Genomic DNA, 72,089 nt, shown 5'->3' with positions numbered 1-72,089 from the left:
AAGTATGCGATTTGCAGGTAAGAATTTTCCGTAGAAACGCTTCCTGTTCCACCATGTTGCTATGCACCGCAAAGGATTATTGGGATATGTAGAACTTTTTCACGCGGGTCCACAAAATTTTCTTTGAACAATGTGCAGATTTCAACTCGAATTTCCTCCGTTCGTACACGTTGTCTATGGAGCTCGCTATGCGAGCGGCGCTACGCGCCGCCTCGCTGCGCTCGCTATTAATTTGCTTATGAAATATACCTTCCTGCAAAACAGATTATTTTGTATCCATATCGAATGCTGACAATGCACGAATGTTTTGATGTTTTAGAAACAAAACATCCTACATCGAGCGATAAGTTTATCTACAACCAAAAGTTATTTTAAACCAACTGGTGAACTACTTTTACTTCGTAAACAACGTGAATGGGTGCTTTCTTTTATCTACCCCCGATCTTTTCGGCCCGTGTCATTTGGACCCATATAAATTTTAAATCAAATTGATATTAAGAGACAGAGTGTTTATCAGCAGTATACGATATTAATATAGAATTAAAAACAATCATAATTTTAATATGTAAACGGTGTGACCGTTGGACCGAGCGCAGATTTTAACAAAGCGCAATTTGATTTTTTGTAGAACAATATAGCATTGAATCATGATTTTTTGAAGCATACAGTCTCATAACTGCAGCGGTGTGTGAATACAAATTGAGTAATGCGCGTTAGGGCGTTATGAAAATTTGTATGCACCTTAAAATTCCTATCTTACCCTAAGAGTAAGTTCATATTTTATTTTCGCTTGTGACGTTGCAGTTTACAGCGTTCAACGTTTGTAACGTCATAATAAAACTCATTTTAACCTTTGTTTACCCTGTGTGCACTACAGTGCTATAACTGCCGTAGCTTTTAACACACTTTACAAGCAAAAAATATGTGCAATGTAAATATAATTTATTTGAAAGCACACAGTAGGATCCGTCTTCAAATCATTCGCCAAAGTTAAACTAAACGTCGCGTGCTCAGTCTACATTAAGACGTCATAATAAGTTTTTATCCTCGGAAATAACGTTATTCCGAACTTTTTTTTATTTCTTTTCTTTTCTCATTGTTCATCAATTTAATTCATATAAATGCTGCGGTAATAAAATTGAATACTTTATTCAGTATCTAAAAGATCAGTTCCTTGATGATAATGTTTTTATTTTCCATCTGATAATTTGATAAGACATACATAGAACTAGTCATGTTTCTTGATTGAAGCACTATTAATGTTGTCTTTTTTATTTCTTATAATTCAAATTACCTTCTATTGAAACACTGGAAAATTTTAATTGAGTTTAGGGGCAATAAACATCGATAAGTACCAGTCAATCAATGATCGAACTAACTTTTAAAAAACAAAATGGCTGCCAATATGGCGGCGCCCAAGGCTGGAAGAAAAGTTTTTTGGCCCTAGTACCCCTGATTCAACTTTCATTTTTCACTGATTTTCTTATATATACGTGTTACCATTAATCCTCGCTTCGCGAGGCGGGCTTTGCCCGCCTCTCGCTGCGCTCAGTAATATACTATTTAATTTTATTTGAATAGAGAAAAAAAAAATATCTCAATTTTTTTTTTTAATTTGAAATTACATAAATATTTGTTTGAGGCGACACCTCAGTAGAGTCCCTCATTATATACCTCACCTGGGGTGCCAGGGGCTCCCTGGATCGGTAATTCTGTAACATTAAATAAAGATACATTATACATCTATATTTTTACAATATAAAGTTAATAAAATGAAGTCATATGATTATAATCATAATAATTAGTTATATATGTGTATTATAAAAAAAAATAAACTCCTAAGATATTTCTAAATTTAGATTTTTAATTAACATTTAAAACATTTTAAGAATTAGGTGAGTCAATTAGTAATGAATTGTAATTTAATTAATTATGTGATAAAAAACATATTTTTTTTTATTTAAAAGTAGTCGACTAATGTATTTGTCTTTATACTTTAAAAAGTAAGTATAATTCATACCAATTTCTAAATGAATGGTCAATAACCAAATCAAAATTATTTCTGAAAATAGAAAAAAAAAATCACACTTCATTTTAATATTTCTATTATTTAAATTGACTGCATAAAATCCATATTAAATTCAATTTTTGTTAAATTGACCGCCCAACTCAATTTTCATAAAAATTTATAGCAAAACAACAAGAAAAGTTGGACTCATGTTAAGTACATACATTACTAAGAGTTACAGAATCATACTTTGTTTTTTAGGATTATTGTTAATCTACAGTACCTAAATGTACTTGTGATCAATGAAGGAGAACCATAGATAACACAAATCTTAAAAACTATGCATTTTTGTAATAGTGTAGATTATTTTGACTTTTTAATAAAATTATTTGGGTTTTTATTCTTCAAATAACTTTAACTCGACGCTATTGTGGCCCTTCAGGCCTTTGATTTTGAATTTGCAGAGAACTCAAGTTCAGTTATATGGTACCAGTTTTAATGATATATATTATGGCTATTGTTTCCATCATATAAAAGATTTTTTGTCAATTCTAATTATTTTTTCACGCGGGAAATTAATTGATAATATGCGAACGATATACGAAAATGACAAGAAGCACACCATGTTTATTCATTGAATCTCATAATTATTCATTATTTCGTCCACCGCTAGATGGTGCTTAAGGAATCCTCATTATTTGACGTCACGGGCAAGACAATCACAATATACGGAGGCTGTTAAACAGCCTCCGTCTAAAAATGCAAGGTCGAAAGCAAACACCAAGCTACCCCCCCCCCCCAATTTGTAAAGAGCGGTCTATATATAAAACGTTCTTCATTTATCAAAACCATAATCCTTATTACATTTCGAGTTATTTAAGAGACCTTCTTCTGTCCAATGATTGAGTATTTAATAGCGAGCGCAGCTCGCCGGCGCGCAGCGCCGGCGAGCGAAGCAAGCTCTAAGAACCAGTGTGCGCGGGAAAAAGAACGAGCTCAAACTACAGTTCATCAAACAAAATTTTTTGTCTACGTCCCATAATGCTCTCTAATGTTTTCACCCGTGGTGCTATGCCAAAAATGGCCGACTTTTAACTCGTAATTTACGGTGTCTTAAAGTTTGAAGACACGTTTTGAGTACCGCATATGCTTTGGCGAGACTCAACAGATTTGTTACATGCTTCCATACCTTCGTATTGAGTCGAGAAACGTAAACAAAGACGAACAAAGTCATGGATGACGTCACAGTGCTCTTGCGCTATATTTCCCGCGATAAATTTAGAGGTGGATCAAACATCTGTAATGAGTGTACTAGCTATTTCAGTATAGACTGCGATACCTGCCTCATTGATATATGATTTGTTTTAAAAAAATTTAGAGATTATAAAAAATATATACTAGGAAGAGCCATACTTTACTGTCATATCGATCCATTTTAAAGCTAAGCGTGCATGCATGTACAGTAGGGAGGTAAGTAAATGAGTATATGAGTAGGAAGGAAATAAACAATGGGACATTTTGAACTAAATAAAAAGGAATAAAATGAAAAAATAAACGGTTAAAAAATTTAGGTAGATATTGCTTATAGTCAAACCATTAAATTTGAAAGTGGGAATTAAATTACACAGCCTACAAACAGGGACCGGGCTCTCTCTCTCTCTCTCTCTCTCTCTCTCTCTCTCTCTCTCTCTCTCTCTCTCTCTCTCTCTCTCGGGGTAGGGGGTTGCGCTGTGTGTATCATTACCATTAAAATTAGTACCTTTGGCATACTTATTGTACAGCAATACTCTCTCATTCTTTGACATTCTTTGATACCTAAATAACACTAGGTTGACAATGATGCAAGGTATGTGTAATTCTTGCTGCGCTCGCCAGAACGGTAGCACCGTAAAACATATTAGTAACTGTACACGTGTGACGTATCGTCATTTTGTATAGCACGTGTGTCTGTTCTGAGTATTTAATTATCTATTAATTTTATATACCAGCATCTGTTACCCCAATGTCTAAACACTTAGTCAGTGTTCGTGATCTATATATAGCTATCGTTACGAAAATACAACGTCATTATTATCTAATACATCTTTAAATAAGTCTAACTTGTTAACTAAAGTCAATTATCTTGGCTTCAAGAATCAAGACAGACTGATGGTGGTAATATCTATGTCATACGTCATACGCCGTGTTGAAGAAATGGGGATTATTTTTGCATACAATTCTTTCCTAATTTTCAGACGGTTTTTTGTCACATATCTAGAAATCTAAAAATTGCAAAATATAACAAGTTGTCTCTCTTAGGGAAAACAGTCTTACTTGCATGGTATAATCATAATGTACGTATTTATTAATTGCCCAAATTATACACACCAAAATGCGACTCTTTACTTCTGGGCATTTTTACTTGCCTGCGCTTACGTCAACATTCTATTCTTTTTGGGTGGTGGATGGGTGGGTGTAAATGTATACACCAGACTATTAAAAACTGTTAACTAAGTGTACTTGAAAATGTATATGAACATTTGGGTAGAATAATGATTTTATTTTTTCCTTCTTTAGATCTAAAAAACACAAAAATAAATTGACGGAAGGAGAGTGTTGCATCGTTATATAAAATTAATATATATATGCATTAAAGTTATTTTTTTTATCTCAGTGAAACGTCTTGTTTAGGTACAGTAAAACTCGGTTATAGCAATGTCCTCGGACCCAGTGGATATACTTCGCCAGATCCGTAATTAGTGATATCCGTATTACGAATTCGTAATAAACAGTATACCGATTTCGTATTATAAATTTTTTTCTTCCACATTTATACCAGTTTGCTTTTCATGGCCTAGAACGAAACACCTTCGCTGAAAACCTTAAATAATCGGATGAGAAATTGAAGAATTGAAGAATTGATGTGAAAATAAATTATTCCAAACAACTGTGGCAATTGGTATTACTTAAGTTTTCAAATAGTAAATCAATTCGCAGTTAGCCTAAAGGTGTAAAAATCGATATTTTTCATTTCTACAGGACTTAAAATCAGTTCGCTATATCTGTAAATTCGTTATATTAACCAAGTTCATCGAAGCCGTAAAAAATGTTAGGATTTGTTAAGAATCTTGCCAGAGATTCCATAACACTTTGCTATATCCGAGATTCGACTAAACGAGTTTTTAAAGTTTTTTTTCCCATTAGCCCTATTCATACATTCTTTTATTTTATAATATTTTGATATTCAGTTTTATGTGCTTGTGGTTAATAAACAATTTCTTATTATTATGTATAAATTTACAAGTAAATTATTGACAGGTGTTCATTAAAATGTGCACATTAATAAGAATATTTACAATTTATCAAATCTCTTTGGGTACGTTGTTTTTGACAACATATATAGAAATAGTACAGTTTCATGATTGAAATAACAATTTGTTTATTGTATGCGTTGTGGCAACGTACTTTGAAAAAATTACGCACTTCGAAACAATTTTTCGAAAGGGCGATAAATTTTGGTCCCAATCAACGCACTTTGAAATATTTTTTCAAAGTGCGTTATGAGTGTAGACCAACATTTTTTTTTACATCATCACATTTAACGCACTTTGAAAAAATAAATTCTTAATTCTTTTTAAACATTTAGATGTATAGTTGTGTTTATATATGAAATATTAACTGTTATTTCGTGTTTGATGAAGCGATACGGCGATCCATTCTTTCAGCAAGGAAGGTAATAGCGTCAGATGGTATTGACAAGGACGTTCAACTTTGAAAAAATTCGCACTTTGAATTTTTTTTTCAAAGGGACAATGTTAACGCACTTTAAAAAAAAATATTTTTTTTTCAAAGTGCGTAAATACCGACGATATCAATCGTCGATTTCATGAACTTTCTGATATAATTGGTAGTAAAATAAATATTTAGCCTGTTTTCCTGGCCTACCCATAATGCCCCGCAACAGTAGCATTTTGGGTAAGCCAGGAAACAGGCAACGCAGCACTGTTAAGGCTTACTATGAAAATACCAGTGGATTTAAACGCTCATAAAACGACGCATCTGTTATAACAAAATATTTATGTAAAGTTATTTTATCATAATGTAAATGTAATATAAAATGAAACAGTACAGTAAATGCTACTTTGTATGACACTTAGTATGGTCCCCTAAATTGATAGTCACGTGACATATGTTGATAATTCTCCCGAATGGAGGTCATAAACAAATGTCAATATTACAAAGGCATACCCTTATTTGAATTAAAAATTGAAATGATAATTGAATTCTACTTTTCTGGTATATTCTTAAAAGTGCTGCTGCTTTGAATATAGTTCTTCTTTTATAAGAATAAATATCAAAGAAATGAGCTCCGGTTAGACTTTATTTTTATCGTTGTTGGACTTATTTGTCTACAAAGTTGCACGCATAGGTAATTTTGAATGTAGTTTAATGTTTTCGTACCCATAAAAATAAGTAATTACTATATTTATTAGCATATTTGACTACTTGTTGTTTTGTATGATGTCATAGTTAACATTTCCCGTTCTTTCTGGTAGGCACGACCACAAAGTAAACCTTAACAGTGCTGCGTAGTAAAACTAATTCATGTTATAATTTGAAAAATGTTGTATCGCTACTTAAACTGTGTGCAAATAATAAATTGTCTTGCCTAAATATTACAGTAGTGATAACAGTAATATTACAGTAATGAGGCTACATTTTAAAATCAAAATACTGAAAGCACTGACGAGAGTTTATTTAATTTTTTTATTTATGAGTTAATACTTTTTGGTCCAAGGATTGCATATTTGCCATTTTCCTACTGTGAAGATAATGTGACTTAGTATTTAAGTATAGACATTTTAAAGCAGTAATTCTAAATCAAATTAATTCCTTTAAATTTCAACAAGGACATAAATGTCAATAAGGCATCTCCTTCTTCGTTAATTTTTTTTTGCAATTGTGTATAAAGAATAGCTTTTTAAAAAAACAAATAGCCCTAGCTCATATTACATATTATAGATCCATATTTCAAAATCTTTGTCTACGCGAGTTCATATTTTTCTTTTCGAATCGAAGGGCTAATAAACAGAAGTAGCCGTTAGATATTAAATTCTATGTCTATAACGCAATTAGCTGAAAAGTACATTCAGTATGAAGAATATTAAAATAGGATTTCAAAAATGAATAAATTCAGTTTACAGTCGAGCTTTGTTTGCATAACAATTTGATTTGACATACATATGATATATTTGATTAATTATTCATTAACACGAGAAGAATGTGTGCGACATTTTATGCTTATCAAAATACTTACTTAATTTTCAAACACCAGAGAAACAAGACGTTATTATATACAATTTGAAGACAAAATGGTTGCAGATAAAATTTGTTTATCTTGAGTTGTTTTTGTTAGGGAAAAAAAACAAAACAATTACTTATCATCAATTAAAAGCACATGTATAAAATAAATATAAAGGCGGTAAATATATTTCTTTGTGTCTTAAACACAAAATACTAATTGCTTTGGTTTATTTTGATCCATCTATGATCAAATAAATGTTGAAGATACTAGTAAAACTTTTAAATCCCGTTGATTTTTATATAGCCGTTTGGGAGGGTAACAGTTGAAATTGACACCCCGAGAAAACCATTGTCAACCGACGCGAAGCGGAGGTTGACAATGGTTTTCGAGGGGTGTCGATTTCAACTGTTATCCTCCCAAACAGGCACTACTTATTTTGTAATACTGAATGTCTTAATTTTTAAGAAAATTTTACTGCTTTTATATAGGAATAACGTGAATTCTACAGCGAACCGTACGCGCATAATTTTCGCGCATGTAACAATTTTTAATGTTACCCGTTGCTTAGTGTGTTGCTAACACTGAGGGTAATTGAACGGATTATGAACTGCGTCTTAACCAATCAAATTTCAGTTTTTAACATGAAAGTATAACAAAAGCAGATTTTACTTTTGGATATGTTTCACTTTTTTTCAAGCATATACTCATAGTGGGTAATACGTTCGGCGATAAATTATAGTCCATACTTTACTTCTCTTACTGAAAGAAACAACAATATATGCATAATAACGCACTGTAGTTATGTTTTATTTCGTTGTCACAGAAAACAGAGCGTTATATATAACATAAGCTTATTATATATAACTTTAATTTAACACAACTACGCTTCCCTTGTCGCCCAGGAAAACCCATTGATTAATCCTCACAATGCATGCTACAATGTAAGTGTCTAAAAACTATAGAAACCTGTAAGTCCACAGCAGTTGTGAGGTAAAGAAAATGAATGGCAAACTTATTCTCACAAGCATAATTGTTATAATGCAAGTTATAAAGAAAGTTGACAATAATTTAATTCTGGCTTGCACCGGTAGAGCTTGCGCTAGAAACTGTCTGAACTTCAAAATTCTAAGAATACTATTCAAACACGTCATATCAAAAACTCATTGAATATTACTACAAACAAAAAATGACCTTCAGTTTCGGCGAACACAAAGTTTTTACATGTCTTTAGGACAACTATTTCTCGCTATATTATCGTAACCCAAGAATACATTTTCAATGTCGTACACGGAAATTCTTAAATACCTATTTGCCTGATAAAAGAGCTGCAAATATGTAGCAGAACAATAGGGTGGGAGTTATAGTTATGCACAAACAAAGAACTTATGACGCACAAAAAAGAAAGATGTTAAAAATAATCCAGATCAAAGAAAGTAAATATAATTATGCTTTGTGCTTTAAAAAGAAATATGTCAAATGTACATTTTTTGTATGGGAGAAACTGTAGCTCTGTAGTCTGTCGGCCCGAATTCACTCCGTAAAGTGAAGATATGCAAACATAGTTACCTAATCAAATGAGAGATAAACGACCGAGTTTAAAATACATCATCTATGGTACTAGTATAAGGTACTAATCTTCTTGAAAATAATTTTAAATATCATACATGCATTACATTGTCATTATGACGTCAGCATATAACAATAAACAATGCGATTCTTGAGAAAAAAAAAATTATTGACGATAAGATATGACAACTTTTCCCTACTTTCATAAAATATTCAAATAAATGATATAAGTTAATAGGTCATCCACCTTGCGACAGTTCTCAAAACAGCAGTGTGATATAATGATAAATTAATATTTAAAATCAAACAAATAAAATTAGTTCTTGTGTAACGTACTTTAATGTCTAGCAACTAGCTCGAATGCTGATTAAACTTACGTAAGAATATCCCTCTCACCGATCAGATTCCACTGCTAAAAATAGTACCCACTAAAGATTGATCTTTATTCCGCTGCCTGTCATTTTCATAATTTTTTTCTCTTGTTTTTCATTTTGTCTTAATTTTATACCACAAACTAACATGCCAACATCGTCGAAACCTTGCTAACGATTTAGAATAATTTTTCATCACCTGACGATGAATATTTTAAACGGGGCGTTTACTGTACGTCTCGGCCAGTTACAACAATTTATTGATACTTTAAAATTTGTTCGAATCAAAATATATTATTTGAAGAAAGATCTTAACTTAAATGGAGCTTTAGTGAAAAAAATCTCAAACGAACACTTTATTAAAATGTTAAATCAACATAATTAGCTTTTATATTGGTAATTATACATCATTCAAAGTCAATTGAATAACCAATTTACGTGTTTGTGAAATGATTTATTCAACAACATGCAAGAATCCTCAAATAAAGTTAAACAATCTGACATAAATAAATGAAAAAAATTATTGTGCAAGTACTGGATTACTAGATCGTATTCAAACGAATTCTAAATGGTTCGTCTCTTTCATCTTCTACTGGTGAAGACACGCTTTTGCTGTGTGTTTTTCTTCTCGTTTGAATGTCAGTTCTGTTGTGCTTGAAGTTTTGCAGATAGTTGTTGAAAAGAATGATGAATGGACATCCAATATTTACACAGAGTTTAGCACTTGTCTCGGAAAACAGCTTTGTACGATTACTGTCCGCTAGGGCTTCGGCTGTGGATACTCTTCTTTTTGACCCAGTGTCTATTTTATTGCCCACTAGAACGATGTTTGTGAACAAGTTTCCTGCAAGAAAAGAAAGGTTTTAGAAATCGAAAAGTGGTATTTTTTAAAAGTGATTTGAAACAGTTTGAAATAAGACTTTAAAAAATATTCACAATACCTTTGATGCTGTATATTTCATCGCAAAGGGACTTGGCAAATTCATAAGACCGTTTATCATCAATTGCATAAACAATCACAAAAGCATTCCCAGTTTCAATGTACACCCTCTTCATGGCTGGAAATTCGTCAAGATCCGAAGTGTCAACAAAGTCCACCCGACGATGAATACCATCTACAAAAGAAAGCCAAATTAGTCAAAGCACTTACAAAACTTCCACAGAAATGATGGATAGGGATTAGAACTCCTAAAAAGTGATGAAATCTGCGACGGATACGATTAAAGAGAATCAAATTATGTTTTAACCAAAATACAAAATAAATTGTTACCTGGAAAGCGAATTGTTTTCCCATTTACATTATATACGTCTTTTGAGGAGCTGCAATCTGATCTCTTTTGCACTGGGTCGTCAGCTTTCAAAAATTGGTCCAATAATAAACTTTTGCCAACCTTTTCTGCACCTAGAATTACCACTTTTAGTACTTTCATCGTTATTTTTTGCTCGAACAGAATCTTTCATTTCTTGCATTTTCATTTTTATCCCTCCTTATATAGCAGTGTTTTGGGCGACACACACAATAAGTTTATGAAGTGCTAATTAATTGTTAGAACTTGTTTATTATTCAACAAATGAGAAGCTGGATTATAAAGAGATGGGTTGAATTCTGAAGGGAGACAAAACAAAAAAGAAACCCACCGACAAAATAAGTATGACTGATATTTAAAATATTTATCTATTAAAATTTGTAATCTAACAAATATTTTATATGTCAAACTGTCTGTATCAACAAAAGTATGTTTTCGTTGGATTTAAAACCCTTGGTGAATTAAAGAATTTCTCTATCAAAAATAAACACATATATAACCTTCTTTTCATTCCTAATAAAATTACTACATTGTGCTTTTTATGTTTTCAATTCTCTTTGGCGTTTTTACACCCTGTACAAGTTCACAATGCACCCATGTCACAACGAAACAGTTTCTATACTATTATTGTATTGTACATCATAAACACCTTTAAGTTAATGCTACTTGAATACTAGCAAACAAGCTTGTTCATCATTGTGGGGCAGTTACTGCTTTTTAAAAGAGAATGGGCGAATATGATGCTGCAAATACAAAATAGAAATAGAAAATTGTTGTAGTTTAGTTTTAACATTTATTGCTTAACCTGACGTAAAAACATAGGCCAAATATTGTAATATAATTTTTTTTCCATACGATTTTTATCCATGCATCATTGCCAATTTAAAAGTTCATGAAAAATTTTCTTGCCATATATGTATCATTTATTGGGAAGTGTTACAGTATTATATATTGACTGTTTTATTTTATGCCCGGTTCGGCTCAGATTTCTCGAAAATCCTTTGTAATACAGTCATCCAATACGGTACAAGGGTACATGGTAGATGGTCATTATTGGTTGTCAAAAAATCCAAATTAGAGTGCTATTATATCTTGAGATCACGTTAATTGATACATATGGTACAACTGTGTTTTTAAAAAAAGTAGAATTTTCTATTGATGTTAAGGTCACGAAGTCAGAAATGAAACCACTCCATACAATATCTTGACATCCGTTATTTGTCCATTTAGTTCGTTTTGAAAATGTTGCCTTCAGTATTGCCACGTAGAAATGTATAATATTTCTAACACATTTCATTTTTCCATACTTGTAGAGACAACAAATCATCCCTTTTAGGTAGACATAGGAAAACAGACTGTCATTATTTTTCTTTAAAACAAAACGAGCCATACGAGACATTGCGACGTTGTATAATTTGGTTGACATCAAAATGTCTGCGGACGATGCAAATCACAGGTGGACTTTACAAAGTTACATTATTATTTATTTGAGATGTGGTTGCGACACTCTCTAACTATCTCTCTATATATATTTATATATTAGTTACGGTAACCATTCATTGGGCAAATAAAAAAAAATTGTGTGTTTAGGGTAACACTGATGAAAAAAATAGGTTAGGTACGTAGCGATTTTTTTTTAATTTTATCATATTTTTTTCTGCATAAATCCTAAGAATGTTTGTTTGTGTCTTATTTAAAAACAGAATTTTTAATAGAAATTATATAAAATTCACAATCGGATGAAAACAGACATTTAAAAATGGTAGGATCGGGGCATTTTTGTAGGTTAGGTCGGGTTACTCTAAACACACACCTTTTTTTTAGGCCTTGTGATGTGTAGGACTATATGCACTTTGGCTTATACATTCAATAGTGTTTGATGGTCATGGCCATTCGAAGGCTGTATCATTCTCTCTTTATAACGATATATAGAAAATAATACAGATTTCTAAGCAAAAATAAATGGACTTTTCTTTACTAAATTGTAGTTAATGGTTAAAATTATCATATCTAAAGTCTTAAGGCAGATCTGGTGAGTAGTTTTTTTTTTACTATTAAGCCTCCTTAAGTCCAAATAAAGGTATTGTTAAGAGTTACCAGTATAAAGATTCCTTATATTAAACATGCATGTTCTCTATATAACAGAGGGTTAAAAAAAATTAATATATGACCCAAATCAAGCCGAGGACAATTGCTAGTAATATGTTCATGAAGCAGCAGTATCTACGGTAATCATGAAACAATTACATACTGAGATGAATACAATAAATATGATCCAATGTTATTGATAAAGAAAATGCAAGATAAATAATTAAATGCAATGAATATGACCCAATGGTATTGTTAGAGAAAATGTAATATAAACTAGAGCAGAGCTCGTGGCAAAGCCACGAGTAGGTCTTCCGTTGTTGCTGCGGGTTGAAAATATGTGTGATATGGTGTCAAACGATTATAATGACTAAACTTTCAGTTCTGCTTTTGTTATAAAAATGTGTTGTGATTGAAAGCATGTATATAAGACGTGTTTTGAAAAAGAAAGGAAGAAAATGTTTTAGGAAAACTATTTGTCGAACACAGTTTGTGTAATCGTTTCAAAAGTTCTTTAAAAAATGAGATGTTTAATGGCGAGTTAAATTTTCAAAGGGTAGCAAGCATTGTTATAAACAGTATGTACTCATGATTAATATCAGGGATTGTATTTTTTTTAAACCGAACCTGCCTACAAAACACGTAACCTTTTCTATTGGATAACTTCTTTATTTAAATCTTTCTAAATTTTTGAAGACTATTTGCAAGTTGTAGAATTATTACGTGCTGACAAAATTTAGTAATTAGTCAAGATTGATGGCTTCCCTGAACTTTTCTACAGGGAAATGTGTGTCGTCCGATATTATTTAATGATACGAGTAGACTTGGACATTCAAAATAATATATAATCAGCTAAAGCAAAAGATCAGCGGGAGAATTTATGCAAAAGCGAGCATCTAAATTTTACACCAGATGGTGCTGTTTCATAGAGACATCGCTATGTAACGTGAATTAAATAACCTTATTAACAGAAATGAATATTACTTTTCTCGACAATGTAATAATATGCAAAATCTTTATTTTTATGTCAGTGGGTTGACTGAATAAATTTAAAAAAAAACTTCAATTGCGCTTGCGTAAATTGGAATTCTGGGAAGGAATTAGACAGTCCGTGTAAGAGAAATTCGAAGAAGTTATGAAACTGGTCAGTTTCTAGATCAAACTGCGCATTGATGTTTTAAAGGACTATCATGGGTATCGTCTGTACCCGCGGTCCGGAATCTGTATATGCAGTCATACATTGTATGAACATCGATACACCTTTACCTCCCCACCTACAGCCATACAAATTAGGGTGCAACTTTCATATACACATGCATAGTATTATAGTTCTGGAAACTATTTATCTTGTATTTTAATATATTGGGTATTCATTGTTCAGCTAAAATTAGTATTCCACTGGCTGTAGCTAACCTTGTAAGTAAGTTAAGTTGCATTACAACCTCATAATACACAACTTCAATTAAAAGTTGTTTTTTTTTAAATCAATTTTCATACAATTAGCAATAAATAAAATCCCCAATAACTCACATCTATCTCACTTAAGTGTAACTTTGAGAAGCGCATATATGTCTTGGAGGCAGATATGTCGCTATATTATAGTCTGCAAGTCAAGTGAATTATCATGGTCTTTAAAAGAAATAAGAAATCTGTCGACACTTGCAGTACTTTGATGATTTCTATGACGATCGACTGCATTGCATAATGTAGTCGTACTTCCCAAGAACAAAATTTCCTTTCACTTCAAACTTTTGATTATAATACATGATGAATTATTCTGTTCATAACTATAGAAGTTTAGCGTGTTTAACAGGTTAATTTATTAGCCACATTCTCAGGTTACGATTTTACATCTTCAATGTGAAGATGATTGACTTCGAATAATAGTCTTTTTGTTTATAAAAGCACCCTTCCAACTGTTACTCAATTACATATGTTCTGAGAATCTTCGGTCGCACGTGGCGATTGAATTAACACAGACTGACCGAATTAACAAACGGGTGGGAAAATGAAACACGTTGAGGAGAAAATGTTACACATAAGAAAAAGTCACCAAAAATGATTTTCGACAGTTCTGGGGATCTTTTCGGCAATTTAAAAAAAAATCCAGCGCGAGCACTTGTCAGCGGGGCGGGAGGAGGGTGGACGCAGCAATGAGTTCGCTTCCACACTGAAACGAACAACCATGTAGAAAAGACTACAGAGCGATTAATATGTGACCGATAGAACCTAATCTTAAGTTGTTTAAAACTCATGTGAATATTCTTTAAAATAATCATCAAATGCCTCAATTCTGGACAATTCAGGACATTATTTTATCGTGCTAGCACCTACCGCAAACATGTAACATGGAACTTTGATTATAATTTGATTTGATTTTTAAACTACCTTGTACGCTATCGTATAATTAAATCAATGCTTAATCAACTGTACAAGTAAAATAAATTTATCTTTTCATCTTAAACCCATATAATAGTTGAAAACACAATAAAATATAGTTCTGTCCGTGCAAAATATGAAACATGAACGCGTGATAAGGTACGTATAGAAGAACACGAGCCGACCGCGGATCACTTGTGCACTCGCGCTGGATCTCCTCGGCCATGTGCGAGGGATGATCATCATTTAATATTTATGGGGGGGGGGGGGGGTTTAAATTTTTTTAGATATACAAACCAACCATTAATTTATGTCTGACGATGTTTCCGATTTGGAGTAATATCGTTCATTAATATTCACTTACACTCAAATTTTTAATAAAATAAATACTGGATGGACAAACTTTTATAACATAAATTTAAAACAGTTCTTGTATTTACGGCTATATAAACTCAAACACGTTCATATTCATCTAAGTGTGCGTCGCGGTGTGCGAAACTTGTGTATTAGATAACCGCTAACCGCTAGGTAGTGCAGCCGTGGCTGATCTCCTCGACCGTGGATGAAGGATAGTTTACGTAAAGTTACAACGCACAGACACGCACAGCTCAGAACCCAGGAAGATTTGAAAATTTGCAGTATAATGACCATATTCTATCAAATAGAAGTTCTTTATTTTAAACTTGAAACCCACAATTGATCTATGTCTGATATTGCTTTAGATTGAAAATGACATAGCTTTTATTAATTAACTGAACGATTTCTGAAATGACACCTAATCGTTTAGTCCATAAGCTTTTATGTGTAATCAAAACTAAAACAAATCTTGAGTTTGCGGCTAAATAAACTCATATTTGAGAGACGCAACTCTCGTGTATTAAATAACCGCTGACCGCTAGCTAGATAGCCCAGCCGCGACCATGGTTACCGATTTTCTCGGCCGCGGGCGAGGGAGAGTTTCGTTAACTTGGCCAAATTGCCGCGGGTACTGGTCAACACGTATTACTTTTTACCCTCATATTATGCAATATCCGAACACAAAAACAGTTTTATGAGATCAATAAAGTCACAAACAACATTTTTTGCAGCGACGCCCATATCGAAAAATTTACCGTTTTAGAGTTATGAGGCAAATACTTTTAAGGGATCTAGACCCCTCATGTTAGAGGCTAGCCCCTTTTTTATGGTATCAAATGAAAGCTCTTAATATTCTGCACAACTTTTGTTCTATATGTGACTAGAAAAAAATTACAACTAAAAAGTTATTGAGCAAAGATATAAGCAAAATTTAACATTTTTTGAAACATAAATTTCGATCTAATTTTTTAAGAAGTAAACGTGGGTTATTCAAACATGTAAAACTAGGAGGACAACGTTCAAGATGTCTACATTAAAGATTTGTAAATTAAAACTACTTGCTACGGATCAACTCGGAGCCTTTGCAGGTACACGAGACCCACTAAAAAAATATTCAAAGGGGAATAACTCAAAACCGGAAGTAGCGATTTCACAATCTTTTGTGCTATAGTAAGCTATTGTCATTTCCAATAAACCCTGAAAATTTGAATAAAATCTAACGACAAACAAGCGAGATATTACAGTTTAAAGAAACGTCTAGAAGAAAAAGAAGAAGAAAAATAATAATGAAGAATTTCCAACAGAATCAGTACAAGGTCTTCCGTTGGAAACGGAAGACCTTAATAATTAATTGCAATGAATATGATCCAATGGTATTTTTAAAGAAAATGTAATATAAATAATTAATTGCAATGAATATGATCCAATGGTATTAATATTGATAAAGAAAATATATAATAATATTAATAATTAGAGAAATTAAATAATTAAAAAAAAAATAACCCCCAGTCGGGTTCAAACTGAAGTTGTCTCAACAAAAAGGGCTTTGCTGTTTAGTAGACATAAGTGCTGCTGATGAACTCAAACGTAAATTAGCAAACTTTAAAGCACATGATGGTGAAGACACGTGTTATTTCTTGCCATACATATATATAACAGAATTAAAATTAAAAAATGCGAATTAAGTTGATATTTCTTGATATAAAAAGCACCAAATGTTATTTTTAAAAAAAAAAGGTTTTGAACAATGATCTGTTCTATTTTGAAATTAAATTCAGCTCATCATTGGATACGTTGTTTTTGCAAAATAACATTATTGGAATTAATAATAATCCCAAGTTATTTCATTTTATAAATAAAAATGAACTTTGACACATTTCAATGAGTGGACTCATCCATTTTAGCTGTTGCAGACTGACGTCGAATCTTTCGGCTAAAAAAATGCACAGAGATGAAACTTCTTTAACAATTGATCCCATATCATATTTTTCACAATTAAATCAAATATTTTGTTTTCTTTTGAAATCAAAATTAAATTCTTATTAAGGTCATTTTTGACTCATTAGGGTCATGACATTTGCATGACGAGTGTGGTTACCGGTATTTTTCTTGCATCCTTTTGAAATTAGAAAAGAAAAACAAATTAAAGTCAGTGATAGCCTACTTATACACATGTTCATGATGTTTTACTGTTTTTAACAAGACAAAGTTGAAGACATTTTCATAGTTTAATGACATATTGAGTAACATAAATTAACATCAAATAAACAACAGTAAAGAAATTTGGTAAAAAAAAATCCATATTTGCTATTTATCTGATATGGCATTGAAAATATCACTTTCTTCTGTCTCAGAATTATCTGCTCGTAACATATCTGCATATTACCTACAATGACACGGTCAATTTTATTTACTAGTATTCATTAGCTCTCCAAAATTATGACTTAACAAAAAGCATGACGCCAAACCAAATGGGCATAGACACGGTTTGATCTCAAAGTATTTAAATTTTGTATCGTCCGCTTCAATACATTGATAGAACGTTAACTTTGACATTTCTCCACTATCGAAGTTGCTTTAGACAGTGTGTTTGCTATCCAGATGTGTTTTAAATTTGTCACAAAGTTTGTGCTCTGACACGACCGCAAAGTCAGATAAAGTATCATCTAAAATTTAACAAATACTAGTATTCATTGTTGATGAGATAATATCCAAACCGGTCTATAGAAAAATAGAAACAAACACAATTTCTAATCTATGTTAAACATGTTTGTTGAGTTGTTTTGCTAAACAGTTTGAACTCGGAGTCAAATCCTGTAAGACTAGCGAACTCTCAGTCTAGGCAACGCATAGAACTTCTTCAGCTATTGATCCTATACTTTACATGTATTTCACAATTAACTGTTTTTGACAAAACTCTTTATCCCTATTTTGAAATAAACAAATATCTATTTTGGCGAATCATCTTCTTTATATTGTATTTAACAAGGTAAGACCTTTTCTTAGTTTAATGACAGATTCAGCTATGAAAATAATATCAAATAAATATCAGTATTAAAGTTTAGTCCCATCAACTTTCATATTTGCTATTTATCTGATATTGTATTACAAAATACATTCTTTCGACTCCGAATCATCGGCTCGCAACATCTGCTTAAATTATCATTCAGTACTAACAGTTCATTCTTTTTATTTATGAGTTGTCCAGAAAATAAATGAATAAAAAACACGCGGAAAAAATGTCTTAAGGTACCCCACTACACCAAGTTTAGTTCTGTTTTATGACAATACGTCACAACTTCGAGATTTAAATGTTTGTTAATCAATCGTTCGGTTAAGTCCAGTGGTTAAAGTAGGACTTGTGAACAACAGATTACGAATTCGAATCCGCCTACGATTTTTGTTCATTTATACTGAATTTGGGGGGAAATCATAATTTTTTAATGCAAAATTACATATTTTTCGCTTGGTTTTTAAAACTTCTTATACAACATGCTATCTTTCAAAATCAAGTAAATGTCTGCTGATTTGAGAAACCTTTTAAAAGACAAGATGTTAAAATTCATATTTTACATTTTAATGCTTCGAATGGATAACTTGTACAATTCTAATACTTCACCAAAATATGAAGGTGGCAAAGTAACAGACAAATTTACAGAGTTCGGAAATCTTAACTTTGTAAACAAAGCTCGATCCTTGTTTATGTTTACGTTGAAGTAATACTGGTTAAGTTTTCACTGCAGTTTTGTTTTAAGAGTTTAAAAAGGCATTGTTCTGCACTTGTTTGTATTCAATACAACATGTAAAACCTGATAATTATTGCTCTTCTTAATCATAACCACGTCGGTTCATGAATTATTTACAAGTTTTAGTTATCATATATATATATGATGAATAAGGATGCAACGAGTATTCGATCATCGCTCGCAAATGACGACCATCGACTATTATTGTTTCCTTGGTCAGAGGTACTTGTTATATGGTTAATCGAATTAGAACATCGGAATTATCTCTCAAGGTATTTGCTACAAACGAACCCATCGATATATGTAGATGTACAGAAAACTTGATTATGATGCTTAACAAAAAATACAAATCAATTGAGATTCTTAATAACAATTATATTTAATAACAAGAGGCCAATAGGCCTTAACGGTCACCTGAGTAGCATATGACCCATACACAAACTTGTCGAGGAGTCTCATATATTCATTTAATTGGGTTTCATTCTGGAGTAGAAAAATTATAAATTTGTAATGACGACCACTTCCCTGCCTGAAATCTTTCAAAAAGAACTATGAAACCTATAATTTTGGCGAAAACTTAAAGATCTGGTCTACAAAATAATGAATTCAGTTTTCCTTTCAGGTGTGTGATAGTAAAGAAGATAATTTTTAAACATTATATGCATTAACACCTATACATCTATTTTTGCCCTCAAAACCCATACTCCAGGGGACATGAAATTTAAGACATCCTGGTAAACATAATTATGAAGTCAATTTTTCATACAGATGTATGAGAATAGAAAAGATTTTAAAACATTATATGCATTAACACTATATTGCCATATTGCCCCCCCCCCCCCCCCATGTCCTGAACCCCTGACCCAGGGGCCATGAATTTCACAATTTAGGTAGTGGATTATTGGACATCATAACCATGTATTCAGTTTTTTGCCCACATGTTTGGGAGTAAAGAAGAAGATTTTTTAAGACTTAATACATTTTTACTATATGGCCATATTGGCCCCACCCTAGAGCCTGAACCCCTTATACAGAGGTCATGAATTTCACAATTTTGGTAGAGGGCTTCATGGATATCATAACCATGCAACCAGTTTTTTCCTCAAATGTGTGGGAGTAGAGCAGAAGATTTTTGAAAGAATTGCAACAAAAGGTCCATGAGTCAAAATGCTTATCTAAACATCTGTATTGTATCTCTTTTAAAATTTGTTTTAAAATATTCTAAAACTCGCGAAATGTCTTACATACTTATCAGTTCTTAAGAAGAAGCTTAATGTTAAACCTAAAGCCTTAATTTTGGCATAGGGGTTACAGTTTTAACAATTAAGAATCTTCACTATACATGTATATACAAGCTTAATGTAAATACTTCTATTTCTGGTGCAGTGGTTCATGAGAAAAAGATTTGAAAGACTTTCAAGCTATTTTCACTATTTTGTGATTACCTCCCTTTTCAAAGGGATTTAGTCCTTTATTTAACGATTTAGAATCCCCTTCTCATAAGTATTGAACCAAGTTCTGTTGGCCCAGTGGTTCAAGAGAAGTAAAAAATGTTTACAGACGGACGGACGGACGGACAACAGGTGATCAGAAAAGTTCACTTGAACCTTCTGTTCAGTAGAGTTAATAACACTCTTATTATGAGATTTATAGATAGCTATGGTCCTGCGTGCAATGAACTTTAATTTCGTTTCCTTGTATAAAGAAGCTGTTAAAGCCAAAGTACTTGCTATCCATGTACATGTATACACAAATCATGTTTTAAAGTGGTCACAATGTTTGAACCTTGATGCGTCTGCAACGTAAGGTCAAGTTTTTGACCAGATTACATCTGTAACGTTCCAGGCGGCCAAAATTCGGAGCATGGATTATTAATATAAGTAAAACCTTTTGCTTCACAACTGGATCGACGTATTAGGATGAAGTTATGATCCAATAATTTATTTCACAACAATATTGGATAAATGCCTTTCTCTTTATTTAAAATAAACAAGTCTCTGATTCAAAGGAGCCAGGATATTTACTGTACATGATTTGTTAACGTTATTTACATGTATATGGCAATGACATTTTACATGGCGCATCATTAAGACATGATTTTGCAAATAAACAACAAAACAACTGCACTAAGGCCAGATTAGCTGCTTTCAAGTGTGGTATGAACACGTGAGATGATGTCCGTAAGCTTCAATTCAATTTCAACTGATAAGTAATTATTGTGAAATTAATCAAAAGCCTTCTTTCATTTTCGATAAACAATTGCCCGAAATAGCAAAAAATGAGAGTAAGGTGGTTGATACGCTATGGCGGATCCAAGTCAGTGGGAGTTTGCATAAAAATAATATACTAGCACTAAAATAATAATGAATGATTACGTTAATAGTGAATCGAATATATTTACTGGGAACTTATTTAGGGTATACATAGAAATTAAGATTTGGAAATTGTTGAATAAATAAAATCTTTAATGGGCGAATTTAGTTTGAAGGAAAGACCCTTTAGAAGCACGACGTCTGGTAAGAAAATCGGGTAGTAATTTTTCAGAACGAGGTAAACAAGGACGCGGGTTGACACGCACCACCGGATAATTGCCTTGAATCGGTTTTAGTTAAGGACGAGTTAACAATTGGGCAGATACTGTACTTTACATTCGACAGCTTTGGTTTAAAATATGCAAATAAATATGTACACTGTATACACTAGCGCAGAATGGCAGTAAACCTTAAACAGCAAGGTTGGGAACATGCAACCCTCCGTTTGGTGGTTTGAGTAATCCGCGATAAACGAAATATGAGTCCCATTTGGTAGGTAAAACAAGCATACCATTTGGGCATTTAACCACCAAATGGAACTAACACCACCAAACGGGGGGTTGTGTCCGACCTGTTAAACATTAATTTGTAATCAATTAACATAATTTGTGTTCTACGTCTATATTATTAAATGATGGATGCATACGACGTGGAAGTTGAATGGGGAAGGAGAATTGTATTTCTTCAAAAGTCTTTTATCTGAAATTCTTATTTGGAACAGTGAAAAAAAATTAAGGTTAAATTTGAGCTTTAAAAACACAAAAATTGCATGGGAATATGACGCAGTAAATACCGACTTAATGGTTTGAAATTAAATTAAAAACTTCGCTATTTTTTTTCCGGTTATCTGGGCTGCGTTCTAGATCGAAGCTGCTACGTAGGCCTAAGTAAGTAATTGGACTGTTAGCTAGCCTAGCCGCTACGTAGATATTCGTAGCCTAAATATTTTATGCTAAGCATCAAATTCAAGATAGCCACATTGGTTACCACATTGTGATAAAAATGAAATCTATTTACTTAGTGATATTTTGTTTATCCTTGTAGTTAACATGATGTCGATGTAATTAGTCTTTAGTTGAATATTATTTTCCAAATTCAAATCAGAGATCTAGCGGCTAACCTAGTAGAACGTTCAATAGACCTAGATATCTACGACCTAGCGGCTAGGCTAGCTGCTATGATCTTGAACGCAGCCCAGCACAACACGTGCTTGTATATATCATCCATTTTAGTTTATATTTTTCATCCCTGCCTGCTCCTCTTAATATCCAGCATTTCTGTTTTTTATTTCAATTTTAAAGAATACGTTAAAAAAAAAAAATTAGACACAGTATATATACCAAAATGAACAAAACGTATGGTTCTACATATTGAAATGTGTAAAGTGTTAATTCACCTGCACTTGTGCAGGAAATCACCCAGTTATGTTTATATTTTGTGCATTCTGTTAAAATAAGAGTCAATGATACCCTGTTCAAACGAGTAAGAATGCTATAGATAACATTCTGTTATGCTTTCTATTTTTAGCAAGACAGCGTTGAAGACATTTTCATATTTTAATGACATATTCAGTAACATAAATTAACAAGACGGAGTTGAAATTAACATCATATAAATAACAGTAAAGAAATTTGGTCAAAATGACTTCCTTGTTTGCTATCTGTCTGATATGGCATTAAAAATATCACTTTCTTCCGACTCCGAATCATCTGCTCGTAACATCTGCATGGCTTCTTCATTTTGCACTAACATTCCATTCTTTTTTTCTTCATGAGCTGTCAAAAGAAATTTAAAAATAAATAAAAAACATGAAGACAAAATGTCTTATGGGTGTATATACATTATATAAGCTGAGAATATTTATATTTTTAAAAATTTGCATACCTAGAATGGTTAACTTGGACATTTCGAAACGATTCATTATGATATGAAGGTAACCAATCGAGAACAATTCTTTGCTTTGTAAGCATACGTCAATACCTGTGGTTGTTTAGTTTTGTGTAATATTGGTAGAACCATTTTAACAAGAGCTTGGGCTTTAGGTAGTTGTGTCAAACAGCAATGTGACGTAGGCCTGTCTATTTCATGGCTGGCCACTTAGCCATGGCTCTTTGAAAGCAACAAGATATGTCTGGCTTTTGAGCTAAGACTACGCAATCGGTGTATATTTCGCTTGAAACCACGTCATTTTTAACTTGTTTTGACGCAAGAAATAGATAGGTAAGTCCAACCGAAAGTCTAAGGTCTTGTTAAAATGGTTCTAATTTTTATTCAATTCCTCTTACACACCCACATACATATTTAAAAAAAAAACAGTCTTAATTATAAGTACTGGTACTTCTGTAAAGATTTCCATGACACAGTAATAACTTAAATAATAGTTTAAAATAGAAACTGGATTTTCTTCTAGTTAAAAACTTGATCATGTAACTAAGTTTCAATCATTATGTAATCCATACGTATAGTCAATTAACCTATAAAGTGTATGATTTCATCATGCACACTTTGTTTATCGTGTATTTTACTAAATGTTGAGACTTATTGAACCAAGCACTGTTAAAAAAACGCTTCCAAAGGTTGTTTTTAAAAGTTTGAATATTATTAGTAGTTGTTTGAACAGATTACTTTCAAGAAAAAAAAAGGTATGGGAAAACATTCTCAGTAGATGTAAACATATAACATCTATACAATATCATTAATTATTATACTTTCATGTTAAATACTGAAATCTGATTGCCTTAGACACAGTTGATAATCCGTTCTATTACCCTCAGCGTTAGCAACACACTTAGCAACGGGTAACACAACGAATTGTTACATGCGCGTAAATCATGCGCGTACGGTTTGCCGTAGAATTCATGTCATTTCTATATAAAAGTAGTAAAAAATACTCTAAAATTCAGACATTTAGTATAATAAAATAAATAGTGCCTGTTTGGGAGGATAACAGTTGAAATTGACACCCCTCGAAAACCATTGTCAACCTCTGCTTCGCGTCGGTTGACAATGGTTTCATCTGGGTGTCAATTTCAACTGTTACCCTCCCAAACAGGCACTATTTATATATTGTGATATTGTAATTTTTAGAAAGAAGCTTTTTAAACTCTGCATATTCCTTGGGGTGAGTGAATTTTTCTGTGCTTTATATATCTTATTTTTGGGAGTTGTTTTCAATCAACTCTCATATGCAGTTACTCTGGCAAACCGAAACTGAAACAGTGTTTGGACCTACGCACAAATCATCACCGCTGACAAGATTTAGTTCTTGAAAATAATCCATAAATGTAATGTATCTTGAAACATTGTGTTTTAAGAAACTTATTTATGAACACCTTGAAAATAGTCAGATGTTAAATAGTACGAACAATTTAGATATTTTTTGCAGTCGTATGTATTCATACGCCAGAGTTCAATATAGTCTCGTTCAACCATCGGCTGTCTCCGTAAATCTCCGACAAGCAGAGAGTCATGCTATATTTAGAGGTCATCAAGCTATCATGTGACCTGGTGTACACATTCTCTTGCTTGTGGGAGAGCCAAGCATCTGGTTGAACAAGACTAGAGTTCATTATTGCTTGGATCCATACAATTTTTGGAATATTTCGAGTACTTGTACATATAAGACAACACGATTCATATGGGGTTTTCTCGAAATTCTTGTCGGAAAAGTCCGAGAATTCATATCATAAAAATATGCTTAATTCAAACACAGGTTATAAACTACTTGCAAAGCAAAGTAACATATCGTTGATTTTAAAATGATTAATAAATGATATAATCAACTCCCATCAGTACTTCAGTATTTTGATTTATCTATGGGCCGGTATATGTCAATTAATTTGAGAGTTATTGCAATGTCTGCGCTTATAATACATATATTTCTATCCAATGTGTATTGTTACAATCCTCTCAGATTGCTTTTAATGTATTTCACCTCCATCTCAAAGACCATGTACAGCCAAGCCAGCATGCTAGGTTCCATTCATCATCAAAAGTATGTTTTTGTATTTGCCAAGATGACCAGATGGTTAGCATGCTGGTGGCCCACTGCTAGGAGAGTGGGTTTCAAAGGTTTTCAGATCCAACCCTGACAGAGGCGGTAGTGAAGCTCCAATAATTAAATATATTTAAATATAAGACTTGCCCTTCAAAATATGTTCAAAACTTTGTTATTCTTACCAGACATGGCTTTAACTATGACATGAATGGAGATGCCAAGCAAGCACACAATGAGTCCTATTCCATTGACAAAGTTCATACGATCTCCATTGACACTAGCTGCTAAGTACAGAGTGCAAACTTCCTACAAAAAAGTGCAAAAGAATTATCTGCAACTAAATTCAAAGCTATAAACAAAACAAAATTAATATAAACCAAATTGAATATTTCCTCATAAATTTATATTAAAGCAAAGCATTGCATGTACATAAATGTACAATGTCATGTACTTTGTTTCTGTTTACCTTATTAATAAGAACTTACAAGTACCTTAAAGTACATTGTACATATTTAAACATAATTAGATCATCTGACATTTATAATAAATATTAACCATGCAGATTACATGAAAAAGTTACAGAACTGAATGTATGGACAACTATCAAAGCAACTAAAAATGGATATTATAATTTTGTCTGTTGAAGGATAACATTTTTCGCATATATCTTCTGCACACTTGCATACTAGTATTCATAATACAGGATGACATTAAGGATAAAATGACTACATGTAAAGTTCAGATTTCCTAAGAAACAATGAAGAAAATACTCATGTAAATACCCAAAGAGTACCTACCTTAAATATCCCAGCTATTGATAATGTAAGACTGGATGTGCTAGCTAACAATAAAAATTCACTAAATTCCAGAAAGAATGCAATTAATGCCCCCAGGAAGACAAGACCAAGATTTCGCAGGATTAACGATGTCTCTGTGTATGCAAAAAAGTCCTCTTTTGTGCTCAGTTTTATTCCTGTAACAAAACAAGGAGCAAAAATTTATTCTGAAGGACATATTGTTTGATGTATGACCATGCACTGGTCACCTGAGTGATAAGCAAACCTACAATGCAGTAGTGCAGCTCAATCAATTTCAAAATTTGTTTGAAGAAAAGTTCTAGAATCACCTGTCAGTGAACAACTAATTGTCCAATTCTAGCCCACTTGGCTTACCTGTTTTCATTTTTCATTGCACAACAAAGGCAAGATATTTATCATAATACTTTTCTTTTAAGCTCAAAAAGAGGAGAATACATGTATCTATCGACAACTATATTTAGGGTATGATAAACCAATCTTGCTAATACTTAGAGGCAATATAAAGGCAAAAATTTGATTAATTGGGGACCTAAATGGATAAAATATTTTGAATCATATGTATTTATCAATTTGCACCATAAAATGAATATGTGATTGAAGATTAAATGTAAAATGTTTTACTAAGTTTTTGGTTTTTTACTGTAAAAGTGTAATTAATAATTTTAGTTATCAAAATTCTTTAATGAAAACTGATGCCACAATTGTATTTTATATACATAAAAGGTTTCCTGTTAATATTGTTAAAATCGGATACCGACCAATTTTACCTTTTGTGGCTTTAGCTCTTAGAAAGACATACAGAGTTAAAGACAAAGAGATAAACAAAATGAGGCCATAAAATCTAACTTAAGCATATATGGTTCAAGTGAGCATTAAATGACAATCTAAGTGGTCTCAAGACTTAAATCATTTTTCTAAAATCAAACAAAGCTCAAGTTTACCAATACATAAATTGTATCAATCCAAGCAAATTGAGCCCTAGCTATGAAACTATGGTGATAGGAACCTTAAAATTCACACATCTCTACATGAAGTAAAGCAGTCTGATTCAGAGATTCAGAGATTCAGAGATGATGGACATGATGGAGATGACGGAGATGATGGAGATGCATTTGTACCATCATTATGGTACAGATCCTTTATTAGAACATAGAAATTAACTACTAGCTGGACACAAATTTGGTATACCAGCTAGTAGTCTTGAGACCACTTAGATATTTATATCAAAGTACATGTACTATGAAAGAATCTGTTATTTTAGATATTATATATAATAGAATGTGTGATGTCTTTAAACAAAAAGTTGTTAACGATATAAGCAATGCATCAAAATGCATTTTTGTTTACAAGTTTATCTAAAGAAACCAATTCATGTAAAATATCATAATTTAATTACACGCTTACAGTTAACCTCACATGACTTAAAGATTGGAACAGGGAGGTATGATAATTTAACACGTGATTGTCAAAAATGTGAATCTTGCAACTTAAAAGTAATTAAAAATGAATTCCATTTTTTACTTATTTATCCATCACTTCTTAGTTTAAGAGATAAGTATATTAAAAAATACTACTCCCGAAAACCAAATGTCTATAAAGTTATACAGTTATTATCTACCTCTAATACTAAGGAACTGTGTAATTTAGGTAAATATTTATACAATTCATGTATAATGCAAACACGCAACGAACACTCAATATGAATTATCAAAATTCATTATGTACACTTTGTTTGTCTTAGTGTTTATTTAATATGTATATGTTCACATGTATAACCTATGAGATATTTATCTCTTGGAATAAATAACTTGAACTAAACAGACAATTATCTGCACTTAAGTCGATAATGAATCACATGTCTCTAAAAACAATTAACACAAGCGAACACCGTTGTCAGTGGAGCTAATTACATACCTGCATGAACAAGGAAAAGTGATGTGGTGTTTAAACAATGAACTACAGTTTACCCTTATTAGTTTACATTAGTTTTGCATTGATTTTGAGTAAATGTTCATTTGTATATTTGTATCTGTAACACTGTGTGCACTGTTTGTAACAACCCTTTTTTATCATTCCTACAGACTAATATAATCAATGTCAATAAAATCTACATAGAAAGAACTTGTATTTGGTGGTTTTAATTTTGATGAAATGTTAAAAATCACCAATATAGGCCAAAAATATATCCCCGAAAAAAATAAATAAATAGCTATACGGTAATACAAGATCTAACAACATCTTGTAAAGGGTCATCTCCGAGCGACCTTTCAATAATGAGTAAACATAAAATGAAAGCTAATCAAATTCAAGCTTCAAAAAAACAAGTCTAAAAATAGTTTGATAGCTTTTTTTTTTTTTTTACAGTTCTAACGCTCTTTCTTATGCCAAGTTAAGCTTTTCTGCCAAAATGTGTGTGTAATGTTCGTCTGATCTGCTATTCCTTTATATTTACTTCTATTATATTATATTATATTATATTCTACTTCTATGATTCCCTCTCTCTTTCTTATGAAAACTTATATAGTTAATTCATAGCTCTATAGAAACTGACAGGACTGAAATCTACACGCCTGTTTATCGAATGGTTGAAACCTACAATGACCAAGTGAAACTGACAGGACTAAAATGTGGGTTATAAAGGTAGCGATCATTCATTGCAGAAAAACTTTTAAAAACCTGCTTATGCTGGTTATGTATTTTTTATGCAATGTCGGCACCTTCATATCCTTCATGAATCACCATAGAGAGCATTTTATTTTTTAAGTGAATCATGCAAACAACAATAACACAAACTTAAAAATCAACACTTGACTTTGTTTACTACACAAAGCACCTCAGGTTATTGAGGTTCATTGGTGATAAAGAAACACATGTCCGAACTATCAGTCAAAATTTTGACAGCAGTGATTTCATTGGCTGTTTGAAAGTCCACTCTGGGATGATTCCTTAGAGGGTGTATAGCATATCGTAGAGGAGCGCGACTTTACAAGTCTAATTTAATTAGACTGAATAAATACATGTTGGTTACATGATAATTGGTAAAAAAAAAAATTTTTTATCAAATACCATCCCATTTTCATATCCTCATCAAACTCAAAGAATGATTCTTTTCCCTGACATTTACATAATTTTACTATTAAAAATATAGAATTATAAACATCTTTTAATATTGTGCATAATCATGTAAACCCATTTGTGCCTCACTGGTAAGACATAAATAAACTTAAGGTAAACAATTTAAAAAGGAACATGAAAACATGTCTAGACAATAGTAATATATGTTTGTTTAAAAGGTCAATACTTTTTCACAATAATAATGTCATTCTCACCTTCAAAATAAACTGATAATGGAAGCAGTCCAATAATCATCCATGGTTGGACATGATACATCAAATCTAATGGATTATGCAAACCTGAAATCAAACATGTATTTTAATTATGATTGCATAAAGATTAGAAGTTTGAGATTGTGGCAATAGGCAGCACAGCCAACAGTACAAAGTACTGTACTTTAAAACAAACCCATGCGCAGATCTAGAGGGGGGGTCGGGGGGGTCCCGACCCCCCCTGGAAAATGAAAATTGATTAAATTTACATAGTAAAATTATCGCGAAAATATGCCTCGGACCCCCCCTGGCAAACACAATTATCCTTCGGACCCCCCCTGGAAAAATTTTCTGGATCCGCGCATGAAACCTTATCAGTACGTGTGTGGTAATTGTGTTTTTTTTATACCAGTAGTTACCTTTTTAGTTAGTTTTAGCTTTTTTCATTTCTATTATGTAAAATGTAATATTTTTCTATAATAAAGGATATTTTCCATAGTTTGAAAATTACTATTACCAGACTAAGCATATTCTTTTGCACTATTAAAACAATGAAAAACAAGAGGCCCATGGGCCACATCGCTCACCTGAGGAACAAAAGGTATGATAAAATCAGCTTAATGGAGTCATAATACAAACTCTCTGGACAATGTACAATAATACATGTAGATCCTGTATAAACTAGCGGTACTGTGAGCAAGCTCACAATTGATACCCCCCCCCCCCTAAGATAACAAGAGGCCCAGGGGCCACATCGCTCACCTGAGCAACAATTGCCTTAATTCTGATCAAATTAGCATTACAGTATCAAAATATCTTGACAACTGAGTACAGTAGATCTTGCTAAAAAAAAAAATGTAAATCTGCCAATTTTTATCCACCTCTTATTTTTGGTAAATACCAAGCCCCTTTTGTTGTTGTACCTGTAAGAAGATTTTTCTCTACTCCTATATACCCCCCCCCCATTTCGTAGCCCCACTTTTCTCTAGGGAATCATAGTTTCATTTAACTTAAATCTGCATAACCTGTGCTTTCACACTAAGTACTAAGTTTTGGACCAAAACTTTCCCAGAATAATTTTAAAGATTTTCTCTATATATTCCTATGTAAAAATTCAAACCGCTATCACGGTCCCGCCCTACCACTAGGGACTGTGATTTTGCAGACTTGAATTTATACACTACCCGAGGATGCCTCTACACAAGTTTAAGCTTTTCTGGCCAAATAGTCTTTAAAAAGAAGATTTTTAAAGATTTTCTCTATATATCCCTAAGTAAAAATTCATCCCCCATTGTGGCCCCACCCTACCCCTGGGGACCATGATTTGAACAAACTTGAATCTACACTATCTGAGGATGCTTCCACTCAAATCTGAGCTTTCCTGACCTAATAGTTTTTGAGAAGAAGATTTTTAAAGATTTTCTCAATATATTCCTATGTAAAACTTGATCCCCCAATTGTGGCTTCACGCCAATTTGAGCTTTTTTGGCCAAGTAGTTTTTGAGTAGAAGATTTTTAAAGATGTTTTCTATATATTCCTATGTAAAACTTGACCCCCCTCTTGTGGCCCCACCCTACCCCTGGGGACCATGATTTGAACAAACTTGAATCTACACTACCTGGGGATGCTTCCATTTTAATTTGAGCTTTTCTAGCCAAATAGTTTTTGAGAAGAAGATTTTTAAAGATTTTCTATATATATTCCTATGTAAAACTTGATCCCCCAATTGTGGCCCCAATCTACCCCTGGGGACTATGATTTGAACAAACTTGAATCTACACTACCTGGGGATGCTTCCATTTTAATTTGAGTTTTTCTAGCCTAATAGTTTTTGAGAAGAAGATTTTTAAAGATTTTCTATATATATTCCTATGTAAAACTTGATCCCCCAATTGTGGCCCCAATCTACCCCCGGGGACCATGATTTGAACAAACTTGAATCTACACTATCTGAGAATGCTTCCACTTAAAGTTGAGCTTTCCTGGCCTAATAGTTTTTGATAAGAAGATTTTTAAAGATTTTCTCTATATATTCCTATGTAAAACATGATCCCCCAATTGTGGCCCCACCCTACCCCTGGGGACCATGATTTGAACAAACTTGAATCTACACTATCTGAGGATGCTTCCACTCAAATCTGAGCTTTCCTGGCCTAATAGTTTTTGAGAAGAAGATTTTTAAAGATTTTCTCAATATATTCCTATGTAAAACTTGATCCCCCAATTGTGGCCCCATCCTTCCCCCGGGGACCATGATTTGAACAAACTTGAATCTACACTACCTGGGGATGCTTCCATTTTAATTTGAGCTTTTCTAGCCAAATAGTTTTTGAGAAGAAGATTTTTAAAGATTTTCTATATATATTCCTATGTAAAACTTGATCCCCCAATTGTGGCCCCAATCTACCCCCGGGGACCATGATTTGAACAAACTTGAACCTGCACTTCCTGAGACTGCTTCCATTTTAATTTGAGCTTTTCTGGCCTAATAGTTTTTGAGAAGAAGATTTTTAAAGATTTTCTCTATATATTCCTATGTAAAACTTGATCCCCCAATTGTGGCCCCATCCTACCCCTGGGGACCATGATTTGAACAAACTTATATCTACATTATCTTAGGATGGTTTTACGCCAATTTGAGCTTTTTTGGCCAAGTAGTTTTTGAGTAGAAGATTTTTAAAGATGTTTTCTATATATTCCTATGTAAAACTTGACCCCCCTCTTGTGGCCCCACCCTACCCCTGGGGACCATGATTTGAACAAACTTGAATCTACACTACCTGGGGATGCTTCCATTTTAATTTGAGCTTTTCTAGCCAAATAGTTTTTGAGAAGAAGATTTTTAAAGATTTTCTATATATATTCCTATGTAAAACTTGATCCCCCAATTGTGGCCCCAATCTACTCCTGGGGACTATGATTTGAACAAACTTGAATCTACACTACCTGGGGATGCTTCCATTTTAATTTGAGTTTTTCTAGCCTAATAGTTTTTGAGAAGAAGATTTTTAAAGATTTTCTCTATATATTCCTATGTAAAACATGATCCCCCAATTGTGGCCCCACCCTACCCCTGGGGACCATGATTTGAACAAACTTGAATCTACACTATCTGAGGATGCTTCCACTCAAATCTGAGCTTTCCTGGCCTAATAGTTTTTGAGAAGAAGATTTTTAAAGATTTTCTCAATATATTCCTATGTAAAACTTGATCCCCCAATTGTGGCCCCATCCTTCCCCCGGGGACCATGATTTGAACAAACTTGAATCTACACTACCTGGGGATGCTTCCATTTTAATTTGAGCTTTTCTAGCCAAATAGTTTTTGAGAAGAAGATTTTTAAAGATTTTCTATATATATTCCTATGTAAAACTTGATCCCCCAATTGTGGCCCCAATCTACCCCCGGGGACCATGATTTGAACAAACTTGAACCTGCACTTCCTGAGACTGCTTCCATTTTAATTTGAGCTTTTCTGGCCTAATAGTTTTTGAGAAGAAGATTTTTAAAGATTTTCTCTATATATTCCTATGTAAAACTTGATCCCCCAATTGTGGCCCCATCCTACCCCTGGGGACCATGATTTGAATAAACTTGAATCTACATTATCTTAGGATGGTTTCACGCCAATTTGAGCTTTTTTGGCCAAGTAGTTTTTGAGTAGAAGATTTTTAAAGATGTTTTCTATATATTCCTATGTAAAACTTGACCCCCCTCTTGTGGCCCCACCCTACCCCTGGGGACCATGATTTGAACAAACTTGAATCTACACTACCTGGGGATGCTTCCATTTTAATTTGAGCTTTTCTAGCCAAATAGTTTTTGAGAAGAAGATTTTTAAAGATTTTCTATATATATTCCTATGTAAAACTTGATCCCCCAATTGTGGCCCCAATCTACTCCTGGGGACTATGATTTGAACAAACTTGAATCTACACTACCTGGGGATGCTTCCATTTTAATTTGAGTTTTTCTAGCCTAATAGTTTTTGAGAAGAAGATTTTTAAAGATTTTCTATATATATTCCTATGTAAAACTTGATCCCCCAATTGTGGCCCCAATCTACCCCCGGGGACCATGATTTGAACAAACTTGAATCTACACTATCTGAGAATGCTTCCACTTAAAGTTGAGCTTTCCTGGCCTAATAGTTTTTGATAAGAAGATTTTTAAAGATTTTCTCTATATATTCCTATGTAAAACATGATCCCCCAATTGTGGCCCCACCCTACCCCTGGGGACCATGATTTGAACAAACTTGAATCTACACTATCTGAGGATGCTTCCACTCAAATCTGAGCTTTCCTGGCCTAATAGTTTTTGAGAAGAAGATTTTTAAAGATTTTCTCAATATATTCCTATGTAAAACTTGATCCCCCAATTGTGGCCCCATCCTTCCCCCGGGGACCATGATTTGAACAAACTTGAATCTACACTACCTGGGGATGCTTCCATTTTAATTTGAGCTTTTCTAGCCAAATAGTTTTTGAGAAGAAGATTTTTAAAGATTTTCTATATATATTCCTATGTAAAACTTGATCCCCCAATTGTGGCCCCAATCTACCCTCGGGGACCATGATTTGAACAAACTTGAATCTGCACTTCCTGAGACTGCTTCCATTTTAATTTGAGCTTTTCTGGCCTAATAGTTTTTGAGAAGAAGATTTTTAAAGATTTTCTCTATATATTCCTATGTAAAACTTGATCCCCCAATTGTGGCCCCATCCTACCCCTGGGGACCATGATTTGAACAAACTTGAATCTACATTATCTTAGGATGGTTTCACGCCAATTTGAGCTTTTTTGGCCAAGTAGTTTTTGAGTAGAAGATTTTTAAAGATGTTTTCTATATATTCCTATGTAAAACTTGACCCCCCTCTTGTGGCCCCACCCTACCCCTGGGGACCATGATTTGAACAAACTTGAATCTACACTACCTGATGATGCCTCCACACAAGTTTAAGCTTTTCAGGCCAAATAGTTTTTGAGAAGAAGATTTTTGAAAAATACCAACAAATTTTCAATAATTCTCAATTATCTCCCCTTTAAATAGGGCGTGGCACTTTATTTGAACAAACTTGAATCCCCTTCACCTAGTCGTGCTTTTGCAAAATTTGGTTGAAATCTGCCCAGTGGTTCTTGAGAAGAAGATGAAAATGTGAAAAGTTAACGACGACGACAACGACAACGATGCCTTTGGCTCAGGTGAGCTAAAAATCATAATGCGTGTATTTTTCCAATTATAAAAAATATTGGATGAATCTATTTCACCGTCCATTTTCTATAAATAACAACTGCTCTATTTTTTTAAAACTGTTGGTCATAAGCAATATTTGTGTGAAGTTAAAACATTCAATGCTTCTCCATAAGAAAGATAATGACCGGACACAAATTTTGCACTTTTTCTGCCAGTGACCTTGCCCAAATGACCTTGGGTCAAGGTCATGACACACCCTTTGGTCATAAGCAATCTTTGTGTGATGTAAGAACTTCCAATGTTTCTCCATAAGAAAGATATGGACTGGAAACAAATTTTGCACTTTTTCTGCCTGTGACCTTGACCTTGACCTTTTCCAAATGACCTTGGTTCAAGGTCATGACACACCCTTAGGTCATAAGCAATCTTTGTGTGAAGTAACAACTTCCAATAATTTTCCATAAGAAAGATATGGACCGGACACGAATTTTGTATTTTTTTCTTACAGTGACCTTGACCTTGCCCAAATGACCTTGGGTCAAGGTAATGACACACCCTTAGGTCATAAGCAATCTTTGTGTGAAGTAAGAACTTCCAATAATTTTCCACAAGAAAGATATGGACCGGACACGAATTTTGTATTTTTTTTTTTAGTGACCTTGACTTTGCCCAAATGACCTTGGGTCAAAGTCATGACACACCCTTAGGTCATAAGCAATCTTTGTGTGAAGTAAGAACTTCCAATGTTTCTCCATAAGAAAGATATGGACTGGACACGATTGCCTAGACAAACAGACGGACGGACAGTAGGACTGACAGACGGACAGACAGACGGACAAGGTGATTCCTATACACCACCAAAACTTTGTTTGCGGGGGGTATAATAAAATCCATTTTCCCCCTGGATATTCTTATATTTATAATCATTAGCCCCTTATCTAACAGGATGTCATAGCCATAGTCATATCACATGTTGAGCATTGCAGTTCTCAAAAAGATCCTTAACAATTGTTTATATATAGGATATAAACCTATATCAAACTCTGAACCTTCTTGTGAGGCCGAAGAATTGTCCTGGGGCCAAAGTCTTAACAATTATAAAGAATCATCTGGCTGATGAGTTTCTGAGAAGAAGATTTTTAAAGATTTACTCTACATATTCCTATGTAAAACTTTGACCCCCCCCCATCCATTGTGGCCCCACCCTACTCCTGGGGGTGTCATTATTTTCACAACTTTGAATCTACATTACCTGAGGATGCTTCCACACAAGTTTAAGCTTTCCTGGCTGATTAGTTTTTGAGAAGAAGATTTTTAAAGATTTACTCTATATTTCCTATGTTAAACTTTGAGCCCTCATTGTGACCCCACCCTACCCCTGGGGATCGTGATTTTCACAACTATGATTCTACACTACCTGAGGATACTTCCACACAAGTTTTAGCTTTCCTGGTTGATTAGTTTCTGAGAAGAAGATTTTTAAAGATTTACTCTTCATATTCCTATGTAAAACTTTGACATCCCCATCCATTGTGGCCCCACCCTACTCACAGGGGGGGGGGGGGGGGGGTGTCATTATTTTCACAACTTTGAATCTATATTACCTGAGGATGCTTCCACACAAGTTTAAGCTTTCCTGGCTGATTAGTTTTTGAGAAGAAGATTTTTAAAGATTTACTCTATATTTCCTATGTCAAACTTTGAGCCCCCATTGTGGCCCCTCCCTACTCCTGGGGGTCATGATTTTCACAACTTTGAATCTACACTATTTGAGGATGCTTCCACACAAGTTTCAGCTTTCCTGGCTGATTAGTTTTTGAGAAGAAGATATTTAAAAGATTTACTCTATATATTCCTATTTTAAACTTCGACCCCCCACTGTGGCCCCACCCTACCCCGGGGGTCATGATTTTCACAACTTTGAATCTACACTACCTGAGGATGCTTCCACACAAGTTTCAGCTTTCCTGGTCTTATGGTTCGTGAGAAGAAGATTTTTGAAAAATTCTCGAAAATTTTCATAAATTCCTAATAATCTCCCTTTGCAAGAAAGGTGTGGTCCTTTATTTTCACAACTTTGAATCCCTTTAGGCTGAGGATTCTTTGTGCCAAGTTTGGTTGAAATTGGCCCTTTGGTTCTTAAGAAGATGTTGAAAATGTGAAAAGTTTACAGACAGACGGACGACAGACAAAATGTGATCAGAATAGCTCACTTGAGCTTTCAACTCAGGTGAGCTAAAAATCATTACTTACATAATAGTAAAGACATAAACTAATTAGAATAACATTACAAGAGGCAATTAATATCTACATTATCTGAGGTTGCTTTAACTTAAGTTACAGCTTTTCTACGCAAATGTTTTTTTTTTGAAAAAATTAAAATATTTTAAAGATTTAGTCTATATATTCCTATGTAAAAAGTCGACCCCTGGGGTCATGATTTTCACAACTTTGAATCTACACTTCCTGAGAATGCTTTCATCACATAAGGTTCAGCTTTCCTGGCCAAATGGTTCTTGGAAGAAGATTTTTAAAGATTTACTCTATATATTTCTATGTAAAATTGGACTCCCCATTGTGGCCCCACCCTACCATCGGGGGGGGGGGATTTTCACAACTTTTAATCTACACTACCTGAGGATGCTTCCAAATCAGTTTCAGCTTTCCTGGCCTAACAGTTTCTGAGAAGAAGATTTTTAAAGATTTACTCTATATATTCCTATGTAAAAATTTGACCCCCCATTGTAGTCCCATCCTACCCCTGGGGATCATGATTTTCACATTTGAATCTACATTACCTGAGGATGCTTCCATTAAAATTGCAGCTTTCCTTGCTTTATATTTCTTGAGAAGAAGATTTTTGATTAATTCTAAAAAATTATTAATAATTCCTAATTATCTCTCCTTGTAAAAAGGTGTGATCCTTAATTTTCACAACTTTGAACCCTCCATTAGCCTAAGGATGCTTTGTGCCAAGTTTGGTTGAAATTGGACAAGTTCTTTACATGATGTTGAAAATGTGAATAGTTTACAGATGGACAGACAGACGGACGACAGACAAAATGTGATCAGAATAGCTCACTTGAGCTTTCAGCTCAGGTGAGCTAAAATCTCCAATATAGATGAGAATGCATGGTTTTAGATTGAGGACAGCATGGTCCTGACATAAAAGCTACCATCAAAAGTAGGATGATACTTCTTCAGAACTTCATAGAATTGTTTCAAATTGTTTATAAGGCTGCCCAAAGTTAATTCTTTATTTGCCATAATATTAAAATGTACACTTCATTTCCCTGCATCTTTTTTATAGGCGTCGGAAGCAAATTGAAAGTGGGGGGGCTAGACTAATCCTCAGAAATATTGAGAAAAAAGTAATTCCCAAAATCATGGAAAACCTAATCCGTGGGGGGGGGGGGGGGGGGGGGGGGGGGGGGGGGGGGGGGGGGGGGGGGGGGGGGGGGAGTGTACCTCAAAAAAAAAAATTTACTTACCCAAAATTTTTTTCTCCAAAATCATGAAATTCCTAATCCGTGGGGGGGGGGGGGGGGGCTAAAATCTAACCCCTCTATCTTTCAAGGTAAATTTATGAACAATAGTCTTTCCTGCGAGAAAAAGTGGGGGGGCTGAACCCTCTATCATGCTATGTTTCTAATGGTTAGGTATAACTTTGCAAAAAAAGTGGGGGGGCTAAGCCCCCCCTAGCCCCCCCGGTTCCGACGCCTATGTTTTTAATCAACTGAAAAACATGGATTTTTTTTTGTAATATTACAATGTACACTTCATTTCCCTGCATCTTTTTAATCAAACAGAAAACCATGGGATTTTTGGAGAGCCCTTGTATGATACTCATTGGTCAAAGTACAGAGTGTATTATGAGTAGCAATTTTTGTTCTTTTTATATTCTGTTCAATGCTTTACTAAATGAGTCTAGATTAATTAGGTGGAATAACACATCATCACAAAATGGCTGACCTCTGATCGAAACAACATTTTGTTTCATCAAAAGGATTTTATCAACGGCAACATGGAACTAACTCCATAACTGTGTGGATAAAGTGTCGGGCTTGTGATCCATACATCCCTAGTTCAAATCCCACAGGGGCTTTTGTTGTTACTGATTGAATTGAGTTGTTCAGATATTCATTTTTTAACCCAAAAATGCAAATTTTTCACTTATTTCACATATGTACAGATCTATTATCATTATATCTTTCATAATCAAATAATTTACTGCTAATTTGAGTGACTTTTTTTAGGTGTGTTATTCCACCTAATATAATCTTGAAAGAGCCTATAAATGTACTTGTACAATGTATGTGGTATCATTTATCAATTGAAAGTACATTGTGTATGCCTAGCAAGAACCTTTTTGGGTTTTACTATTCATATTTTTTGTTAATAAGCTTAAGTATTTGAGACTGTGAAAAATAATGAAAGAAAGGTAACTCTTCAAGAAAATTTCTCATACAATTTATTATAATTTACTTTCAGATTATTTGTAAGAATCCACCAAGCATTTTTAATGTAGGGTTTTTTTTTTTTGGTAGATTAAAAGAAAATAGTAAGTTACAACATGATGTATTTCATGATTGCTTTGATTGTTTGGGACAATTTTGGGGGGTATTTTGACCACACAAGTTTAAAAATCTAAAAAAAAAAAAAAAGGTATTTTGTAAAGGATAAATTAATAATAAAGCCTCTCAAAATGAAGCTTATATGTACATTGAGATATTCTTTTATCAGACTCCATGTATATTATTAGATTAAAATGCATGCAACAAATATATCATGTAGACTTTGTGTACTGGTGTAGCAATCCATCAAAATTTTCTCTCCCTCTGGTTCTTCTCCCATCCCTGACATTGTTGTTTTCTGTCCCCTATCTTGTTTTTTTTCCCCTGCCCCCCTTCCCACCTTGTCCTTTTCATTTCGTCCCTTACCTAGTTTGTTTTTCTGAGTGACAAGCTGAGCCAGAGTCCACCTGAGTCCAGACAGCAGACTGGCTGAGAGCACCATCACAAAGCCCTTCATGTTGAACTGTGTGGAGTGGAATGTGAACATGAACAGTCCTCCTGCTATAAATAGCACCACTACAACCAGGACCAGCCTCTGTTTGAAAATACATGACCAGAAACATTCCAGTGAATAGGCAGTTATTTATCAACCAAAAGGAGGCAGGGATAGCACTTCATTACACTTTTTTCTATCCATTGCCATTTCTCCATGTTCATTTTTTATTTCTCTATTGGAAAAAAAATTCCTAAAGCTTGCATGGGTATATTATAATTGCTTTTTATTGAAATAACTTAAAGAAATCAAACCGATATATTAGATTTCAAATATTCAATAACATATTGTTTAATATACTTACAGGTTTTTCTAATCTGAATAATAGTGAAAATCCTAAAATAAATATCACAGCTGTTGATTTCGTCATGGTATATCTACAAAATAAGAGTAAGTTCATGATGAAAAATATAAATATTAAACATTAATTTATTCGAAACAGTCTGTGTATATAAAAAGAGTTATTTTACTTACAAAGATACAGTAATGAATTCAAAACTCCAGTTTGATAATGCTATATCCATAATGCTGGCAATGCCTGTAACAAAATTAGCAAAAAAATTAATCAGTTGGTGTACCGGTAAATGTAGTTCATAAAGGCGTGAATGTTTAAAGTATATAAACATGCATGTATAATCTTACAATAAATGTGTATATACATGTGTGTTAAACTTTATCAAGAGTTTATCCCATAAAGGATACCAAATAACTGACTAGTGTTTACCTGCACAGACTTTTGATTACTTTATACTAATGAACGAAACAAACCCATTTTAGCTATCTACACTGTATTTCAATAAAGGGTGAAACTTTAAAAAAAATAATAATAAATCAAACCAACTTAGGGTCTGCTTCATAATTGAATGCAATAAGCAAACCCTAAAAGCAGATGTTAGGTATGCCTTAATTTATTAGCAGACTATGAGCGAACACAGAGAGTAAACCCCAGGTGAATGCACAGTGGACCCAAAAAGATTTTAAATTTTTGCATAGCAAATCAAGGGCAAATGCAAAGCAAACCAAATGCTCACTTTTGAGGTGTGCTCTGGTGTAAGTTTGTGTCTCCAGGATCAGATATAAGTATAAAATGCATTCAAACAGTTGAAACTATATAAATCTTGAAGCTTTGAAATGACATTAAATTGTACAAAATTAAAATATAACATCAAGTATCGATACAATTGTGATGATAGAATTAGGGTGACATTGGCATTCTTTGACACAATATTAACTATTTTTTCAGCTGATCTGTCCAAATATAGTGCAATTATTTTGTGTGCAGTAAATTGTAGGTCATCCATCCAAAATTTCAGACTGGTAACTATAGACCTGCAGCTAATTGGACCAGTGCTTATCTCCTGTTTCTAGGGAATGAAAGTCAATGACTCCTTCTGGATAGGACACCAGTCTATTGCAGGTTAATCTACAGCATAAGCCATTACTCAATCCAGCTAAGGGACCGAGACAATGTCAATAAACTGTCTTCTTTTAAGGACAACATGTTTATCTTTTAAAAAGATGCGTGAGCTAGCGCTACAGCCATCATAAAACGCAGAAGTAGATTTCTAAACCATTGGTTAATTTTCTGAATCAATGTTTAATAGGAGGTCACAGTGGTGCACTAAAATTGTGTTGGAGGTGGAGTGGGGGGTCTCAATTTAGAATTGTACAGAGTGGTCTTCACATCGGCACTGGCATAACTCATTAAGTACCCGGTATGCTTTAATTATTCTGTATTTACTGTAATTTCAATTTTGACATGAAAAATAAGAGATCAGAAGAACCAATGGTACTATTTTGACATAGCAATCATGTCTTCTTTGGCCTATCAGGCATGCTCGGAAAACATATCCAAGGTTGTTTCCTGAGCTCAACGGAGAGACCCAGGAAGGAAGTTAAGAGAGCTATTTATTATAATTTTAGAAATAACTTGGCATTATAAGACCTAAGCTACTGTTACATTTTGGCATTTATGTGCAGGTTGAACAATAAAACACAAAACTTCAAATCATATGTAGATGATAAAATGAAATTAACATGGTAAAGTTTATAGTTTAAGTATTCCCAGAATGCCCTACTGTCAAGTCGAGCATGCATATTAAAGTAAAAAAGACTAACATAATTGCTAACTCCCGAGAGCACAGCAAAAATAACCACAGCATGGCTTGAACCAGCAACATTCACTGGTAGGTAACTGAGCAAACACTAATGATCATACATGTATTGCTCCAGCAACAACATTTTTCCCAATAAAACTTTCTACTTCAACAAAATTTGTTCCAATGGGTTATGATCAAATTTAAGTTTATTTCTGTACATCTGTTTGTGCCTACAGACCTGTTGGTGCTATCCTTTTGAGATTTTCATTCCACGGAAGAACAACCCTGTCTTCTTTAAGGTACATGGATAGCAGTGTCCTCAGGAATGCAGATATCATGAACTTGACAATTAAGTGAGCCATCGTGAGTGAAAGGGGGACTTCAAAATGCTGCAAAGTAGATGAAGAGAAGTGAAGCTACTGAGTCATAAGTGCATGCAATTAGAGTGACTTTTTATGTATTTGGATCTATTTAGGTGATCATTAAAGCACCATGATGAGTTACCCCTCCTTCAAAAGGAGTTAAGATAATATGATATATGCAAATCTAAACTCTAATTGTAACATAAAGGTGCATTGTTTATCATCTCATTCTGTAAAATACATCAGTCTATTGGCTGGACAATCACTGTTCTATCAAAGTTGTTCTTTCTGCTCCTTTGAAATTAAAGTATCGTATATCTTGAAACGTTTTAATGGGGATGCTGTACTTTAGTTTAAAAAATTTTCTGTGACATTGTGTTCAATATATATCATTAAATGCAGACAAAGATAACTCATTAATAATGCAGATGTAGATTATATGTATATCATCACTCTGTGGGAGAAAGCAATCTTACCCTTATGAATCTTTGGTTGTAAAAAGTCAGTCCAATGGAAAATGTGTAGAAAAACACAACCAAACAAAATGTCTTCACAGCCGCAACAAAGAAGGAGAATGAACATATTGACTGTTTGACTTCCTTGGCCTTTGGTTCAAGGGCATGTTCCAGTTGATGGAGTTTCTCCAATGGCCTCCGTTTAAATTTAGACATATTTCTTTACTGTAACTCTATAATGGAATAAAAAAAAATTACAGCCAAACATTTCATTATGATAGGAGGTAGTGTTTGAGCCAGCTATTCTGGATTATTTTTTTTATATGATATCTATCGGCTTACAACAGTTTCTGATATATAATCCACTGGCATTATGCATTAGCAATTAGCTGCAGGTTTGTAGCTGGTGGTCTAAAAAAATTCAGATGGACAACCTGGGAGCTAATGTTCTTTAAAAAGTGCGTTAAAAAATTGCAATTTTTGGTGCATAAAAGGTTGAGCTCGATTTGGACTGATAAATCTTTTTGTCACACAGTTCTTTGAAATTAGTTAATTAGTACCATTGAATTCTTCAGATAATTTACTTCTGATGTCATCCCTTTACTTGCCTCAGCTTTTCTTTTAAACACCTTAACCAAAATCAGAAAATAAGTACACATGTATGATAAACTCTCGGGCAGATCAAGTCCACACTATTTAAAATATATGTACATTTTGAGTGTTCTCTTTCAGTTTGATCTGTTTGGGTTTGTTATTTTTAACATAAGATATTCAAATGGCCAGATGTTTTTTTATCCCATCTATCAGCTGTCTATTTAACATGATTTAAGCCCATGTGATCTACAATTATAGAACGTCAAATGGTTGTAACGCACCAGTGCTGGTGTTGACACATACCTTTAATCAAGTCATCTTTATTCTTTTTCTCTTGTACTGAAAAAAATATAATTAACGTGCAGCTCAATTTTGTTACGCCAATACGTGTCAGGTTGTAGTTGAGGAAATTCGAATGTAAAGAGTATTATCACTTTCGTAAATATTTTTGCGTTACGGAAATATAAAGTTACTTAAATTCTACAAAACACATTTGGTGCGTTTTTCATGTAATCCGTGTCCTATATTTTTTCTTACCTTAAACTGTATAGATTAATTGATACAAGCGAACTCGTACCCCATATGACAAAAACAAAAATAAACAAGATAAAAGTCAAGTCTAAAACGCTAAATATCCGGATCCGAAAAACATTTGAGAGAGAGAGAGAGAGAGAGAGAGAGAGAGAGAGAGAGAGAGAGAGAGAGAGAGAGAGAGAGAGAGAGAGAGAGAGGTGTTGCAATAGGTTTTTTCTTATTTCAATTACCTATCCAAAAACAACACGAAACCTTTTTGTTAAAATAAACCCTCATATTTAAAAAAAAAAAGGGACGTAGTGCAAATAACCAGTCTCCACTCTCGATCACCATTCATCTAAATAACTCAGGAAGCTTCCGACATAAATATTTATTAACTGTCTTGTATCATGGTTCAATACAGCTGTATTTAAGAAGTTAAATTCATCCCTGGTGTCCCGTGAAAACTGTACGTTTTTAAATGATATGGAATCAAAAGAGTTTGCGAACCTACACCGGCTTGGCTTTCATGTCTGTAAACATAATGCTTGTGCAAAGATCGGAACAAGATGTGCTTTCACAATTTTTCTCATAACTTCAGTTTGAAAACTAAGCACAATGACAGACCAGAAGAGGGAGGACCGGGCATACTAAAGTCCAATGAAGTGTCAAAATGTTCAGATCACAACTCCCCCCCTTTTTTAAATTAATTAATTGGTTTTAATTTAGATTATACAATAAATTATTTCAGGAAAAAAGTTTTGCTTCACCCACTGCTTGTTTATCAGTTATTTTACAGTCAATTTCAAATAAAATGTGTCCCAACAATGATACATTCTGAAATAAATCTTTTTTAATTGTTGTGTAAATTTTGTCCCTTAAATTGTACATGTACCTACAACATGTAACTATGTTTATTTGGTCCAAAATTGAAAACTACAAATGTACTTACTTTTTAAATTTAATATGAGGCACCTATCATATGAAAAATAATCACCCATCACCTTGAAATTAGCAAAATTTGATTTTCCTGTCAAAAGTTTGAAAACCGACACCAAAGAAAAATCTCAGATCCGTGCATTGAAGGTTCTGTATATTTAGATTATTTCCCGTAATTGATTTATGGGAATTTCTGTATATTCTGGTTACATAATGCACATGGAAATATTCAGCAAATATGCACATGTTTAGGAATATCGTCAATACATTGATCAGGGTATAAAGACACGTATAAGAATGCTTATCAATGGGCTAAATTCACAATCATGTACATACATTTGGTGAAAGATCGATTTTGTTTTGGTTCTCAAATTACAACCCTCTTTTGTGAGAAAATCTTCTGGTTCAATTACTTTAAAAACCCAGGGGTCAAAAAATGAGATAGTGAATTCACAATTTGAACATTCGCCAGTTTGCATGATGTGAAATTTACTTGTCTTTAAATGGTCTACCTTTTTAGAAGACCATATCTTAACTACTCAAACAGGTAGCACAGGCGCGTTTGTTTGAGTAATGTTTAATTTCAATATTGACTTTATCATAGCTTTTAAACTATTTGACTGGTAGTATACAGTTCTATAAACCAGTAATAAGAAGACGTACAAAAGGTCCACGAGGCTTATTTAACTCCTCTGTTAACGGTGGGTGCTAGCCATAGTTACACTCCTGCCATTTATTGGACTAAAGATATAATGGAATCACAAAAAGACACGGGACTTTCGGACGAAGCAAACATCGTTGAGTGTCAAATATGCTGTAAATGGACAACTCGGCCGAGATGTTTACCTTGTGTTCATTCATTCTGTGAAACTTGCTTACAATCGTACATTCAAGAGAAAGCTAAGGAAAAGATAACTCTAGGATCAACAGACGAAGAAAAACTGCTGACTAATTATTATTGTCCCGTTTGTAACCATGAAGTTAAGGTTGCAGACACAGAGCTCTCTTCCGGTGCTTGGCCCAAGTTACTTCCGGTAAATCGTCTGCTGATCACCATTGTGGAAAAGTTGTCACTTGAGAGAGCCAAATTTTGTGATCCATGCAAGCGGGGGGATGACGAAAAGGAAGCTGTCTCTTGGTGTCGGGAGTGTGGCGAAGCTTTGTGTGATCAATGTACAACCTATCACAAACGAGTCAAAATGTTGATGGACCACGAAGTTCTGTCTCTGGAAGACATCCGGGGTCATCCACGAAAAATAGCGGACACTGAGGAAATCTGCTCCATACACCCTGGGAAGAACGTGGAAGCTATCTGTCACAGCCATGACAAGTTGTGCTGCATGGATTGTGTAACCTACCAACACAAGGAGTGCAAGAAAGTCACACCGCTAACAGACGCAGCAAGAGAAATCAAAGGAAGCAAAGCAATCACCAATCTGATTATCAAAATGAAACAAATTGACAACCAAGCTGTGTCTGTTGTAGAGAGTCAATCCTCCAACGTAGAGGAACTGCAAAACCAACAGGATGCAATCGTACTAAAGATTCAAGAACTGAAAGCAGAGGTCACAAAGCATTTAGACAAGATTGAGGAACAGTTCAGGCAGGATTTTTCTATAATACACACCGCTTTGCTGGAAAAGCTAGAAATTCAAAGCAGGGAGTTCGGATTTATCCACCGCGCTATCAACAATGGCCAGAAAGTACTGAATGTTTCCCTGTCTCATGGCTCTAACGAACAAGTCTACGTCACTGCTCATAAACTCAAGAAAATTTGCGAAAAACACGAAAAGTATATAAAAACAGAAAGTAGGAACATATATCATCACGACTACAATTTGAAATTGAATGAAACATTAGAGGGATTCACTGCATGTATCAATTCAATAGCCAAGATTAACATCAGTAGGTTAGCTACAAACATCGTTCCAGCATTTATGAAGGACATGGTTGCCGCAGAATTGGGAGAATTCAACGGAAAATCCCCATCAGATACGTGTCATCCATGGTTCACTAGCGGCATCTTTATTCCAAATGGAAATCTGATTTTAGCTGATTTTAAAAACAAGAAAATAAAATGTTTTGATAACGATGACGTTTTGGTATCAGAAATTTCTCTAGAGTATCAACCATGGGGCGTGGCTCTTTTCGAGCAAAACGTTTTGGTATTTACCACCCCAGATCGCCCTGAATTAAGATTCATCGAACTAAAAGATAACCAAGGAATGGAACTCCGCGAAGATACAATGGATGTGGTAGCTGGTTGTCATAGCATTCAGGTAGACGAGAAGAGAATAACTCTAGCGTGTTCGACAGAGATTCGTGTCTTATTAAGAGATGGACAGGTAGAAAGAATAATTGAGATCAAAGACCGGGGAACGCGTTACGCGTATAGAGCTCCAGATGGAACAATCTCCTACACAAACAAAATGGCGCTAGTCAGCTTGAAGGGAAACGTCAAAGAGATGCAGTATTCGGATAAAGAACTGCGGTCTCCCCGCGGATTTACCGTAGACAAAGAAGCCAATTACTATGTCTGTGGCATGGACTCCAACAACATCCACCAAGTGCAGCCGAATGGAAGACTAGAGAAATTGTTGCTTAGTTCGAAAAGTGGAATTCGAAATCCATACGCCATTGGTATCGATCATATGACGAATCGAATTTTTGTTACTCAGATGGACTGTGAAACAGTAAAAATGTATCGACTTATAACAAACTGGTGATTATCAAAACATGTCTATACACGTGTATCTATTAAAATTATCTTTTGTAGGTATCTTCGATTCATGTATTTGAATCGGTATGGTATCAATTGTTGTATACATGTTCGTGCTATCAGGAGGGTCCGATGGTCATGGCCATTTTCAGGCTGTCCTTACCTCCTTAGACAAGATGCTCTGTATGAATCTATTGTAAAATACGGAAATGTTAGAGCTGAAAGCTGTTTGGTCCGATTATACATCAAATTTTATGACTGCTTGGCAGTGAGTGCTTTCAAACGATGGTTATGCTAAGTATATGTGTAAAGTAAAACACATTGCAGTCGTCTTCCCTGTCGATTAAGCCATATGATATCTCAATGAATAAATGATGTACATGTAGGCCTACAAAATTTGTTTTAAAAACAAACGACACAAAAGGATGTAGCGGTTTTTTAGGGTTTTTTTTTTTACTCATATTTGAAATTAGCCCCTAACGTCGAGGCGGCTATGATTGTATTACGACTTTGACATCTCTATAAATAAATGTTTTGGTATATAAAGAAATAACCTGTGTACATTTGTTCACTAATATTTTTGAATTTTGCTTTGTGTACAAATTTGGTTTGTTTTTTTGTATGCCAGAAAAAAATTATTTTATTTACTATGAATTTTTCTAACTTTGAAAGGAGACCGATTCTGCTGGTGCAATTAAGGCAAGAGTCTATAACTTTCTAAGATAATTGGTTTTTATGGAAAATTATTTGACACTATAATAACGAAAAAATCGGACCAAGCAGTTTAAAATATTTGGATGTTTTCTTTACTTCATCATATTTTATGGCCAAAAAATCATATTTCAAAGTTTAAGGCAGATCGGGAGGTTCAATTAATGACCACTTCGCCTCCTTAACAGGTTCAGATTCTAATACAGGTTATAGATATATATATATATACCCGGTATGCATTAAAATTCACCATGGGAGTAAGATTTGATGGAGAAAAAAAATTTGCTACATACATGTACAATTACATTGGTTTGAATAGTGCACAATTTAAAGTACACGCATTACCCTGGATCCCCTTTCTTTTTGATTGGCACAGACTGGACGCCCGAACTGTTATCTCTTGTATTCATCATTCCACATTCAGGTTTTACTTAATTATCACTCGTCATCTTTTAACATCCGTGCAAAGCCGCAACTCGTTGAGAATTGATGGTTAAGAATGGCTGCTGTTCGAAGCACAATGTGATAAATCAAAGAAAATCTGCAGTTCAGGAGAGCAAATTTAAAGCCTGTGATTGATGTTCTTTCAATTTGAAATGAATTCGAATTCTCGCTTGTGAGCACCATTGAACTACTGAAAAATGATACTTTGTAGTACAAGTTGGCGAGTTTAATGGGAAATCACGATCACTAATGAATTGTTACAGAAATGAAGTACATTGTCACAGCGAAAAACTCCAGATATAGTGAAACACACTGTGCTTGTACTTTAATTATTAAAAAAAAAACTTCCATTGTTCTTAATGATGTGTGAAATGTCGAGATCAAAACATCGACACTTACTTAAAAATTGATAGAAATGTTTGTCCTAATTACATTAATTTGTGAAAAAGAAAAAGATTTGTACGACGCACTTTTGAAAATTGAGATTATCATCATTTGCATCATTGAGGAATTATACAAGACAAGATCAAGAGTCGTTATTTGATTTAAAAATTAAATTGAATCGATTATGAAAACTCGATGTGATATATCAAATATCCGTGTACTTTAACGGATGCCGTGTTACTTTGTTAAAAGAAATCCACCGAAACACGAATTAGAAATATCTGCACAATCTTAAAGCTTAGTAGTGCACTTGGATTGAGCAATCCTTTCCGAATATAGAATGTAAAGCCACATTTTCTTCTGAATGGAGCTGTTTGCATGATCCCGTTTGTGAAGAATTCAATTTGTATCTGATTTATTGAAGAAAGGGGACTATTACATTATCAGAGGTTCAAGGTCCGAGATGTGCACTTCCGAAATGCTAGTAATACAATTAAAAACAAATATTTCATTTTGAAATGAAATGATATGGTAAAAATTGGTATTGCTTGGTTTCGGCTCTATATTGAAAAGATGTCGGAAGTTAATGATTGGTGATAAAATTAATTGTATGTACCATCTAAAGACGGAATGCCCCTGCAATCTTTTGAGATACGTGGCAGTGGTACTGGCTTCCTGAACCTGGAGCTTCATGCAAGTTGATCTGTCTTACGATACCATTAATATTACAATCTTATCAAAACCCAGGTGTTAATTCGACTGACTGCATCCCCTGCATTATAATACAGGTACACCATCTTGTGGGCTGCAAACGTCAGAATCTCGCTTATTAAATCTCTATATATAGGGAGCGATATCTGATGACACAGAACTATTGACCAAAGAAATGGAAGAGGAAGTAAAATTCTGTGAAATTATTTTTAAGAATAAAAACCCCGGAATTTAGCCGAAAAAAAGCTCTCGGCCGATATGTGTTGTGCATCATGTGGTCGAACCTACCAAGCATCTATTTTTTTTAATGTCAAAGCATTCAATGCAAAAATTAAGTATGATGTACATGTAAATATGTGTAATTTTATAGTTCTTAATGAAGAAAAATGCGTAGATAATACTTGATTTTCAACATGTTAGTGTCTCGTATTGAATGGTATATTTTCACGCTGAATGCAAAATTTTGGAGAGGTACGTTGAACCATGAAAAGTTACTTCATTTCAACGAAAGACAACATTATTTTTTTTAATCAAATGCAAAATATTGACTAGACTACATCTAAAGATGGGTACCAAAATATACATTTTTCCTACTATCAACTGTTCCTTTTAATGCACTGGTTGGACACATATTAGTAAGCACAAATACATTAAAATATGGATGGCAATTTCAACCAAGTTGACAGTGTAATTACTGTTAGTATATAAACTAGTACAAAGACAATATCAGAGACCAATCCCCGCTGGTAGAATACTTACAGTATGTCTCTCGTTAATTATCGTCAAATAATCGGTAAACGATAGCATCTTGTATTCCTTATTTTGCTTAATGATATATCATAAAAAATGTTTTTTATGTGTATCAATTTAACATTAAAGAATACTTTGCTTGGCGTAATTTTGCAAATATTGATAAAATTATCGACGTTTTGCATAAAAAATTATCACAAATAGGGTAGTCGCGGGATATACTATGATAGATCGCGATCGCGTTCTTTGTCCGCTATTTCAAAATGTGAAGGACGAGCATCGGAATCTTTGATAAATTAATGTCTTCTCGAAACTTGTTTCCAAATACGTGTCCTCGAGGTACTGCGGTTTTTAAACTCCAACTTGCAATTAATCTTTGTCAATGGTTATGAAAGACCACAGTGATTTTTGGATTTTTAATTGTACACTATTTAGTGTATAAATATATTTTACATGGATATCAATATTCAAACTGAAAACTCTTCACTATACCTCCATATTTTTCATCAGACTAGGTCAATAAAAAAATTCTATTTTACATTAAAGGACAGACCAACCATATAGAGGGCTTTAAAGGGCTCGATGCAGGTCGTGAACATTTTTAGACTTTATTAATTTCCTTTAAAAAAAAGCTCTGTATAAAGATATAAAAATATTCAAATTTTAAAGATAAATAATTTGATTTTTCTTTCCTTCAAAATAGTTTAAAATATTAGGCAGATCTGACAGGTAATTTGTTAACAACCAAGCCTAAAAAGATGAACTAGGCTATATAGAACCATTTTAACAAAAAACTTATATTTTTGGTAGATAAGTTGTGTCAAACAGCAATGTGACATAGGCCTGTCTATTTTAATGCTACCCATAAGTCATGGCTCTTTGAAATCGACAAGATTTGTCTGTCTTATGTGCCAATACTACGCAATCTTTGTATATTTCACTTTCAACCAGCGTCATTTTAAACTTGTTTTGATGCAAGAAATTGATAGTTACGTCCTTCCGGAAGTCCAAGGTCTTGTTAAGTTGGTTCTAATAAAAAGATCACATCTGAAATTTCAAGGCATTTCTGATGGGTTATTGCGTGGACCCTGAGGTCCACGCAGAAAATATATAAGCGAGGTTAAACCGGATGCTATGGGGAAAATTCAGCCTGCGCATGAGCTAGCCTGGTTCCTGTGCGTAATGGGTAGCTCAGGGAACCAGGCTAGCACACGTTTATCTGAATCGGGATCGGAATTCCGTGCTAAATGCACACATAAGTTCAGAGGCGCTGTAATTATAAAGTTGTCGGTAAACAATACAGAAACAAAGTATTCCTTTTAAAGAAATGATTGGCATGTGATATGAACTATCAGTATTATGAAATAAGTTAATGTTATGCCGAAACTACAACATGCATCAAATAGCATAATTTGCAATGTTTGGTTGTTTTCCGAATACACATGTAACCATAGACATATATGTCTATGATGTAACTTAACTTTACTTTTATAGTAGGCGAGGTTAGAGCTAGAACTTCCCGATTAATTTTTTTAAGCATTTAAGTATGATTGAATAATTATGTCACTGTATAAAAGTTTTAATCTCAAGAAAAATGCATCAAAATATGAAATTTTTAATTTACACAAAGCTGTCACTGCATAGTTAACAAAGTAGTGCGAATCGTAATGTGTGCGCAAATAGTAGAATTCACCGAATGCCTGATACTATACATGCAAACTTCATTCATAGATAGATCATAATTATTTTAGAAGTATGAATCCTTTAAATTCTGAGATAAAAAGTCAGGGCTATACATACATGTACATGTATACGTAATACAACGTACAAATTAATTTAGTGGTTAAAAGCAGAGGGCTAGAGTCGTTGGAATCTCTGATAATCTTAAGGCTTTCACGTTTTCGTTGGAAACACATGCAAATGGTCCACGTATTGTAGTCCTTTTTTTTAAAGGACAGCAACTTGTTTGTTAACATTTCAGCCTCTTTAAGAGATCAGACTTCAACGTTTGAACAAACTACAAAAGTTGGTCAACTAAAATGAAAACTATGATTAATCATGGTAGAGCAGGCACCTGTATAAATGCTTCATTTTCGATTCACTCATCCCTTTACAATTTGATTTCTTTACGGTTTGAAATAGAGTCTGACTATGCATTTTGTTTATATCTAAAAAAAAAAAAAAAATAACGCATGATATTCACTGTTATGTTGTTGACGGCGATTGCCATATCATTATCCTGATGCTTCTAACTGCTATAGATAAATCTATTCCTAGGTTTTGGGTTGTTTGGGTCTTTTTTTTAAATCAATAAATGAATTATTCAAGAAAATATCCCTTGAAGGATACAATAATTTCTTACAATATTAATCATTTAATAAATAAACTAGGACATTGATGAATTTTCATACAACTAGAATAGCATTAAAAAGCTAGCCCAAGGACAAAAAGGTCAACAAGCAAGAAAATGTATTAATCAACCCTTGTATTTCAATGATTGATTTATTTGCTCAGGTTCATATTGTCAGTATTTTGTTTTGCTTAACCTTGTTTCCTCCTGAAACAGTTAAAATCTCTCTCTCTCTCTCTCTCTCTCTCTCTCTCTCTCTCTCTCTCTCTCTCTCTCTGTTTAGTGATGCAGTTCATATCACCATGACGACATTTCACATCTATATGTTCGCGGTTCATACCGTTGTACAAATAATCACCAAAACTATTCCATAAAAGGTAAAACGATAATTACAATAGGATGGCGATCTCCGTTGTAAAAGAGGAAAAGAATGTTTAGAAGAAATCTGCTGCCGCCATTACGAAAGGTAGAGTAGTGTATGTGTACTAGTACGTGTTTATAGCAAAATTACTCGGTTACAGCAACTATAATTATATAGAACTTATTCTTATAGATCAAGAAGTCAGCTTCATCTTTAATCTCTTCAAAATGATTGAGTGCTTGAATATAACAAATTATTTGTATAACGAATCATTTTCGTTTATTCCCGGTACAGGTATCTCATCATCGTGTGGTTATGTATACTAGTATATCATGGGATGCAATAATTCATTGTTGATATTTACTTATCTCCATTTAAAAAAAATCACCGCTGTACATAAAATATGCAAGACAAAATCCTATTATGTCTTGATTTCACCCATAATTATACGACAAAGCAAGACTTCCTGGAAATATCTCCAAACACATAAGGTTGACATGGTAAAATGATTCTTAGGGTAGAGATCAGTGCATCCTAACCTAAAAATATTGAGATAATCGTAAAAAAGAACATAAATGCCGCTAAGCGCGACATCATCTCTACTTTTGTTGCCGTTTAATTCTGTGCAGATAAGGCATGATCAGACTGCCTGCTGGAAATCGAATTCACAACCCGGTGTGCGTCTGGATTTCTGATCAACTAGAGGGTCAACGAAATTGCCTAAGCGTCGGAATACAGAACAGTTTAGTTTATCTTCGAGACGTAAGACGATATCCCTTCGGATATATGTCTTTTTCGAGACAGTGTCTTGCAATAAGAACGTGACTTCCTATGCTAATATATGCATGGAAAAATACATGTTTTCATTGGTTCTTCTCGCTGTGATACCATCTTAAAGCACTGTTTGGCTTGGTTATTTTTGGTTTTTCTGTCTGAAATACTGTTGATACACCTGCAAAAGGACTATCAATCAAACTGGTGTTTCAAATAAATATAGTACAAATAAATAAATCAGAGATTTTTATGCAAAAAAAAAAAAAAAAAAAAAAAATCCATCTCTAGAACTGTATAGGATTACTAGTATATAAAAGGCAATTGAATATTTGATGGATTATTTGTTGCTTTGATTTTTGCATTTACACTGAGTTGTTATTTATTTTTATCATACCATGTTTCTATGTAAAACAAAAATTTATGTAAAAAATATTTTGTCATACGATATAAAAAATCGTAAACAAAAAAGCTGAAAGCAGTATCAAATGAAAGTCTCAAAGTGTAGAAGTTTACATTATATAAATCATTTGGGGGGGGGGGAATAAAGCTGAAATTCAATCATTTTTAAATTTAATTTAAATTAAATTTTTAAATAATTTTAACAGAACATCACAATAGTTTTTATGGTGAAAAAAATAACACAACAACCAACAGGACTAAAATGGGTTCCTGTAATTACATTAAGTTCTCTATGTGCCTTTATGTCAGCCTACTTTCTCAGCGTACCGATACTTCAATTGCACAAATTGCTTTTTATCAGTTCTAGTGATAAAAGCAAACTTGAGATTCTATATTTTGTGTTTAGTATGGTTCTTTTGACAAACATTGATTTTTCCATGTCCAAGGGGACTCATAATATGGTTAAAGCAACGCGGGGCTCTAAATATTGTTTAAGCGACGCGATATATCATATATTAACTAGTTAGAAATAGTTCTATGTTTAGTTACGTACAGTTAATTTAATCAGGTTCTTACATCAACGCCGAGAACAGGTTGAGAGCTCTTACCTATATGTATTTACTTTTAAAAAAAATACGTGCTGTCTATTCTTGTTGCCGAGACTTACATGTAACAGTTAGCTATATGTACGTATTCTAGAGTACGCAGTGAATTTTTTGTTGAGACTTTGAAAACAGATAATTCATATTCATTTCAATGGATCAAATCAAATAAAAAAAACATGACCCCCCCCCCCCCCCAAAAAAAACCCCAAACAAAGCAAAAAACAAAGAAACAAAACAAGACTCCCACCCCCCCTTCAGCCCCCCCCCCCCTAAAAAAATCCAGATCATTATTTTCTTGTGCCACATTTTAATCATGCCTCTTAAGATGACCATCGTGAATCGATTTGTAATCCAGCCTTAACTGGAATGAAAGTTTCGAAGCATCCAATTACATTCTCCAATCTAGGATTGTCAGAGCTTCATTGTAAGAATACTAGTAGTTCAAAAGCATTTGAGTCGGTATCTTAGCATTTCTCGGTACATTAAGGACAAAATAAATGAAATCCTAGCTGACATTGAACTGCCAGTGGGAATAAAAATATCATTTAAGTACCTTATAAGCAAAAAACTTGTTTTTGAATAAGTACGATATTTAATGAAATTCCCTGATCTAAAAGGCCAAAATTTTCCATTTCGAACTGATGAGGTGGGTGGACGGATTTTCATCAACGTATAAATAAATGATTTTGTTTAATATCACTCGATCAGTAAATATGTTTTTTCCAGTATGTGACAATACGCTGATAAATACTCGTAGTTCTCATACAGATATTCGGTATTCGAATCTTGTTTTGTTTATGCCTCCTTTTAATACTCTTTTTGGATAAATGAGAAAACTACGGAACTCTAGATCTCATTGCTTGTAAAGAAGCCTTGAAAATATATTAATATATAATGTATGTATTTTAGTTAATATCTTAAATACCAAAAGCCTTCACTTCTTGTAATACTGGCCAAGAAACTAATTGTATTCAATCCCGAAAGGCAAAGTTGATGAAGTCCCAAATGAGGAAGTTGGACTGTCGTTAAAGTAAAATTGGGGGAAAGGTGGGGTGAGGAATCAATTTTTTTCCAGTCGTCTGCAGTTCTAGAATGAAAAGCGCCAATTTAATAAAAAGCGGCTTTGAATAGCATATCACTCAATGTTATGAATTGGTTTTGGTTTAAAATGCACGTTTGATTTGCAAAAGCCTATCATTGTTCAGTCTAAGTAATCCCAGTATACATTACAAAAGTAGAAAAGGATTTAATTCCCTGGTAAACAGGTTTCTTTAGTTAATTCTTTGAAGTAAAAGTACATACCAAATAGCACCGCTGTTTGTATGGGGATAAAACAATTGGAGGACCATCTATCTAGGCCATCACAATGGATAGCTTCGTTATTTTTCTACAGGACAGGGCCTAATGTTGATCACTGCATGTGGCATCAGCAAAGGGAGTAGTGATATTCTTGTCATCTCCGGCAATTTTCATAACTAAAGGCTTATGAAAATTCCGTTAAGGTTAATTAAGGTATTATCCCATGTCGTCTGCTCACAAAAAGTACTTTCTTTGCATTTGTTTTGTTACCAGACAATCGCTAACTTACAATTTGGATCTTGTAGCTTCAGGCAAGTTGATTGCCTTTAATATGTTTTGTGCCTGCTGTGTACTTTTTTTTTCTACGAAAGTCCATTGTAGCAAGATCGCCTGCACACTAAACAATGGTTTCTGGATATAATGTCGTTATGGGTTTTTGATTGCCATTCTTTTTTGTTTAATAAATAGCGTGATTAATCATTTTCATTTTAATTTCATTTTTTATCCTTATAATTTTTTCTACCAGGCTGTACTCTGTATAATGCTGTTTCCTTTTGTAACAATCTCAATAATAATCATGACGTTTGCATTTTCGTTATAACGTATAAACAGAGACTCAAGACTTTTAATATAATAGATTATTGGTTATTAATTGCTAGTATTTGTTTTTTCAATTAAGTAAAAATTGCACGTTGAAATTTTGGAAAACGTTAATCCACATGCTTTTACTTACAACTGTTTAGTTGCTAGGTAAAGTTTCACAGCCAAAAAAATTTAATTCTTTCCTTAGAATAAACATTCATCTTTTATTTCATAAGTAATCAGAGATTAAATAAAACAGAACTTCAGTATTATCCCTTTCGGGGACTCCTCGACTCAACAACCCCCCCCCCCCCCCCTCCCCCCCCCCTCTTTTTCGTGTACGACTGCTTTAGCCTGCTACCAGCACGCTGACCAAGCTTTAACTACCCTAACATTTAAATTTTAGAACACGTGGTTTTATTTGACCCTTTCAGTTTCGCAGTAAAAATCGCGCCTCGTGTTTATAGTCTAATATGTAGAATCTAGGTACTTTTAGTCAAATATAAAATCTAAAGGTTTATTGATTTTAAACTTTATCTTCATTAATTGGTAGATATAATGTGTTATAGAAAAAAATGTGACAATACAAAAAGTAGTTTTTGTCTGCTGTTGCAACAATTAACATGCTTAGTAGAGATCCCCCTGAGGATTAATTTTCGATCTGCGCCTGACCTAGTAATAGCATCAATAATGAAACAGACTATACTATTCTATGCAGAATGTTCCTTGAAAATGGCTCAATATACTAAATTTTATGCATTATTTTTTTAAAAACATGCTATCGCTCACCACAAGCATCAAACCTGGCTATGATTTTATTAAGCAACCCAATGTTTATATTTTCAACCACTCTACACGTGGTTGAACACGAACGATAACTCTGTTCTGAATATTATCGTTTAATATAAATAACCGCTAGATGGTGAATTAAGAATGCATCTTAACAGATTAGTTTTAACATAAATCAAAGTAGGATTTGATATGGAAAACGACAGTACTTGCGTATTTTGAGAATATTATCCGAACAATTATACTTCCGCTCGAAATTTCACAGGAACTAAACAAATCTCGGTGAAGTCTCGTGAACTTTAATTCGAGCATCTCTGGACTTATTACATACTTAGCAACGATAAAGAGAACTTTCCGAGCAAAGTTCACAATTATTATTTTGTAAGCATGTATTTTTCGTGTTTATCGTAGGAGTTGCTACAACCTAAATTAGTTTTTTTGTAAATGAGGCCCCTTGAGGGATTATTTGACATACATGTATTTATGTATGTTCATTTTAAAATGAACCGAAATTGGTAAAACATTTATAAATTATCGAGCAAGTGAGGGTGTGTTCCGTTTAGAGAGTCCCTTTAACCTCGTATACCATGATGACCACAGTCGGACGAAGATCTTGTAGTTTTCAGCACGTGTCAATTACTGTCAATCAAACTCCACGTGGTACAAATAAACGATATAAGATTATTCCGGTTTGTACGACCCTTAAATTTCCGGAAGCTCATAATTACGTTAATTAAGTATGCACGAGGGTTGTTAGAAAAGTTCGCGGACAAGTTAGATTGTGAGCGGACTATTCGCAAGATACCAGCGAAACTTTTCATATTTAATCTTGACGTTTTTTCTCAGAAATATGTAAAGATATGTTCATTTTAAATGCAACTTAAAAAATATACAGATTAATTATTTTGATATGATGTGCTTCACGGAGCATGTCAGTATTTAATTATTTTATATTTTGTACGCATTTTTCCTTACTAAGAAAATGTACACTTTAAGCGCATAAAAATAAACGATATTTCATATGAGATCACAATTAGTTCTGAAGGTCATTTGGTGAACCTTTCAATTAAATTGAAGAATTTCTGGCCGTTTGTGGACGACCAACGCTAGAAAAATGAGTCAAAAACGTTAACGTAAATGGATACCTTGGAGCACTGGGTCGTTATTAAATTTTGTGTGCACGAGGAAAATTCTCCGATGGAGACCAAAAGGTTCTTAGATGCTGCTATTTTTATAGGACAAAGGTTTACGTTTGGAACCACAATTGGAATTGAAGGTTTAAAATTGAAAATACTGATATATTGAGCTCTTGCAGCACCCCGATCCCCCATACAGCCCGGATCTTGCACCAATGGATTTCGCTTAATTTCCTTTACTGAAGTCGAAACTGCGCGGACAGAGATTTTCGGACCTAAATGATCTACGATACGACACAAAAGACATACAAAAAATTGACAAATAATAGTGTGAACATGCGTTTTATAAATGGGTTAATGGCATGAAAAGGGTGTTTACTTTGAAAAAGAGTGACATCGCCTTTCAGTAGTTTGACGTCGCCTGACGTCGTGGAAATATGAAATGGTGCTCCGTAAATCCAATCCATGCAAAATAAAAATCGCTGTATCTTTTGAAAACAACTTCAAAATCATATGATTTTTGCATATTTATTTTCAATTGGTAGTCATTTAGTAAAACATACGTCATCCTACAAAGTACACAGTAATTTTGCCGTATATTACCTTATCCGCGAACTAGCTTTTCGAACAGCCCTCGTAAAAGGGATTTTGATGTATTTCAACTATTACAATCACCGTTATTTCTTATTTCCTAACGACACAATAGGTAAATCTGAAGTTATTCACACATGTTCTGTCTCTTTAAAGACCGAACTATCTACATGCATTTCCTTACTTTTTTCTAATAAATGAAGCCATAGTATACAATGTCGCAAAATCAATCCTGCAGACAATACTGCACAAATGAAATGCTGTTTTGAAACAATGTTGATGAGTAGGTTGGGGGGAGGGGGTTGGGGCCAGTATATTTTCTTTGAAATTGCAATGTGCGGGTAATTGACCTGTCAGAAGTTTTTCTTAGTTTAGTGAATTGAAAACCAAACTGATATAATTGGAACCACAACACTGTTGTTTTTTTTTCTAACGAAAACATTGCCATCTGTTTTTAGATGTATACATTCTAAAAAAAAACATTTTCTTATGGTCTTGTAGGTTTTATCAATTCTGTAGGAAATTGAAATTGAATACAAGTAATTGATATGTCGTTACTTGTTTTTAAGAGCAGTTTATTATTTATTTATTATAATTTTATGGAAAACATTCATATAGATAAACAATTTGATTAAATATGCAAATAAACATAAACGTATATAGATGCATATTACAATATGCATGCGCATACATGTACCATCATAGATACAAATGTCTTACAGTCGGAATTTATAAAAATTTTCATTTTTATATTCATATTATTTATACTAGTAATATAATCTCTCTCTCTCTCTCTCTCTCTCTCTCTCTCTCTCTCTCTTATAATTTCTCTGTTGCCAAGACATGGTCTTGTGTTGTTTCCCTGCACTTATTTTTTTTATCGATGACAGTGCAATGATGTAAGAAATAACAACCGGGAAATTGCTTAGGACCAAGTCTTCAGTCAGCTGTTTTTGCATTTAATAATCTAAGAACCATTTACAAAGAAAAACGTTTTCTATTTTAAACTCTTTGCCGATGGATCGACAGACTTCACTTGATATACATTGATAGAATTAGCAATCTATCTATTCAGCGACATTCTTAAATAGTAATTTATATGTTTTATATATGTAGTTAAATCTAGCCTACAGTGGTACAAACCATATAATAATAATAATAGTCTACTTAATGACAAACATTATAGCATTAGTCATCGGTCTTGATTTTACAAGAAGTTGCTTTTTATTCAATGAACTAGATAGACAAGTAAAGATAAGAATGTTATCACTCTATTCTTCTGACTTTCCTAAGCTTGTCAAACAAATTGCTTGGAATCGACATGTTTAATCAGAAAACGTATAACATTGGAATAACGAGACGTTCGAGTCTGTGCCTTGTTGTATCCATGATATAATCTTGTTAAAAACGAATATAAGGTTCTCCAATCCTCAGCCTCAAGGTATTTTTCTCATCATAAAAATGTTATTTATACTTCAACCCTTATAAATGAAATAAAATAGAAAGAAATCCTTTTTATTGTATCCCTGTATTTAAGTTATTGCAATTTTGCCACGATGGATATAAATATATAAGTTAATTAAGATCAAATTAAAGAGAAAAAATCGGTTGTACCGGTGCATCGGTGGCTCAAACCCATTTACCTTTATGTAATAACTCTGTGGAGCCACTAGCATAGCAGTTCGTTGACTAGTTCAATGTTATATTAACACTACAAGACTAACTAAATTTGTCTATATAAAAGGCAGATTTATGGCATGAAAAAAAAAGCCGTCATACTTTCTTGTTTGTTGTGGTGCAACAGGTATATTATCCCACTGTGCGAATTGCAAATTATTTTGTTCGAGATGACTCCTCTTCTCAATATATCCAATCCTATTTGAGCAAACCATAAAAGCCGAGAGAAAGACACTTTATCAACATAAAAGTTTGCTAAAGGCTACATGTGCATAATCTGATAATCTGCGCAATTGCAAATCAAAGGGCATATTTGCTTCCATTTTGTAATACTATCATACTTCTAAAAGACACCCATTTCTTCATATAATATCGTAACCATGTCACATTATGAATCTTTTATTAGGATAGTTGTGTGAAGTAAGATGCTGAGGTCACAAAAACAAACTACCGATACGACAAAAATAATATACCTGCAAATGTAACCCCCCCCCCCCAAAACGTCAACAACATAATAGCTTCCGACATACAAACTGGCCATGCAAAGAATTGTTGCGATTTTTTTTGCTGAAGAATAAATATAGGAAAAAAAAATAGTTGAAAGTATTTTATGATTTCTTTTTCATGTTCAAATAAGAAGGTCGCAGATTTTGGGCACATACACTATGCGAATGTAATTCAATAGATATAAACTATATTTATTATAGCGTTAGCGCGCTTCCCTGCATATATCGAGGTGGTTACTTTTGAGCATTGTTCTTTGAATATATAGTGATCTGGCTATAATAGCTTCGACGCACTGATGTTGTCTGAACAACCGTCAACTTATTCTAGGTAAAAACGCAATAGAATTATAAAATGAAGAGGTAAATGCTTGCCCTTGCGCTTTATCTTTTAGGTGAATCAATTTATGACAACAAATCATGTATATTCATTTTGATTAAGCTGACAGTGCGGTTTTTACTTTTTTTTACTTTAAAGCTTCATTGTATTGGAATTAAATATGTTTATAGAAATGTGTTTGCATAAAGTAGGAAGGAGGTTTGATCCTTTTCTATAATTTTTCACGAATTCAATGATTGTTTTAAAATGAAATATTTGCGTATTTAATGTAATTGAAATCATTCATTCCCTACAGCAATGACACATTTGCTCATATAAACAATGCAGTATTTTTATATGAAATGTGTTTGTAGATTCTGCTAATTTTTTTAACATTTCTAAAGGTTCTTGGTATCACAAATTCTGTCCACACATTCATATCGATTTATAAGTAGTATCTTCGATTCGAGCTTTTTTGAAGCAAGTCATGTGACTATAATAAATGAAATTGCGTATAAAATCAAGGAAATCGAAACTTTCTGAACTTCCATCGCGTAAACTGTAATATGAGATGACAATCCCTTCTGAAGTCCTATATCAACAACCTATATCAACAACATATAAATCAGAATTACAAAGAGATCGACTGTCAGTACTTTCGGTACTTTGATATGACGAAAAATTAAGCTACAACTTGATTAGTTGGCTTTCTCAACCTTCTAGCATGCAATTTTAAAAACGCAAAGAAATAACTGTTTTTTTTCTTCTATTTTTTCATTGTTTGATGAAAAATCCCACATACTTTGTTAACAAAAACGGAGGTCGTTAATTGGAAACGCTTATAACATGTAACACGCATGCCATAAAATCAGTTATATTGCATTGTTACATATACTGCATTGGCTGATTTTTATCCTCTTAACTTCGTGTTTTAGAGCGCAGGTGTAATGACGACAATTTCTGTACAAAAAACCCTATAATATGAGGAAAGACCTTTTTTCCTGTTCAATAAAAGAGCGCAGCCTACTGTTCCACGAACTTGTAACCGATTAAAACTCCCAGTTTGAATAGGTGTAACAGTGCAGCAAATTGTCAAAAAACAGGGGAGTTTTCACTTTATCAAATACATGTTTTGGTCAGATCTGATAAATCCTATAATTGCATTTTTGGGAGGCCTTCAGAATGCATTTCGACAATACATTGTCAATAAATGGCTGTTACATGAAATACAAGTTACATTATGAGAATCGAGGTTTAATATTAAAAGGAAAAGGATATTAATCAAATTCGAAAAAGAAAATAAACCCCATTAAAGATTATAAATAATCTCAGAAATTCTATTCTTAACTTAATGATATACATGTACGTTGTCCGACCTTCATTAATCAATATATTAATGAAGGAGTCTTCTCGTCAAACATCCTTCTTATAATAAGAAATTCATGAAATTTTGACACAGACAAACGGATCATATTAACAAATGATTCTATAAGTTTAATCAAATTTGACCTTTTTGTTTTCGCATAAAGGTCAGGTCAAGGTCACTACCTTTCTCCTCAACGTAAAGGATGATAAAAATGTAGTTTTGTAGACATTTGTTTAAGATTTGAAGATTCTATTCTTCAATGAAATGATAGAATATCAGAATTTTAAAGTTGATGAGTCTTTAAAAGACGTCAATACATTGATGTCTTTTTTTCATTTTGGCAAAAAAAACACCCAACTTTAATTCTGATATATCGTGATTTTTGTTGTTGCAGTTTTGTGTCTTATCTAAATATAACATATTATTAAGCTTTTAAATGTGACAAGTATTCAATAAATATAATAGTACTACCATCATTAAGATAATGGGACTAAAGCGTTCGAAAAAGGCTGATTAGATTATGCTGTTTATGTCGAAATGAACACAGTGCCAGAGTGCATGGATATTACATTGGTATTCCATGTATACAAATACCTATCGTTAATACATGTATCAATCGAATTTAGTATTATTGAAATTAAAATTCTGAAGTCAGCAAGAGTTCACAATTCCTGGTATCTGAAATAACAAATTTCATTACAAATGCAATTATACCAGTATAGTATATCTTGAAGCCTGTATGTACATTTAACATTTCAATAATCATAAGTACATTTGTGCTCAAACTGCGTTCAACTAAAATGAAAAGTCCAGATTTTCTGTTTTGAAACGCACCCTCTACCGCTATAAGTTTCAATACACAATCAAAAATATAAAGTATACAGGGATTTGCATTGCTTGCAGAAGACATTAGGGTACCCGGAAGACAACGTTGAAAAATTGTGCGACTGAGGTGTCCCAAGTATTTTGAAGAATAGATGTAAACATTTTCCATTATAAATCTCCGTTAGAAATGTGTTTTCGTTCATGTTTATTTCTTATTTTATTTTATATAAAAAAAAATGAAGTGTCAAATAAGAAATCTTAATTTTTTCCCTTGTATCGATTTAAATTGTACTTTTTTGACATGTATTAAAATTCGTCAAAAAGTGACGAAAACAGTATCCTGGAACAGACTATAGTATTTAACCAGAGTCATTTTCATCCTTTGCCAAATATTGAAATGCATTTTTATGCAATATGCGTTTCAAATTGCCTTTATTGTGAAGCGAGTCCGATGTGTTCCGAGAGTGGTATTGCCGGTCTCACCAAAACGTGAAAAAAAGGTTTGGTTCTCAGACGTATTTGGTATTTATTTTGTGAGTGCAAATTGTTACTAAAAGGTCATTTAACCCGGTATAAATAGAAATACTTAGTTTAAAAAACCTAATTTAGTGAAAGTAGAAACTCCACATTAGTTCTCCTTTATCAAACTAATTGTAAAGATTTCTAATTTCTTTGGTTTCATTTTAAACCAAATCCAAGATTGAATTCATCCCGGAAATGGGATTGAAAATGAACAAGGTTGCATTTGATAGCATGAATAGATAACGCTTTGGTTTCATGTTCTACATCATGCTATATTTGTGAACATAAAAAAATTAAAGAGACGAAATGTATATGATTCAAATCGTTTTAATAAAACATGCTTTGTGAAAACACGTAACAAGTAGAGTAAAACCTTCATTATCCAAACTTTACCGAATAATTGTTTCTTAAAAAAAACCCATCAAGTTAGGCAATGTAAAAAAAGAGCAATGAATGTTAAAAAAAATCTAAAGGAATGTACAATTTTTAAGGTGGTGTGGGGCTCTTTGATATACTGATATGGCTAAAGGAACACCATATTCAAAATATTAAAAACCGTTGTTGAATTTTTCCAAGATAATAATATCAAAATTCTGATTTGTATCGAATCTTTGACCTAAAAAATCAAGTGACGCTTAAACAAACTGATCATAAACAACGCTTAGAAAAAAATTACAGTAAAAAGAAAAAGTATCGCGCGCAACAAATTTTAGCGCCTTTTGGGAAACTGCATTTAAGCGTTAAAATTAATAGTAATTGACTTAATTCTATTGTTGTTTTTTTTCGATAGAGAGGACATCAAAACTTGGAGGTGCTCCATTCCTGCTTTCACTCTTTCGATCATTTAAATGTTCACCACACAGATATACAATGCAAAATATCGCCCCGTAAAAAAAACTTCACTGTAAGTGAATATACACTTATAAACTGAATTCAAAATTAAAATCTTGTGGTCCTCCTGTTCAAAAGTTTGGAGTCGAACACGACTAAATTAACACTTAGTCTACCTGTTGTATAACTCACCCTACTCATCAAATGGGGAATGTTGCTATCTGAGCACGAACGGTTCGATGGTTGTCGGAATTTACAAAGAGCCCGATCCATACTTTTGCGAAATTTTTTTCCTGTAGCACAGTAAAGAAAGAAATTCACGGAATGATTGATAAACATAAGGTGATCGGTCACAGTTCTGGCTAAAGCAAAGTTTGAAATTTCCAAAAGGAGATTTTCGCCGTGATCGAAATTCCAGTAATTCTGAACAACGATGTAAATACTATTGGGGAGAGTTGTTAATATGAAAGTTAAGGACACTGCTAAAAGCATCTTAGTTAGTTTTATGGTGCTCTCAGATGGCAACGATTTCTTGAGCAAATGGTTTCTTCCCGTATGGCACTTCTGTAACCGACCTCTGTACTTCCGGGCAATTATCACACGTCGGATTATCAATGTGTTTAAAACCGAGCAAATAAAAGTCGGAATGAATGAATAAGTAAAGGCGTCTACTAAAGGCCAAACATCCGTCAGAAGAAAGTCGAACTCGGGACCAGCGGTACACTTTGCAACATCGCTAGTGTTTAGATGCACCTCAGAAAGCTCAGTTGTCCACAGAAAGTGGACATTGAGGCAAAAGGCCACGCAGAGCAAAGAAAGGGTGACGCTCCGAGCTTTGTTAACACTACATAACACACTTGCTTTGAGGGGAAAACACACGGCAATGAAACGTTCAGTTGTTACCGCTACTATTAACCATACTGAGAAATCACTCCCTAAGTATGTTAAAGAAACAAACAACTTACAGGATAAATTGCTGGCATTTCGGATATCGTATCCGGATAATTCTCCTATCCATTCCCGAAGAAGTCCGAATTGTAACACGACTAGATCCGCAATAGCGAGAATAGCTAGGTAAAAATAGGTAGATATCCGAAACATATTCCTCCGTAAAATGAAGAAAGAAATGATATTTCCGGTAGTTCCGACAATAAGAATGACAGGTGAAATGTACACCGAAATAAACTTTTTAACTCGAAACGACTCATACTTCATTAAAATATCTTCATAATCCTTTGTGTTCATTTTACTTTTAACAATTCATTCCAACATCTAGCCACCAAAAAGAATCCTATACTCACTTATTTTAAAATGCCAAATCTCAAAATTCAAACACATTTATGTTGAAAAGGTGACGATCCGAAATGATTTCCATATTCAATTCTTAATCTAGCAGGCTTAAGTTGAAATGAGACGTTTTCCAATTGTATAAAAATCACATAACTCTCCTTCTGCCGTATATAGCTGAATGGACGAATCACATCACTGATAGAAACCATCGATTTAACAACATACGAGACAAATGTCCCATACAACAAGATAGAAGGTTTGCCATTCATTTGTTAACTCTGAAGAAGTCGTGTGAAGGGAAATGGCCACATCGATATTCATTGGCTCAAAAACTTACGTGAAGTCGAACTGTCATCTGTGATTGGGTAATGATACCGCTTGGTTAAGAAGACAAATATTTTGTCTGATTAAATGCATTTTATGGCTGGGTTCAACAGACTTGCTCTAGAATCGAATTCTATATATGGTTTGCTTAAAGATGTTCACAAGATTGGAAGATGTCATACAAATAAAAAAAAATTGTTGCAATTGTTAGACAAAATGGAACTAGTAAATTCAGAAAACAATAACCTACTAAAAAATAATATTTTGTCTATTCTAATATGCAAAATACAATTACTTTTCCAATGTAAAAGTTTATTATAGGTGAGAAATTTTGTTATAAGCCGATAATATACTACCTTTATTTCCATATTGATTTGCAAATTATAACTAGTCATGAATTATGAGAATTGTTTCATTTTTAAAAATATGTTTCTCTTAAAAGTAGATTTTGACAGTAAAAAGTGGTTATTGAGTCTTTTGAATATGAGAATTTTCATTATGAGAATTTTCATCTGCATTTGAATACTGATTGGTAACATGCAAATTGCATCGTACAAATATTCTCGATCTCATTTCAAATAGTGAAGTAATATCCTCATAAAACTTTTTTCCTATCTGGTTTTATGCAGTAAATATAAATTTTCTTTGTCTTGACTTATTCTTTTTCAGTTGAAGCTTATCCTGCTCTGGTCAGCTGCAATGGAAAGGAATTCATACAACTGGCCATGGCGCGTCAGGTTATTAGTGTGGACTCAGTCGATTTGGCCATTATGAAAGTATGAGTATGCTTTTCCCAGAATTCCTATTTATGATTCTGAACATGCATATTTCAAGCAAAAAAATATTTGACTGATCAGAAATGATGGTACTAAACAGACGACGAAGGAGCTGGTAATTATACGTAATATATCTCTCAGCTTAGTCTCAATTTTTTACAGACGGATCACTCTGTCAACAGACTAAATAAATACACGTACTTTTCGGTAAAGACAGAAAGGCTTTAGTTTATTGGCTATAGGCTTAAGGAATGGAAATCAAATTCCATTTATACTATACTGGAAATTATCTTAATTAATATCCACAGTAGAGCAAACTCTTGACCAAATTGTTCTATTAAATGTTTAAACTTTATTTAGATCACAAATCTCGATAGAGAGGACATCAAAACTTGGAGGTGCTCCATTCCTGATTTCATTCTTTCGATCATTTAAATGTTCTTCACCACACAGATATACAATGCAAAATATTGGCCCGTATATAAAAAAAACTTCACTGTAAGTGAATATACACTTATAAACTGAATTCAAAATTAAAATCTTGTGATCCATCCCTCCTTTCATTCTTTCGATCTTTTAAATGTTCACCACACAGATATACAATGCAAAATATCGCCCCGTAAAAAAAACCTTACTTTAAGTGAATATACACTTATAAACTGAATTCAAAATTAAAATCTTGTGGTCCTCCTGTTCAAAAGTTTGGAGTCGAACACGACTAAATTAACACTTAGTCTACCTGTGGTATAACTCACCCTACTCATCAAATGGGGAATGTTGCTATCTGAGCACGAACGGTTCGATGGTTGTCGGAATTTACAAAGAGCCCGGTCCATACTTTTGCGAAATTTTTTTCCTGTAGCACAGTAAAGAAAGAAATTCACGGAATGATTGATAAACATAAGGTGATCGGTCACAGTTCTGGCTAAAGCAAAGTTTGAAATTTCCAAAAGGAGGTTTTCGCCGTGATCGAAATTCCAATAATTCTGAACAACAATGTAAATACTATTGGGGAGAGTTGTTAATATGAAAGTTAAGGACACTGCTAAAAGCATCTTAGTTAGTTTTATGGTGCTCTCAGATGGCAACGATTTCTTGAGCAAATGGTTTCTTCCCGTATTGCACTTCTGTAACTGACCTCTGTACTTCCGGGCAATTATCACACGTCGGATTATCAATGTGTTTAAAACCGAGCAAATAAAAGTCGGAATGAATGAATAAGTAAAGGCGTCTACTAAAGGCCAAACATCCGTCAGAAGAAAGTCGAACTCGGGACCAGCGGTACACTTTGCAACATCGCTAGTGTTTAGATGCACCTCAGAAAGCTCAGTTGTCCACAGGAAGTGGACGTTGAGGCAAAAGGCCATGCAGAGCAAAGATAGGGTGACGCTCCGAGCTTTGTTAACACTACATAACACACTTGCTTTGAGGGGAAAACACACGGCAATGAAACGTTCAGTTGTTACCGCTACTATTAACCATACTGAGAAATCACTCCCTAAGTATGTTAAAGAAACAAACAACTTACAGGATAAATTGCTGGCATTTCGGATATCATATCCGGATAATTCTCCTATCCATTCCCGAAGAAGTCCGAATTGTAACACGACTAGATCCGCAATAGCGAGAATAGCTAGGTAAAAATATGTAGATATCCGAAACATATTCCTCCGTAAAATGAAGAAGGAAATGATATTTCCAGTAGTTCCGACAATAAGAATGACAGGTGAAATGTACACCGAAATAAACTTTTTAACTCGAAACGACTCATACTTCATTAAAATATCTTCATAATCCTTTGTGTTCATTTTACTTTAACAATTTATTCCAACATCTAGCCACCAAAAAGAATCGTTTACTCACTTATTTTAAAATGCCAAATCTTAAAATTCAAACACATTTATGCTGAAAAGGTGACGATCCGAAATGATTTCCATATTCAATTCTTAATCTAGCAGGCTTAAGTTGAAATGAGACGTTTTCCAATTGTATAAAAATCACATAACTCTCCTTCTGCCGTATATAGCTGAATGGACGAATCACATCACTGATAGAAAACATCGATTTAACAACATACGAGACAAATGTCCCATACAACAAGATAGAAGGTTTGCCATTCATTTGTTAACTCTGAAGAAGTCGTGTGAAGGGAAATGACCACATCGATATTCATTGGCTCAAAAACTTACGTGAAGTCGAACTGTCATCGGTGATTGGGTAATGATACCGCTTGGTTAAGAAGACAAATATTTTGTCTGATTAAATGCATTTTATGGCTGGGTTCAACAGACTTGCTCTAGAATCGAATTCTATATATGGTTTGCTTAAAGATGTTCACAAGATTGGAAGATGTCATACAAATAAAAAAAAATGTTGTAATTGTTAGACAAAATGGAACTAATAAATTCAGAAAACAAAAACCTACTAAAAAATAATATTTTGTCTATTCTAATATGCAAAATACAATTACTTTTCCAATGTAAAAGTTTATTATAGTTGAGAAATTTTGTTATAAGCCGATAATATACTACCTTTATTTCCATATTGATTTACAAATTATAACTAGTCATGAATTATGAGAATTGTTTCATTTTTAAAAATATGTTTCTCTTAAAAGTATTGAGTCTTTTGAATATGAGAATTTTCATCTGCATTTTAGTACTGATTGGTAACATGCAAATTGCATCGTACAAATATTCTCGATCTCATTTCAAATAGTGAAGTAACATCCTCATAAAACTTTTTTCCTATCTGGTTTTATGCAGTAAATATAAATTTTTTTGTCTTGAATTATTCTTATTCAGTTGAAGCTTATCCTGCTCTGGTCAGCTGCAATGGAAAGGAATTCCTACAACTGGCCATGGCGCGTCAGGTTATTCGTGTGGACTCAGTCGATTTGGCCATTATGAAAGTATGAGTATGCTTTTCCCAGAATTCCTCCTTATCATTCTGAACATGCATATTTCAAGCAAAAAAATAATTGACTGATCAGAAATGATGGTACTAAACAGACGAAGGAGCTGGTAATTATACGTAATATATCTCTCAGTTTAGTCTCAATTTTTTACAGACGGATCACTCTGTCAACAGACTAAATAAATACACGTACTTTTCGGTAAAGACAGAAAGGCTATAGTTTATTGGCTATAGGCTTAAGGAATGGAAATCAAATTCCATTTATACTATACTGGAAATTATCCTAATTAATATCCACAGTAGAGCAAACTCTTGACCAAATTGTTCTATTAAATGTTTAAACTTTATTTAGATCACAAATAGCTAAAATCACCATGGAAGCGTCACTGTAAAGATGAAAGGGAAATCACAGTTACGTACCTTAATATTTTATAAAGAAAGATCCAGTCCCTTTAAGAAATCAATACAAATAGACATATATAACCAACAGATAATTATTTATAAATCTAGATATATCCAATGTAATACTGCAGTAACTTCAAACACGAAGTCATAGGTGAACGACCTACTTTAATGCGTAGTCACGTCAGTTGCATAAGATGAAAATTTGCCATGGTGTATAGAGGTGACGTCACTTTAGTTAACAATCTCTATCCTTGGAGTTCCTACAATCAAATAGTTCTACCATTTTTGTTTTCAATGTAGAGAATTCAAATGGAATAAACGATGTAAGTGATTAAAATAAATAAAACCGACAGGGTCTAATAAGCAACTTTATTAAAACTTTTGGAAAGTGACACACTTATCTCAATTACCAACAAATAAAGATACGAAGCTGAATTTATAATGTATGTATTAATTTTTAAAACTCATTTAAGTAGCCATTTGCGTTGTTCATGACGCAGAACATAATCGATAAATGTCAATCTTATCCGTGAACTTACATAACGTGAAATTTAACAAAAAATAAGCTTGATCAAACAAATGTCATATCGTACATTGTACAAGGGCATCTAAGGTGCTATGGGACAAGTTGTGTCATTACTCAACGTCATAAACAATGTGCTTGCAAACTCAAAATAGATATCCTTAATACTTTATTTCAACGATAACAATTTTCAACGATCTGAAATGCAGTACAAGGTTAATGCAAAAATCCTCCCCTATGATATCGATATAGCTGATTTAATAACAGTTAACTTTCGGTGACTTATTATGAAACATTTAATTAAGAGTAACACGATTAACATTATTAACTTCGTTGCTTTCATTATTATAGTTGAAATGCTCTCTCTCTCTCTCTCTCTCTCTCTCTCTCTCTCTCTCTCTCTCTCCTTTCACAGCATTA

General features: G+C 33.6%; 5 protein-coding genes across 8 annotated transcripts; 1 reads left to right on the top strand and 4 right to left on the bottom strand.

Annotated features, from left to right (window-relative positions):
* Nucleotides 1–9,672: 9,672 nt before the first annotated feature.
* Nucleotides 9,673–10,696, bottom strand: LOC128190798 (ras-related protein Rap-2a-like). Its single transcript, XM_052862993.1, has 3 exons — nt 10,500–10,696; nt 10,171–10,344; nt 9,673–10,073 (listed from the first exon to the last, which is right to left on the bottom strand). Exons 1-3 carry the CDS (start codon nt 10,657–10,659, stop codon nt 9,772–9,774), a joined length of 636 nt encoding a protein of 211 aa, XP_052718953.1. The 5' UTR covers nt 10,660–10,696; the 3' UTR covers nt 9,673–9,771.
* A 12,264-nt stretch (nt 10,697–22,960) lies between these two features.
* Nucleotides 22,961–43,941, bottom strand: LOC128190288 (solute carrier family 35 member C2-like). 4 transcript variants are annotated; one of them, XM_052862293.1, is made up of 11 exons: nt 43,873–43,941; nt 43,639–43,674; nt 42,763–42,974; nt 42,163–42,313; nt 40,300–40,363; nt 40,130–40,202; nt 39,699–39,867; nt 29,563–29,646; nt 26,213–26,388; nt 25,598–25,721; nt 22,961–23,193 (listed from the first exon to the last, which is right to left on the bottom strand). In XM_052862293.1, the coding sequence occupies exons 3-11, from the start codon at nt 42,955–42,957 to the stop codon at nt 23,075–23,077; spliced, it is 1,155 nt and encodes a 384-aa protein (XP_052718253.1). In that variant the 5' UTR covers nt 42,958–42,974; nt 43,639–43,674; nt 43,873–43,941; the 3' UTR covers nt 22,961–23,074. The 4 variants fall into 4 exon arrangements, with proteins under 4 accessions (XP_052718253.1, XP_052718255.1, XP_052718256.1 ...); XM_052862295.1 differs by lacking the exon at nt 43,873–43,941 and having other exon boundaries at nt 42,763–42,972; nt 43,639–43,756; XM_052862296.1 differs by lacking the exons at nt 43,639–43,674; nt 43,873–43,941 and adding an exon at nt 43,350–43,370.
* A 1,344-nt stretch (nt 43,942–45,285) lies between these two features.
* On the top strand, nt 45,286–49,135 carry LOC128190466 (protein PML-like). Its single transcript, XM_052862536.1, has one exon. The coding sequence runs from the start codon at nt 45,540–45,542 to the stop codon at nt 47,511–47,513; it is 1,974 nt and encodes a 657-aa protein (XP_052718496.1). The 5' UTR covers nt 45,286–45,539; the 3' UTR covers nt 47,514–49,135.
* A 15,812-nt stretch (nt 49,136–64,947) lies between these two features.
* LOC128190156 (probable G-protein coupled receptor 139) lies at nt 64,948–66,957 on the bottom strand. Its single transcript, XM_052862072.1, has one exon. The coding sequence runs from the start codon at nt 66,678–66,680 to the stop codon at nt 65,544–65,546; it is 1,137 nt and encodes a 378-aa protein (XP_052718032.1). The 5' UTR covers nt 66,681–66,957; the 3' UTR covers nt 64,948–65,543.
* Nucleotides 66,958–68,195: 1,238 nt separating this feature from the next.
* Nucleotides 68,196–69,855, bottom strand: LOC128190855 (probable G-protein coupled receptor 139). The gene has a single exon (XM_052863068.1). The coding sequence runs from the start codon at nt 69,631–69,633 to the stop codon at nt 68,497–68,499; it is 1,137 nt and encodes a 378-aa protein (XP_052719028.1). The 5' UTR covers nt 69,634–69,855; the 3' UTR covers nt 68,196–68,496.
* Nucleotides 69,856–72,089: the final 2,234 nt, after the last annotated feature.

Source organism: Crassostrea angulata, chromosome 6 (genome assembly GCF_025612915.1).
Source record: "Crassostrea angulata isolate pt1a10 chromosome 6, ASM2561291v2, whole genome shotgun sequence".
NCBI lineage: Eukaryota > Metazoa > Mollusca > Bivalvia > Ostreida > Ostreidae > Magallana > Magallana angulata.
Note: the sequence above shows the minus strand (reverse complement) of the source record. Positions and strands in the feature narration are given on the sequence as shown.

What these genes read in the sequence shown, in the direction of transcription:
- LOC128190798 (XM_052862993.1), bottom strand. Translation starts at nt 10,659, where the DNA reads ATGAAAGTACTAAAAGTGGTAATTCTAGGTGCAGAAAAGGTTGGCAAA. An exon ending in GAAAACAATTCGCTTTCCAG is followed by an intron (nt 10,345 to 10,499) that starts GTAACAATTTAT and finishes TTTCTTTTGTAG; the next exon opens with ATGGTATTCATCGTCGGGTG. An exon ending in TGAAATATACAGCATCAAAG is followed by an intron (nt 10,074 to 10,170) that starts GTATTGTGAATA and finishes CTTTTCTTGCAG; the next exon opens with GAAACTTGTTCACAAACATC.
- LOC128190288 (XM_052862293.1), bottom strand. Translation starts at nt 42,957, where the DNA reads ATGTCTAAATTTAAACGGAGGCCATTGGAGAAACTCCATCAACTGGAA. An exon ending in CAAAAGGATAGCACCAACAG is followed by an intron (nt 40,364 to 42,162) that starts GTCTGTAGGCAC and finishes ATTTTGTTACAG; the next exon opens with GCATTGCCAGCATTATGGAT. An exon ending in CAATAGCTGGGATATTTAAG is followed by an intron (nt 25,722 to 26,212) that starts GTAGGTACTCTT and finishes ACTTTTTTGTAG; the next exon opens with GAAGTTTGCACTCTGTACTT.
- LOC128190466 (XM_052862536.1), top strand. Translation starts at nt 45,540, where the DNA reads ATGGAATCACAAAAAGACACGGGACTTTCGGACGAAGCAAACATCGTT.
- LOC128190156 (XM_052862072.1), bottom strand. Translation starts at nt 66,680, where the DNA reads ATGAACACAAAGGATTATGAAGATATTTTAATGAAGTATGAGTCGTTT.
- LOC128190855 (XM_052863068.1), bottom strand. Translation starts at nt 69,633, where the DNA reads ATGAACACAAAGGATTATGAAGATATTTTAATGAAGTATGAGTCGTTT.